Genomic DNA, 72,089 nt, shown 5'->3' with positions numbered 1-72,089 from the left:
GTATATTGTGGGTCCGCCACCTAAAATCTTAAGATTCATTGTTCTATCGGAGTCATCGATTAATTGTTCAATCTATTATTCATTAGAAATTAATGTTAACCCAATATAGAATGTGATGTTTAAAAGAATATTGGAAATTATTCATTGTATACTTACTTTTCCTTTGAAATAACTAACGTATTGTTTATCCCGTTCTTCATTGGAAATATTGGGTTGACATGATTGCTTGAAATCGCTGCACAAATGTTAAATTAACTTAATTCTAAAAGTACTTAAACCAACTATAAGTAGTAATGAAATTAGATAGCTTATAAGTACTTACTTATAAAATTCTTCAGCTTCGCGACAATTTTTTAAAATGTACGAATGAGCACGTTGACGATCCCCTGGTTGATATGTGTATGACGTGCCATTAGATAGCTCTTCCGTAGCAAAGAATATGGACAATGTATTACTAGTTTGTATCGAGGCATCTCGTGATTCTTGATCCTCCAAATATCAGGCACACATGCTCATACTCTCATTCACAAGGTAACTCTCGCTAATTGAACCTTCTGGAGAGTTCCTGTTCCTTAGGTATTTCTTGAGTGTGCTCATATACTGTTCAACTAGATACATCCATCGATACTGGACAGGCCCTCCAAGGCAAGCCTCAAAAGCTAAATGAACTGGCAAGTGCACCATTATATCAAAAAAAGATGGTGGAAAGATTTTCTCCAGTTTACAAAGTGTCAAGACAATGTCGTCATGTAGTTTCTCCAATAAATCACGTTGTAAACTTTTTTGGCAAAACAACCGAAAAAATCTTGACAAATTCACAACAGCATCATACACATCATCAGGAAGTAGGCCATGTGTAGCTAGTGGAATGAGATACTATAATAAAATGTGTCAATCGTGACTCTTCAATCCTGATATTTTTTTGTCATCTACGTTTACACATACGCCAATATTTGAACAAAAACCGTCCGACATTTTAACATCTTTCAAAAACTGGCATAATCGTTTCTTGTGTTCTGCTGTTAGTGTATAAGGGGTTGCTGGACACCGAAGAACACCATCAACCTCAACAGGATGTAAGGAATGCTTTATGTTCAATATGACCAAATCTTTTCTCGCTTTAATCCCATCCTTGGTTTTTTCTTTGAAATCATTAAAGTTCCCAACAAACTATCACATATATATTCTTCTCAATATGTATGACATCCAAGTTATGTCTCAACAGCAACGATTTCCAATAAGGAAATTGGAAAAATATACTAAATTTGTTCCAGTTATCACCCCGGGATTCATGAATCAATTTCGTTTTATTGGGCATGTACTTTGTCAAACAAATTTCCTTTAGATCTCGTGCTTACAATTGAATTTCGGAACCCGATAGTAGAACATGAGGACCTCTATGCTCAGTACGCCCATCAAACGTATCAGTCTCTTTGCGCCAACGATGATTAGGCGAGAGGAATCATCGATGACTCATGTAACACTCCTTCTGATAATTTGTCAACCTCAATGATGCGGTGTTCTGATTACAACATGGACATGCAAATTTCCCTTTTGTACTCCATCTAGACAAATTTGCATATGCGGAGAAATCATTAATAGTCCACATAAGAGCTGCCCGCAAGTTAAAAAAGTGTTTTTTGCTTGCATCGTATGTCTTCACACCGGTATACCACAATTCCATCAACTCTTCAATTAGTGGCTCAAGATATAAGTCAATGCAATCTCTCGGACCCTTTGGTCCGGGAATTAACATGGACAGAAGAAAGTTGCTAGTGTTCATACATATAGTGGGAGCGACATTATATGGGATGAGAATTACCGGTAAAATGTTGTACGATGTTTTCCCGTTAGCAAAGGGTTGGAATCCGTCACTTGCCAAAGAAAGTCGCACATTTCGAGGGTCTACTACAAAATCTGGTGATGGTATCAAGTTTCTAAAATCTATGACGTCTGTGCTCTAATGAAGAATCCTCTACTGATGGTATCAAGTTTCTAAAGTCTATGACGTCTGTGCTCTCTTCTCTTCAGAAGAACGTGGTATCTATGTCATCAAATATGATAAAGGCTCTAAATACCCAGAAAGAAGATAGAAAGGAATTTGCTGATTTTGTCAAAGTTCTTAATGAATTGGACAATACTCTGAAGAATAATACGTATGAGACTCGCATCTCAAATTCAAATTTCTCCAAATTTGAAAAGAAGCTCTACAGTCGTCAATCTGAAATGATGGACCTTGAAAGGCACATCAATGATGATCGTCATCGAGAAGCTATGGAGGAACTCAGTTTGATGAAAAACTAGATGGTAGAAATTCAAGGTTGCTTAAGAAGAACAGATGGAGAACGGATGGAGTATGCTGACTCTATTGCGAGAAAATTTCAAGCAAAAGAGAATGCGAAGGCTGATGCTGAAAAAGATCAACCTCGTGTCACCCAAGGTGAGTCAAGTAGAAGAAGTGACGGTGTGTTAACCGACACTAGATCTAGGTGAGCGTCGAGCAAAGATGAAAATCCAAGGCTAACTAAAAGAGGCGGAGGTCGAAGCGGTGGTGATCGTGGAGGCCGATGCAGTGGTGGTGGTCGTGGTAGGAAATCTGGTATTGATCAAAGAGGTCGTGCCAATGGCGGTGATCGTGGTGGGAGATCAAGTGAAAGAAGTCGTGGTAGTCGCATTCTTCCTCCTTTTTAAATTCTGTTAAGCGGTCAAGATATGAGCCCAACCGATCCTCGAGTAAAAAGGGAAGAACAATAATTTCTTATCTCCTACTCTGTTAAGTTTCTCAAACTATGTTTCTTTGATTATGTTCTGAATATTGGTTTTGGAATTCTATGAAGTTTGCTGTAAGTGAACAGAAGTTTATTTATATGATGAATGCATATTTTATTATATATATATATGCAAGTTTTCAATTTCATCATCAAAAAGGGGGAAATCGTTGGGTCAAATTATTTTGACTATGTGTTGAAATAGTTTGACTACTAGGATTTTGATGATGAAATGATTTATGCGTTTTGATGCAGGTGTATCGAAATCAAATTTCATGAGACTTGGTTCTAATGAGGTTCATTAGACCGATTTGGTATTAGATGCACGGAATTAGACATGCAGTCTATCTCGTGGAGTTAGACGTGCAGTCTAATGAATTCAGAATTAGACTTGCAGTCTAACTCGTGGAGTTAGACGTGCAGTCTAATGAATTCGGAATTAGACGTGCAGTCTAACTCGTGGAGTTAGACGTGCAGTCTAATGAATTCGGAATTAGACGTGTAGTCTAACTCGCGGTGTTAGACGTGCAGTGTAGTCTAATGAATTCGGAATTAGACGTGCAGTCTAACTCGCGGAGTTAGACATGCAGTCTAATGAATTCGGAATTAGACGTGCAGTCTAACTCGCTGAGTTAGACGTGCAGTCTAATGAATTCGGAATTAGACGTGCAGTCTAACTCGCGGAGTTAGACGTGCAGTCTAATGAATTCGGAATTAGACGTGCAGTCTAACTCGTGGAGTTAGACGTGCAGTCTAACTCGTGGAGTTAGACGTGCAGTTTAATGAAACTCGTAATTAGACGTGTAGTCTAATGTATTGTGAAAGTTAGACGTGTAGACTAACTCCTTCAGACAAGTTTGAAGTAGACCCGTAATTAGACGTGTAGTCTAACTCGTGGAGTTAGACATGCAGTCTAATGGATCTCGTAATTAGACGTGTAGTCTAATGTATTGTGAAAGTTAGACGTGCAGTCTAACTCTTTCAGACAAGTCTGAAGTAGAACCAGAATTAGACGTGCAGTCTAATGGTTTGTGAAAGATTAGACGTGAAGTCTAATTGGTGAAAGTTAGACGTGTAGTCTAACTCCTTCAGATTAGTCTGAAGTGATTATAATTAAACGTAAGTCTAATCCCATTAGACCAGGTGGTCTAATGAATTCTGTTATTAGACGGGGACGTTTGATTTCATTAAACGAGGTCGTCTAACTGAAATACGTCGAATGTTATGCTTAAGTAGTATGCTCGAAGTTAGCACCCGCCTACCCACGTGCTATAGCTGTACTCTACTCATGCTCCACTTTCTAGTGAAGATCAGTACGATAGTTATACGCAACCAACCAACGAATTCCACGTAAGAGAATTTCCCTCATATTACTTGTTTTCCAGGTACATCTTTGATGGAATATTCGGCGCACTACTAGTTGGTGTACGGCCACGATCCTTGTGCTTAGAACCTGATGTGTACTATGGAGGCTTTCCAATAGAAGTGTGCCACGTATCATTATGAAGATTCGACCGTTAGTCTCTGCTCAGTATTTATCATATCTCAAAGACAACGGACAATCTCTCGACAACTCGACTCTTCAATCTCTCAATCATCTTGCTTACTGGAATTACTGAGAAATCTATTATTTGAATATTCAAGCCGTAAGCTGCTTTCCTGATTGTACTGTGTGTGAATCAAGAGAGAGCTAGAATCAAAAACATCTTTAGCTGAGTGTTATTCTTCATCTTGTAAATTGAACAGAGTGTGTTCTGTTCAATAGTGAGCCAAGTGTGTGCAAATTGTATTTTGATTCGAATCATATTATAGTGAATCTTTTCGGTGGTTGGAAGAAGAGGTGACGTAGGAGAGTTTGCTCTGAACATCCATAAACAAACTGATGTGTCGTTTTATTTATGTCATCTTCACATTTTTCATCTTGAGCTTAAAACCTATGTAAATAATTTCGCCTTGATTTTGTTTCAAGTGTTTACAAGGGCTTGCGTAGAATAGAAAACGAATTAAATTCCTAACAAGATTTTTTAAAACCGTTTTTCATAAGCCTTCATCAATAGCCAGACCCCCCCTCTCTATCGATAAAGCCGATCCTATTAATTGGTATCAGAGCTCTGTTTCTATTCTCAAGCTTTTCTTGAAAAATGTCGACCATAACCAAAGATGTCAGTGATAGCCTATTGATTTGAACATGAGGGAGCTTCAATGGTTGTGATAGCCTATTGATCGTTTTTCCTCTCTTTCATCGTTGTTTTTATTATTCATAAAAAGGATAACAAATTTAATAAGAAAACATTTATTTAACTTTTTTCTCATCAACACCGGCTTATTCCTCTTCGACCTCTTACTCTCATTACTTGGTTAACCAATAATATCATTTCTTACCTTATAAATCTCTCATATTACTAATTTCGTGACCTCACTTCTGTATTCAACCATCTCAACAATACTAACATATTTTACCATCACTTTTGTCTAACTAACCATTGCATCATATCACCAACCTCTTTACCCTCACATTTTCGCTAAACCAACATATTCATTCATATATTAATCACCAATATTATTTGTTCTCTAATAAACATCTCATTACTAATCTCGTGACCTCAGTTATAGTATTTTGTACCTCAACCATATCATATCATTACCGTGACATCCTTACCCTCACTTCAAAAAACCACCACCAATCCAATTGACCTGTCATCTCATGACCCTACCATCACACTTTGGTTAAACAATCATTTTATTCACACATTTAACCACTGATATTCTTTTTCCCAATAGACAACTCTCATTACTAATATTGTGACCTCTCACACTTTCACACGTCTCTCATCCCTCACCAAACCAACCACCAAAATAACAATTGACTTCTCCATATTGTGAACTCACACTTTTAGACACCTCTTATTCCTTGGAAATCAGCCACCAATCCCAATCGATCTCTAATATCATGACCTCACACTTTGGTCAATCAACATCTCATTCACATATATTTTCAAACACCAATTATTATAGACATTTAATCTCATGATCTTACGATCCTTTCTCACCGGTCTATTATCCTTCAGCAAACCAACCACCAATCTCAATCTTATTGGCATCTTATCCCTTGGCAACTAACCACTAATCCCATCGACATCTCATCTCGTGACCTCATACTTCTACATACTTTTAATCTCTTGACAAACCAATTACCAATCACAATTGACCTCTAATCTCGTGATCTCTCTCGACAAACCAATCACTAATTCCAATTGACCTCTCATCTCATGACCTCATCTTTTTTCTTTTGTTTGTGCCATTAATAATTTGATGTTAAATAATAAGTTTGATAAGAGAATGAAACCTTTATCATTGTTGACTTTCAGGAATAAAAACTCTAACTTAATTGCAATTGTTTCTAATATATTTGCATGAATAGCTTAGCTAATTTCTGTTTATGCGTGAATAATATCACCTTGTTCATTACAAGAAAGAATTACTCCAGTTACCTTAAAATAACGATATTAACAATCACAAAAATGAATTGAGTGTATTTGGTGTCTTCATGTCCAAGTTAATAGAGAATAATGTAGTTCACAAAAACATGGAATTGATTATACTTAAAATATTTAGACATAATTTCTCTTAGGTCTATAGTGAGAGTAGTTGATTCCAAAAATATAAATTCCATATTTAACTCTGTAATTTTTTTTTCAATGGAGTAATCCAAAAATGATTTTGATCCATTCTGAGAAGCCAAGACTTTGAGGGAAAGAGTTATATGGAGATAAGAAATTAGATAGCTTTGATAAATGGGTAGGGTAGAAAAGTATGCGTTTTGGAATTTTCATGATCATTGCAAAGTTCACAAGCACATGGAATCTAAAACTTTGTTGTTAATTGAGAAATGTTGGTAATCTTATCTCGAACAAATTCACATAATTAATATACCAATACAACAAAATGATGATTGAAGAAATATAATAGATTATTAAATAAGAAGAGTGATAAAGGAAGAGAATTTGGGAGAGATAATAGGGGAGGGAATGACGTGTCACCATATCACTAGTTAGAAAAAAGATAAAAGGTGAGGAGAGAGAGAAGAGAGAGAAAAATCAATTCATCAATGATACCCAAAATATGTAGGTATGTCATATTAGTCTCATAAATCCAAACTTTCCAACAACTACTCAAATACTCGGGCATCACCCAATTAATATCAGTAATACTCCACAAAAGACTTCATATACTAAACACCCTTATATAATGCAAAAGTAAATGAGTTTCCGACTCAACCTTCTCGTGACTAATACTAATAACCATAATGCAACTTTTTTATGCACATATCATTCAAACTTTTATGATTTTATCTTATAAAGTTTGAGAAATTGAAGAGTTATGAGGTGGATAAAAAATTCTGATTAATTGGAATATTAGTGGAAACATATGAATTATTGATAAAGGAGGATCAATTCTAAATATTAATGTTTGTGACATTTTCCAATTCGAGAACAAAATTCAAATAAAGCTTCTTTAATGTGAATCAAATTCTTTCAAGTTTGAGAGGTGGGTAATTTTATTTATTTATTTTTTATTTAAGAAATGAAAAACGATGTGATTTCTTAATAAAAATATATTTATAATTAATCTAAGGTAGTGTTTTTTATCCCAGCATGAAATTACAGAGAAAAATTATCTACAAATTTCGCAACAATATTAAATGTTGCGATATTCCAATATTTGTGTGTCATGTAACGCCTTACATCCTTATAAAAGGGGTTCAAGTGTTAAAAGTCAGTGTCTAAAAAACTAAAAATCACAAATTCAATTTATATTTAAAATATTTTTTTAATTTTAAATTAAAGTTATAACTGTAAGACTAACTTTTAGATCTTGATTTCGTTTCCCCGGGAGACGGTGACACCTAGAATATAATTTCTTGCCCTCACACATTCATTAGCGGGTGACACCTAAAATATATTAAATTCATTATATTTTATAATTTCAACTTTTTTTGGCAGACAAAAACATTTCTTGTATGCATGTTATAATAGAAAACTTAATATTAAATACACATTCTCAGACATGTACTGAAAGATACTATTAAATAAGAGAAAGATATTATTAAGGTTGGAAAACTAAATTGAAAAGATATTTATTTTTATTCATAGAATATTATTAGATGCCTTACAAATAGTACACTTAATTAGAGAGAAATATACAATGTTATAACTCTCAACAAGTGTTCATAATTTTGAAGTTGTACATCTATCTATAATCTACTGATCTATTATGCTTAGGGTTAATGTCAAACTGTAATAAGTTGAACTTGGTGTCGAGGTTTGTCCGAATGATTTGTTACGTTAAAACCAAACTCCTTAGTTTCATTGAGGTTCATGTAACGTTCTGAAGTTGTATTATTGACTCTCAATGAGTATTCTCCATGAAAAAGTCTTGCCTCAAAATAACCCATATCGTCGGTCACGTCGAGATGGTCATCGATGCGTATAAACTGTCTCAAAAATCTATCTGCTACATTTCCTGTTGGAAGATTATTGAAATTATTATCAGTCAAACACATTCTATAGCATCCTGTTGGTTTCCATCCTGCCCATATTACTAGTCCTTCAACTGCAGGATGCCCATGCCCTTCTTTCAACACTTGATCCAATAAATTTGCCTGAAGATCATATAAAAAAAACCGAGTCAGAATTTAGAGTTAAAGTCAAACTGATTAGGACAAGAATGTATATAATGTATAAACTTTACCTGATCAGGAGAAGAACCAACATCAATTTCTGTGAGCCAAATGGGGAGACTTAGGGTTGCAAGTTTATCGATGGAAGCTCTCATGTAAGCTAAATTGGGTGTATTGAAATGGGATTCAAGCCCAATTCCTAATGGGCCATGATATCCGTTGTCCCTTATTTTTCGAATTTTTTTCATATATGCATCGGGTGAGCTAGCCTTATCACTTGGCTCTTCAATTGTATTATAATCGTTCAAGAACAATGGTGTATGATGGTCATATGAGTTTATCATTTTGAACAAATTGATCTTTTTCCCAAGCCTACTCTCAAAATAATTGAAGTGCAAGTTCTCGTTAACAGCATCCCACGCAATTAGTTTGCCCGAATATCTTTTAACGATAGATTTTATCCTTTTAACGACGGCTTGATAGAAATGTTTTCCTGAGAGTGAATTGAGCCACGAAACCTGGTACTTGGGGTCGTCCCATAAGACATTGTGCCCACGAACCGACAAACTTTGGCTTTTGGCCCAATTTAGCATACCATCAGCAACTGTGTAGTCTTCTCTCCCTTGAGTTACCTCGGTACTGTACCATTTCATCTCGTTCTCAAAGGTGGTCACTGTAAATCGTTTAGAGGCAAACCATTGTCGATAAGCACTATTTGATAAGATGTAACTGTTTGAGGCGCAGCCAAATTGGAATTGGGGCACCCTTAGGCTTATTTTGATGTGTGTATTTGCTAAGGGTTTTCCATTAACATCTACCAACCGCAATTTTACATGGTTCTTACGTTCCTATTATAATTGTGAATAGTCAGGACTTAATTTATACCACAATTGTATTAAAATATGATTACAATATGTAAGTGTACCTTCTCAACACTTTGATCAATGTGAGATCTCCATTCGTCTAAAGTAAATGGTTGTAATGATATGCTATCTACCCATATCTCAGTATTTGTATTATCGCTCTGCAATTGTTTAGAATGGTTAAAATCATGAAAATAATTCCATATATACATATACATGCACACACGTGAAAGAACAACAACGACAGTTTTTTTGTATTCAATAACTTTTAATGTTAGAATCTTTTATTTATTATCATTCTATAAAAATAAAATAAAATTTATTGTACGTTTATCATTACCTCGAAATAGAGTTGAGCAGACTCTGAAACGGTTATAGATAAACCGCCTTTAAGCATAGACCAACAGCCTGATTGAGCCACTGTAATACCAGCTTTATGGTACCCAGATGGTGATTTAAATATGGCATATATGCTTGCATTTCCACTGCTAACTTGTAACCAAGCTACATTTGAGAAAACAAATCCTCATACTTTTAACTATTTTTTATTTCACAGTCAAACAAACTATATAAGAAATCAATTAGTACCCGAAAAAGTGTAGATTTTATCTTTCTCCAAGAAGAAATTTTGAGATGGACTGTGAAATGCTCGAGTTCTTTGATGAGCTGCAATAAATTTGTTGTTGCCATCGTCGGAGGATACTCGATACTCAATTTTAGAATCCTCAAATGCTACCCAACCTTCTATTCCATTATCTAATTCTGTGTTCACCGCAATTCCACCTCCATATTGTGGTTTTAAAGGCTTTGCTAGACACTAAATAGATAAAAACAAAATGCAATATTTAAACTTGTGTACACATTTAGAAATATATCCACCTTTGAATCGGTTATCTGAACAATAAGTGTATCCAAAATCAATAATATATAATATTTTATATGCATAAATCTAAAAAGACATTGAGAATATTACTTGTGCAGTGAAACTATAATCATATGGCAAAGCATCGACTGGCAACCCTACAAGCACATGATGCGTATATACAATGCATGATTAGTAATCTTTAAATCAAAGAAAAAGAAACAAATGTATTTCTTTATTTAACCACTTAAAAATTGTTAGAATTTTTTTAGCGATAGAAAACAAACCCGAGTTGACGAGAGAAAATAAGATTATAATGAAGAGGAAGATTGTTGCTACTTCGTTCTCCATTCTCAAAACCTATTTCTGATTTAAGACTCTTTGGATCAATTATGAAATACACTTTGTTGTTGAAATGTCAGGAAATCAAAGGTTTGTATATATAGTTGATAAATTATTCTTAGTTCCAATATTTTAATACCTATTATTAAATGGCTATAATTATACCATTATAGATAACATCCAATTAATTTCAATATTAAACTTTCTTTAATATAATTAAATAAAATATATCTATTTAAATAGTAATAAATCTGCTTAGTAATAAATTTTTATATATAAGATAATGATGGTCAATAATAGAAATAAATCTCAAGTTATATATTTACAATTATGATATATTTTTATTATTATATAACTAATTATTATTATTTTGAATAAATTTTAAGTTTAGAAATAATATATATATAGTGTAATGATTAAGAAAATTACATAGCAATAAAAATGTAGTAAAATATATAACAAAACAGAAAAACTTATAATTGTATAAATTATAATGAAGTAATTTAAATGATAAAAAATTATAAGAAATGATTTGGGGAAGGAATTTGAGAGAAAATATTTGAGAGAGAATTACGTGCAATCTAATTCGTTGAAAAAATAACAAAATTTTTCTCTCTTTCTCTCTTTCCTCACCCTTTATCTTCCTCCCCATTCCCTCTCCCAAATTCATTCCCCTTATCACTAAGAGTATGTTTGGATGAATGTAATTGGAATTGACATTGAAATTCTAATTCCAATTTAATAAAAATTGATATTAAATAACAATTCAATTCCTATGTTTAAAAAAACTATAAATTATAATTCAATCTTAATTCATATGTTTGAAAAAAATAATATAATAATAATAATTTTAATATATATTATTTATTTTATTATAATATTGATTTGACAACCAATTAATATAACTCAAGTGTTAAAAAGATTTGTTAAGTATCAATTTTTTTAAATAAAATATCGATTTAACATGTTAACTTTATAATTTAAAAAATAAAATATATCGGTTAAACATTTTAACTTTTTAAATTCAAAAACAAAATATCGATTCAAAATATTAACTTGTTAAATATATATATATATATATATATAATATTAGTTCAAAATGTAACTTATTAAATAAATACATAAAAAAAACATTGGTTCACATAAAAAAGACACTGGTTCGATATTTTAATATCATAAATTCAAAAAAAAAAATATTATCGATTAAAAACTTTAATCATGTTTTAAATAATAAAATAATAAGTTATTTTGTTTGAAAAAATATAAATAAAATAAAATTTGAAATTAAAATTCCGACCTAAACGAATGGAATTGAAATCTATAAAATTACACTAATATATTAATTTCAATTTTAATGAAATAATAATTCCTATTCCAAAAATGGGTAAATTCAATAAGTATTAAACTCAAATTAAAATTTTCAACTTATATCATTCACTAATATGGATTGGATTATGAGTTATGGGTTGGATCATAATCCAAATTAATTTTTATTTTTTTATCTTGTTTAAGACGTATTTCTCGTCCAACATTTTTTTATCCGTTTAAAATATTTTTGTCTCAATTAACATATTTTAAGCCCGTTTAAACACATTTTGATCTCAATTAACACATTTTAAACCCATTTTAACACTTTTTGTCTCGATTAACACTTTTTAACCCGTTTAACAAATATTTGACTCGTTATACCCCGTTTGACATGTCTTTAACCAGATTTAACATATTTTTGACTCGTTTACACATTTTGACTCATTTAATACGTTTTTAATCCGTTTAACAAATATTTGATTTATTTTGCCTTATCATGTCTTTGAATCGTTTAATTCTCTTTTACTCATTTAACATATTTTTAGCTCGTCTAGTAATTATAACTATTTAGTCTCATTTAACATGTTTTTGACATCATATTTCGACTCAAGGAAGAGAGAGAAAAGCTCTGGAGATTTTAGGTTTTCAGCAAAAATTCCGGTAGCAAATTCTCTCATCATGAATAGACGAATAATACGATCGACACGAACGTCACGATCGGCACAAATGACACGATCAACACGAACCGCACGATCGACACGATTGACACGATCGACACGAACGTCACGATCGGCACGATTTGCACGATATCAAGGTTGTGGATCGCTTATTGTTGCACAATCGGAACAATCAACACAATCAATACGAACGACACGATATCGACTTTAATTGCTAGGTCGGTCATTCATCTACAGAGCTTGGTTGGAAGGTTAGGACTTCTAGTTTAGGGTTTCTGGTATACCATATTCTGTAATTTCATTTTTCAATTGTTTTGTTATTTTGTTCTATTCTTCTTTAAAATGGGAAGAAAGAAAAATAATAAGTATAAGGAAGTCAAAGAATTTGTAATGGAAGGTTTAAGGGAGGTGGCTGAAAAGAAAATTGATATGATTGTTGAAGAAATAATCCAAGAAAAGAAGGAATGCAGCAAAGGTAAAGAACCAATTGCTGTTAAAAATTCCGAAGAAAATGCTACAGGAAAATAAGAAAAGAAAGAAGTAAATTGGAATATTGGTTATAATGAAAGAGCCAACCTGTTTGGTCTTAAAAACTAGATTACCAAACTCCTAATGCATGCTAATCAGTAAAGAGAAAGCACAGCAAATAACAGTCCAACTTAATATTCAATATCTCCAAGACTGGAATTTACTAAAGAAATTAGAATATGAGGAAATAGTTAAATGGTCAGTTGATGCAATGAAGGAGCTAATGAAGGCTCCCAAAACCAAGACTTACACTATCAGGAGTAATTCAACATAGAAAGTCAACGAGGTATGGAAGAATAAAGCAGAAAAGAAATATGAAAAACATGCCTACAAAAGAAAAATCTACTTGGGGGATATCCAAACAAAGGTAGAGGTACTCAACTCTCCTTTTGAATTCAAACTGCCTTCAAAATTAGAGGAGAAATGTATTGAAGACTAGGAGTTTTTAGTGGTTGAAAACTTTATTGGAAAAAATAGAGTATCATTCCCAACTACCAAAGAGACTCTAATTAAACAGTGGGGAGAAAAGGGGCTTGAAAAAGTTAATGCAAATATACATGATCTCTACTTCATGCAGTTCAAAAAGGGCTCAAATCTGAAAGAAATCTTAGAGAAAGGGCATACTTACATAGAATCAAGTTGCATGAAGCTGGAAAAGTGGTCAAAAGAGATGAATCTACAAAGTAAACTAAAAGAAACAGCCTAGTTTTGGTTAAAGCTTTGGAACAATCCAGCCCACATGTATAATGCTGAAGCAATAGGTTATTTTGCAAGTATAATTGGAAAACCATTGTATATGGACCCAATAACTGAAGGAGGAGAGCACTTGTCGTTTGTTAGAATTAGTATTGAAGTGCATCCTAGTAGTGTTCTGCCAATGAAAATGGCATTTGTTGACAGAAAAGGAAAGCACAATGTCATGGAAATCTCTTATGAATAGAAACCAAAGATGTGTGCTTTCTATAATACTTTCTTGCACAATAAATGTGATAAAACTAAAGAAGAAGAGCAGAAAAACTAGAAAAGTCAGGAGTTTGAAGCTTAAGTCGAAGATAAGGAAGACAAAAACACAGAAATTCAAGTTGAAGATAACAAAGGTAAAAGTCCTGAAATTCTCAGAAACAATTCTTTCTATCAAACCAGAATGGTCTCGTACAAAGAGAGAATTCAAAATGAGAAACAACAATACTCATCATCCTCTTCAATACAATCTCCTTACATCTTCAAAGGAAGGGGAAGAGGAACTGGAAGGGGAAGAGGAAGGGGAAGAGGAAGGGGAAGAGGAAAGGGAAGAAAGCCTCTCAATTAAGATAAATGAGATGCGAAAATTCTAGGCTGGAATAGTTAGGTTTGAATGTACTCTTTTCTGTTTGTAATCTCTATTTTTTTTAGAATGTATGAATGCTACTAATCAGGTTTTTAGAGTCTTTTGATTGTCATCCTTAATCATAGCTAGGGTTTGTCTAGCTTTGATTTATGACCCTCCACTTTTGGAATTTTAATGAAATGATTTTAACCGTTTTCCCAAAAAACAACAACATGTTTAATTAATTTTGATTTGTTTAACACATTTTTAAACTTATCAAAATTAAATTTTTTAACACTTTATTTACAAAATTAAATATATAAGTTAGAAAATTAATAATGTATGGATTAGGGAGGAGGGAATATCTAGAATTAGTAGAGGGCTGGAGGGCTGGCATGTGAGCGGATGAAGAGGGAGAGTTAATTTTTTTTTTAATAGTTTGTTTGAGTACTTTAACTAACTCAACTCAAATTCAAGCCAATCCAAATTTAACCCAAAGTAAATTATCTTATCCAAATTCATATTTTTAGTTAGGGTTAGTGTTTAGGTCAACCAAAAATATGGGTATCTCAAATTATTATATAAAATTCATATCTATACTTATTGCTTGGATTTTAAAATAAATAAATATTTTTGAAGACATTGTCGCGACGATTAGACTCTCAAAATAATTAATTCGGACTTCAAATAAATAATAATATATATAATGAGTTAGGCCTTGTTCGGATTGAGGTTTTTTAAAAAACCTAGAGGAAGAAAAAAATAATGATTGGTGATGATTTTGAGGAGGTGATGATTATTTTTGGTAAAAAGACTTAAAGGGTATTGGTATATATAAATAAAATAATAAATAATATTTTAAAATAGATGGTATTTTGGTATTTTTATTAATGAAATGAGTGATGTGATTGTTGAGAAGTGATTGATTGGAAAATTGATTTGGGTTGGGTTTTTTTAAAAAATCCAAAGAGAACGAGCCCTTAGATTTGAATAAATTACCTCACTATTGATATATTTTTATAGATAAATAGTAAGTTTTGGAGTCGTGGTCGTGTCGATTGGACTCTAAAAAACTTAATTTTGGGTAAAATAAACCATAATATATAATATAAGTTATTTATTGATATATAGATAAATTTTGGAGAATTTATTTGATATTATTATGATTTTATTTGTCTTAAAGTTATTTTTGAAAAAGGAAGAAAAAATGTTGACGGAAGGCCCGACCGAGAAAAGCCCAGGCAAAGTTCTTGGGCTTGTTCATGTTGTTCTTAAACAGAATTCCAATAGACAAAGTCAAAGCCACATGAAGATTCTAATAATTTTTTAAAACACATTTTCTCACTTATTTTATTCCGAATTCAGCTCTGTAAAGTGTTTATCGCCTTATGGATGTGTATAATTCAAATTCGCAAGTAATTTCAATTAAAACAAAAAATTTTAAAGGAACTATGGTAACTTAGAGACATTTTCGGAGATTCGAGCGTTGTACTTCAAATGTTCAGTTCAAATTTTTAGGGTAGATTATAAATGCTATTATCTAGCTACCTTAGAAAAAACAACATCCCAAACCCCTTAAAACTCCCCAAACCTATTTTACAAGAAAAATACGAATTTGTCTTTTGGGTACTCTAAAATATTTTTTTTTGTAAAATTCGGTGTGCTAGCTCCTAAGGATTTCCATAAGTTTTTTAAGGAATTAGTTTCCTTCACTTTAACGTTTGAATTTTCAATTTTTAATAAATTTATTTTTTGTCATTATGTATTATATCTTTTTGTGTGATTGATCCATTAGATTTTATTTTCTTTTTGAAAGTCCATCGACAACCTAGTGGTTTATTTCCTAGATTTAGATCCACTAGTTTCTACGTCTGGTTTTGCAAGATATATTTTATCTCACAATTAATTGCATCTTTCTATTGAAGCCCTTTAGATGAGGTAATTGTCTCATTATACGTTTGAGATTCACTTTCCATCATGAAAGTACAAAAATATGGACTAAAGAATATTTCCGTTTTAGCTCGTTTACTTCGTCTATGTTCAATCATAACTTCATTTTCCTTTTCTTGTTCATCTTATTCAAGAAGTATTTTTGGAGAATGTGATTCTTATTAGACTTATATGAAAATACATGTTCAAAAAACGATATATTTCTTGATTCCATTATCATATTCTTCTCAGACGTACCGTTTGTTTAGGAGAATAGGGTGACGTCTTAATCACAATCAATAATTTTTGGTCTAAATTTTACCTTTTTAGGTAATATTACACTACCTTAGCTTGACACTCCACATTCGTAAGTATTCATATGATGATTTTCTTTAATGACATAACTCATATCGACATTTATCTAGCTTCTTTCGTGGACCTTATTTAAAATGTAATTAGTCGTCAAAATAGCTTCTCCCCACATGTCCTGTGGTAGACTAGAACTTAATAGAAGTGAATTCATCATTTATTTTAATGTTCTATTTTTCTTCTCAGCCGTACCATTTGTTTAGAAGAATAAGTTGACGTCGTCTCATGGATTATACCATGTTGAGCGCATAACTTGGCAAAAGGTGATTCATATTCACCTTCTCTATCACTTCTTAGCACCTTAATCTTTTTACGAAGCTGGTTTTAACATCATTTTTATAAATAGTGAATTTCTCTATGGCTTCATCTTTACTTTTGAAAATATACACATAACAATATTTTGTGTTATCATAAATAAAAATAATAAATTATTTGTCTCCACTACATGTTGATGTTTCTTTTAAATTACCCATGTTTGTATGAATTAAGTCAAGTAGTATATTATTTATTTCAATGTTTTACAAGAATTATATTGTCAATTTTTCTTTAACATAAATTACACACTTGTGTTTCTTATTTATTTCGAATGTAGGTATACTCTTCATTTATATTAATTGATGCATCAAATCATAAATATTATTACCTAACCTACCATGTCATAAAATTGAAGTCTCTAATAAATAATAGAAGAATTATTTTTTTACATTTATACTTAGTTTAATTGTCATTACATTGAGGTTAAAGATCCCATCATTAACATAACTTCTACCTACAAACATTTCACTTTTGGATAAAATAAATTTTCCGACTCAATCACATTTCTAAAACCATGCTTACTTAAAAGAAATCAAAAACCATTTTTTTCCAAATTTTTTGGAACATACAACACTTAGTCAAAGTTAAGTCTTTCCTCGAAGACAGCCTTAATACCACTTTTCCTTCACCTTGTATGTCCAAAGTGACAGATTTCCCCATAAATTTTTTTACCATTCTTCACTTCTTCGAGACTTGAAAATACTTCTTTTTTTGGAGAAAACATGTATTGTAGTTCCTGTTTCAATCCACCATTCTCGTGGATTAGACACCACCAAGTTAATCTCAGATATCACCGCACACATATCCATGTCCGACAATCCTTAATTTAAGTTAGCCTCTCAAACACTCCTCGACTTTTTACAATCGGAAGATCTATGGCCCATGTCATTGCAATTAAAACACTTTCCCGTGAACTTTTTAAAAATTTCACCTTTGAGATGAAGATTCTGATTTTTGACAAAAGAATTGTGTTTCTTCTTGTCTTTACCATATTCCACCACATTTTTCTTTAGCCACATTTTGACTAAAGTATTTATGTGGGGCACTTTTACTTTCCTCATCAATGCGTAGACGGATCACCAATTCTTCTACGTTTATCTCCTTTCACTTAAGCTTAATGTAGTTATTGAAATTGTTTCAAGACGGTGGCCACTTCTTAATAATAGTTTCCAATTACAAAGTTTCTCCTAGTTTCATACCCTCATCATGAATTTCATGCAAAATAACTTGCATTTCTTAAATTTGTTCAATGAGCGGTCTTAAATATACCATTTTGTAGTCCAAAAATCAACCGACTATAAACCTTTTTGCACCAGCTTCTTCAGTTTTATATTTACGTTCAAGAGATTGTCATAGTTCTTTGGTCGTATTTTTTTCACTATACACATTGTACAATGAATTTGACAAACCATTCAATACATAATTTCTACATAAGAAATATAAATGGTGCCAAGCATTAATGGCCGATGCCGCTTGCTCATTAACTTTCGGATGCACGTTCGCATCTTTTTATGAGTTCACATTTGTCTCATAATCTTAGGTGTGTGAGGATCCTCCGTGAGGAATCGTGCGAAACTCAAAGTCGTGAGGGAGAAAAACATTTTATGCTGACATCTCTTAAAGTTTGAGCCGTTAAACATTTCCGGCTTATCTAGATGGTTAACAGGAAATCGACATCCTCATGTTGGAAGTAGGTGTTTCGATAGTCATTTATGAAATAAACAAGAAACTTGTAAAATTTCTATATAAGTAATATGATAACTATTTTAAGATTGTTGGTAATCTTATCTCGAACAAATACACATAAATAATACTATATAAATACAGAAAAATGATAATAGAGGAGATACAATAGATTATTAAATAAAACGAAGAAAAAATCTTCTTGTTTTCTCCAAGGCCTATGAAAATTACTGTTCTTTTAAAATAGTTTCATCGTCTCTCGTTTGTGCTAGAGAGTTTTGTCGGTGGCTGATTCCCATGGTACAATAGAACCTATAATAGTTTAGCACAAAAAAACCACCACAAAGAGAACTTGACAAAATTACTTGAATCCAATCACTATGTATCAAACGAAAATAATTGAGTCAAGAAACTCAAAGAACACTCACAAAAATAAGAAAAGACTTTTGGAATTATAGAGTAAGAAATGATAAGATGATGTGTTGAATATCTCATTAATAATATTTAACTACCAATATTATTTGTTCTCCAATGAATATCTCATTACTAATCTCGTGACCTCACTTATAGTATTTTGTACCTCAACCATATCATATCATTACCGTGACCTCTTTACCCTCACTTCAATAAACGAACCACCAATCCAATCGACCTCTCATCTTGTGACCCCACCAAGACACTTTGCTCAAACAAACATCTCAATCACACATTTAACCACTAATATTCTTTTTTCCCAATAGACAACTCTCATTACTAATATTGTGACCTCCCACACTTTCACACGTCTCTCACCTCTCACCAAACCAACCACCAAAATCACAATTGACCTCTTCATCTCTTGAACTCACACTTTTAGACGCCTCTTATTCCTTGGAAAATCAACCACCGATCACAATCGATCTCTAATATCATGACCTCACACTTCGGTCAATCAACATCTTATTCACATATATTTTTAACCACCAATTACTATAGACATTTAATCTCATGATCTTACAATCCTTTTTTACCGGTCTTTTATTCCTCATCAAACCAACCACCAATCTCAATCTTATTGACATCTTATCCCTTGGAAAACTAACCATTAATCTCATCGACATATCATCTCATGACCTCATACTTCCACATGCTTTTAATTCCTCGACAAACCAACTCCCAATCACAATTGACATCTAATCTCGTGACCTTACAATCCTTTATTACCCCCTATTATCACTCGCCAAATCAACCACCAATTTCAGTTGACCTCTCATCTCATGACCTCATTTTTTTCTTTTGTTTGTGCCATTAATAATTTGATGTCAAATAATAAGTTTGATAAGAGAATGAAATCTTTATCATTGTTGGCTTTCAGGAATCAAAACTCTAACTTGATTGCAATTGTGTATAATATATTTGCATGAATAGCTTAGCTAATTTCTGTTTATGCATGAATAATATCACCTTGCTCATTACAAGCAACAATTGCTTCAATTACCTTAAATAACGATATTAATAATCACAAAAATGAATTGAGTGTATTTGGAGTCTTCATGTCCAAGTGAATAGAAAATGGATGTAGTTCACAAAAACTTGGAATTGATTATACTTAAAAAGTTTAGACATAATTTCTCCCAGGTCTATAGTGGTTGATTCCAAAAATATAAATTCCATATTTTCAATGTAACTCTATAGTTTTTTTTAATGAAGTAAACCAAAAATGATTTTGATCCATTCTGAGAAGCCAATATTTTGAGGGAAAGAGATCACTAGTAAAAATAGGGGTAATAGCGAGCAATAATAGCAATTGGTATAAAGATCAATTGATATTATCAAGGTAGTAGCGATTGGTTATAATTCCAATCGCTACTACCTTGATAATAACGCGTTTTAGAATCGTTAGTACTTAATAGTGATCAAAATAAAATCCATTCCATTTTACTTACTTAATAAGGATTGGATAAGTGACCAATCGCTATTACCTTTAATTAATAATCTCTATTTCCCTTTCCTTAACCCGCTCCTCTACTATCTCCGATCCCTTTCCTAAACCCTATTACCTTTAATTAATAGATCTCTACTTTAGATCTTCAATCTCCTCTCCCGTTCATCATCATCATCAATCCTAATCGGATCTCTCCCGTTGCATTAATCAAAGCTATCATTGGACCTCTAATACGTTCGTATCTCCTAATCGGATCTCTCAACTGTAAGACTACGATTATACTAATCGACGATGAACAACTATCGGTTTTTCTAATGATTTCATCCATTGGCATTATAGATGAAATCTCGGAATTTAGGGTTTCAAATCCTAATCCTGCCATTTCATAAACAATCGGTTGTTCGATTTAGACTCGTTTTTGGTTGGTTTTGTTTCAACCCTAGGTCAATTACCAAACAAACTCGTCTTTCTACTAGAAAGCCCAAAACAGTGGAATTCTACGGAGTTCGCCCAACGGCAATAGACGGCGACGCACTTCCGCTTATAGAAGAGTTTCTATCCGGAATTCAAGGGTTTCTTTCTGTCAGATTTGAAAAATGGTAAGTGTTTTTAGTTTTCAAGCTTTAATCCTTTAATTGCTGTCCTATTAAGCTAAGCTTTAACACTTTATGTTTTCAAGACAGTTAAGGCCTTGAAGGCAAGTGATTGACACTTTATCTTGAAGGTGCTTTTGATGTATTTTACAGCCACCCACAGGTTAGATCGTATGCATATTCTAGACATGTGGAAGAACTATACAAAAGATACAAAGGCAAGTTTATGTTTCATGCCTTTTATCCATTTGCTCGAAAATGTTCAAATTATCGAGTGTTTACATTGTGGATGCACCATTTGAGACTGTTTCAGCAATAGAAAGTTGATACTATGCATATCACATGTTTGAGAAAATGCTATGTGACTAACCTGTGTTATTACTTATTAAGAATGGTTTGTACACGTATCTTGAGAAAATTAATAAATGGGTTTTCATTCTTATATTTAGACTAATATTGTATGTAGATTCTTATTAAATTATTAAACCAGGTGAAACTCATGAGATTCCATGTATTTGAGATAAATTGCTTAATTTGAGCTTATGTAACTGTTATTTTTTTTTAATTGTTGTGGAGTATGTCACTAATATGGTACATCATGAATTTGATTCTACATCTTTTGTGTCCTTAATTTCTTTACTTTCTCTAGATTAATGGGTATATTTCACTTGTCCAATTTTGAATTATATGCAGGTGCATAAAGCTCAAGATACTGCTACTAAAAGAGGAAAACTTCTCATAGAAGATTTTATGTTTTTAATCCGAAAGGTATTTCTATTTCCTTTAGCTTTGATTATTTTCTTTAGTTTTTTGGTTAATGGCTCGGATTTTTATTTAGGTTGTAGAAAAAATTCGAATAGATGAGCGTGTCTCCATAATAGATAAGACAAATTTAAGATATCTTCCCGGGCTTCCAAAAAAGTTGATTTGATGATTTTGGACCTTTCTTTTATCTGAATACATTCTGACATAATGACGACAATATACATATGGAAGAAAAAGGTTCCACAAGTTCTTACCCATTGATTGACAATATTGATAATAACGTGGAGGAGCAAATATCATGGAGACCTATTTTCATTCTTGATTTTAGTGATATTTCTTTAAGTGTGTGCCTTATTTTATTAATTGATTTGAGTTTTCCTTTATTTTTTTAGCAACAACCTTATCCATGAATTCTTTTTGGTTTGTAGGTGATCTCATTTTTGATGATATTGTTGTTCCTTAATTTGAATGATTGTGTTAAAAAAAATGACTGTGTTGAAGAAAGCCGTTGATGAATGAGATTTATTTTTATATATTTTTTAAAAAGGGTCTATAGCGATTGGTTAAATTACCAATCACCATAACCTTAATAAACATCATCGATTGGTACTAAACCAATCGCCATAGTGAGCAACGATTGGTTATTACACCAATCGTTATAGGCCTATAACAATTGGTTATCTACCAATTGCCGTTTCCAATTAAGGCAACAACGAGAAGACTTCTGCCGATTCAGAGCGATTGATATATGACCAATCTCTATAGGCCTATAACGATTGGTTTAGAGGTTTTAGTAATCCCTATAGGGTCTTTTTTTACTAGTGGATATATGGAGATAAGAAACTAGATATCTTTGATAAATGGGTAGGGTAGAAAAGTATGCGTTATAGATTTTTCATTATAATTGCAAAGTTCAAAAACACATGGAATCTAAAACTTTGTTGTTAATTGAGAAATATTGGTAATCTTATCTTGAACAAATTCACATAATTACTATACCAATACAAAAATGATAATAGAAGAAATACAATAGATTATTAAATAAGAGGAGTGATAGGGAAAGAGAATTTAGAAAAGAGAATATGAGAGGGAAAGACGTGTCACCACATCAGTAACTAGAAAAAAGATAAAAGGTGAGGAGAGAAGAGAGAGAAAATTTATTAAATTTTCAGCGAATCAGATTGCGCCACATCATTCCCTCTCCCAAATTTCTTTCCCTAACCATTTCTAATTTGTTCTGAGGCCTGTGAAAATCAAAATTTCTTGAAATAGTTTACCGTATCCCGTTTGTACTGGAGAGTTTTGTCAGTGACTTCTTCCCAAAGTTAAATAGAACCTACAATAGTTTAGCACATAAAATCACTACAATAACGAACTTGCCAAAATTACCTGAATCCAATCACTATGTTTTAAACATAAATAGTCGAGTCAAGAAACTCGAAGAGCACTCACAAAGATAAAGAAAGACTTTTGGAATTCTAGAGCTAAAAATGATAAGATGATGTGTTGAAAGGAATTAAAATGAAGGAATGTATATAGCTGGAAATTAAACCTTAAAACCATCCATCAATTCTTTAATTCAACGACCAAAAATACATTCATCAATGGTTAACCTTGTTTTCCTTTTCATTACATTAATATTTCCTCTTCATTAGAAAATGCAAGCTACAAAGGTTCAATTTATGAGCACATAATTGATAGCAATAAGTATTTTGTTATTACAGTAGCAATTAACAATATTTGTTAATTGACTCATTCAAAGCATTAAGGTTTTTTTTGGAAAACAATTAAAATTATTTCATTAAAATTCAAAAAATGGGAAGGTCAATGATCAAAGTTAGACAAATCTTAGTTATGATTAAAAGATAACAATTAAACGTCCATAAAGAACCTGATTAATAATAATCAAACATACAAAAAAAGATTACAAACAAATATTATAAACTGTATCAAATCCTAATTATCCAAATTAGGATTTTTATTTCCATACCAACATGTTATATCAACATGTTATCTTCCTCATCCCTTTTCCTTCCTCTTGTAATGAAATTGGAATGAACTAAAAAAGTTGAAGAATACTACCTATTCTCATTTTAATTTCTTTCTTTATATGAACCCGTTCTGATTTGATAGAAATAATTATTTTCCAAGATTTCCGTGCTCTTCACCTTATTGTTCTCAGCTTGAATTTCTAGATCATTGTCTTCATTTACTTCAACTTCAACATTAGAATCCTCAGCAAATTTGGATTCCTCTGTATCAACCTTAAAATTTTCTTTTTCTCTTAATTAGCCTGAATATCTTTCTCTCTGTTTTCATCAGCAACCACTTTAACTTGATTTTATTGCGAATCTTCAACTATCCTTTCGTACTGCATTCTTCTTGTACAAAATTTTCTTATCTTTTGTTTCATGTTCTTTAACCTCATTTTTCTATTTGATTATAGACACCTCTGTTTCATTTTCCTGCATCATTACTTGCTGACCTTTATGTATTTTATGATCTTCTTCCTTAGCCAAATCATATTTTGGGTTTGTATGTTGGAAGGTATTGCAGAAAGAGTATCAGTCTAGTCTCCACTCATAAGTGATTTTCATGATAGTATGTTTTCCTTTTCTCTCTACTACTGTCATACTTTTCAACAGTGTGCTTCTAGGATACACTTTAATACTAATTCTAGCAAATGATAGGTGCTCTCCTCCTTTAGTAATTGGGTTCATGTATAATGGTTTACCGAATAAACCTGCAAAATGACTAAGGGCTTCATAATTGTACATATGTACAAATATATTCCAGAGCTTAAACCATATATGTGCAGTTTCTTTTGGCTTACTCAATAGGTTCAAGTCTTCAGACTATTTTTCCAACTTCATATAGTTGGATCCTATATATGTATGCCCATTTTCTATAATTTCTTTCAGATTAGATCCTTTCTTGAATTTCAAAAAATATTAATCATGAACATTTGCTAAAATCTTATCCAACCCTTTTCCTTCCCATTGCTTTAACAATGTCTCTTTAGTAATTGAGAAGGATGCTTTGTTTTTCTCTATATAGTTTCTCACAATTACATTTTCTCATTCCTTTATACATTTTTCCTCTACTTCAGCAGACAATTTAAATTCAAATGGAGAATTTAGTACCTCCACTTTTGTATGTGTATTTCCCAAGTAGATTTTCTCTTTATAGGCATGATCTTCTGACTTTTTTGCATTGTTAATCTTCTAGACTTCATTGGTTTTCCATGTTGAGTTGCTCTTGATAGTTTATGACTTAGATTTGGAAGTCTTCATCAGCTCATTCATTATAGCATCTGACAATTTGAACAATTTCTTCATATTTTTCTTTTTTCAGCATATTTCAGTCTTAAAGATAATGAATGTTGAGTTGAATTGTAATCTGCTGTGTTTTCTCCTTATTATTGACAATTTTTCTCCTTTTGGCATGCATAAGGAGCTTTGTAATCTGATTCTTGAGCCCAAATAGATTAGCTCTTTCATTATAGCGTATTTTTCTAAACTCCTTCATTATCCATCTGTTTTTCTGCATGATTTTCAGCAGGAATATTTCCAATAGCAGTTGGAGCAGATTATTTACTTGTGTTGGTATCCTGTTGTTCTTTGATGATTTCTTCAACAATTCTTTCAATTTCTTTGACTGCTACTTTCTTAATTCCTTCTAGCACAAAATCCCTAATTTCTTTAGATTTATTACTTTTGTTATTCCACTTCCCCATAATGGTAGAGACAAAATAATTATAGAAACCCTAAGAGACAGGGACATACGGACCTATGGGTTAGGTTAGGCTTAAGCCCACCCTAGAATTTTATAATTTCTTTTATATATATAACCTATATAGAGTACTTTAATATATATAGTTCTGAGATATATTATTATTTGGTTGTGATTTTAGGGGAGAGGAGTTTATACTATTAGAGTTTGTTTAATTATTTTATTTTATTTTATTTTGAGTTTTTAGATAAAATATTTATTTTATTTAATTTTTACATTAATTAATTTATAAAATTAATAAATTATTTTACTCTTTAAATATATGAGAGAGAAAAATTAGAGAATATATTAAATAAATAATATTTTATTATTTCATGAATAAAATAAATAATGAGATAAATAAAGTGAAATGTAAAAAATATTAAGTTTAAGATAAAATTATAAAATACCTAATATCAAACAAGTTCTAGATGCATTCATTATAATTATCTTTTTAAAAATTTGTTTGATTAGGATTATTTGGATGATAATTATTTTTAAGATTTAATATTTTATAATTTGTAGATATTTTATCTTTCAAATTATGTTTATTTATTTTCATGTAAAATAATAGTTTATAATAATTTATTAAACTAATTAATATCATCATTAGAAATATATATTACATTTTAAATACAATAACAATAATATTATTTTTCTATTGACTAATGTGATAATTTTAAAATCACATTATTGTACATATTATTTTTTTATTCTAGTTTTACGAAACAATTAAAAAAAATTAAGCTCACTCTTATAATAATTTCTTGGTCCGTCCCTGCTAAGAGATGATCACAGATAAACCGCAATTGAGGAAAAATTATAGGGGCATTTAAAAATGCACAAGAAACCCTAGACTAGCTAAACTTATTGAATATCACACGACAATATCGTGTTGCTCATGCCGATCGTGCCGTGCCTCTTGTGTCTATCGTGATGCCCGTGCCAATCGTGCTTCTTTTGATTAATGGTGATTTCGGCGAAGATTTAATGACTTACGGTATATGACAATATTGTGCCGCCTGTGCCGATGAATATCACTTTAGGAAAAGGGGGTGTCTTTACTATTTCACAAGTAATGCGTGACCTTTGCTGAAAATAAAAGCTTTAAGGCATTAATGCTAATTATAACAATTAACACGTTCATTTTTATTTGGATTAAATTTCACCTTAATTCATATTTAAATTTGGTATGAATTTCATTTTGATTAAATTTTACCAATATTTCAAATTTGAATTTGATGTGAATTTCATATTGCCCAAACTCTCATTTCTATTTAATTAATAGAATTAGTTTAATTTCAACAGAAAACTTACATGATAATTTGATAGAGAAAGATTTAAATTTCATATGATTTTTTTTATAATCATATATTTAATTAAATTGATTTGAAGTGGAGATAAATTTATGAGCGGATTTTGATGTAACATGTCTTAAATTTGATTCTCTCAAAAAAAAAAAATTATCATCAACTTATCGAAATTCAATCAAATGATTGGAAACAGTTTCAACTCTTTATGAATTTTTTTAAAATTTTTTTCAAGTAAATAAATATTGTTTAAGCACAACGAAAAAGCATGACATGAAAATAAAAGAAAAAACGTTACTCAATAGGTTATTGAACTCATAAGTTTTCGAGAAGAAAGATTAACTCCGACAGATTTTACCGGCTTTTCGGAACGAATATGAAAAAATGTCATAATAATAACATTATGATAAATACTCATTGGACGACTACAATAATTGAAAGTTCGACGATTTCTCTCCAACCAGATAGTCCAACAAAAAATAATTATGATAGTACCCCAAATATGTAGATATGTCATATCAGTCTCATAAATCCAAATTTTCCAACAACTACTCAAATACTCGGGCATCACCCAATTAATATCAGTAATACTCCATAAAAGACTTCAGATACTAGTCACCCTTAGACAATGAAAAAGTAAGTAAGTTGTCGATTCAACCTTCTCAGGACTAAATACAACTAAAAATAATACAACTTTTTTTTATGTACATAAGAACATCAAACTTTTATGATTTTATCTTATAAAATTTTAAGAAATGAAGAGTTATGAGGTGGATAAAAAATTCTGATTAATTGGAATATTAGTGGGAACATATGAATTATTGAGAAACGAATTGAGGATCAATTCAAAATATTAATGTTTGTGACATTTTCAAGAACAAAATTCAAATAAAGCTCTTTAATGTGAATCAAATTCTTTCAAGTTTGAGAGATGAGTAATTTTTTATATATTTTTATTTAAGAAATGAAAAACGGTGTGATTTCTTAATACAAATATATTTATAATTAATCTAAGTTAGTGTTTTTATCTCAACACTATTAAAATTACAAAGAAAAAAGTTATCTACAAATTTTGCAACAATATTAATCGTTGTGCCTTTATGATATTCCAATATTTGTGTGCCATGTAACTCCTTATAAGAAGGTTAAATTAAAGTTATAATTGTAGAGACCAACTTTTAGATCTTGATTTCGTTGCCCCGGAAAAATACCAACAATAAACTCTTTTTAAAATGGAAAAAGAGCTATAATTTCTTGCCCTCTCTCACATTCATTAGCTGGTGACACCTAGAATATATCACTAGTAAAAAAACAGGCATCAGTAAGGGCTAACGCCGTTAAAGAAAGCACCATAAACCGTTACTGTTGATCTTCAGTAAGGGCATATAACGTAGTTACGACTCGTTATAGACACGCACGTTACAGATACTTATAAACTATTAGTAACGGCTATTCAACACCGTTACTGTTATCAATATCTGTAACGACACTAAAACCGTTACTGTTATCAGTTATCTGTAACGGTACTTGAATAGAATAACCGTTACTGTTATTAGCATCTGTAACGACACTTGAATTAAAGAACCGTTACTGTTATTAGCATCTGTAACGACACTTGAATTAAAGAACCGTTACTGTTATGAGGAATCTGTAACGACACTTGAATTAAAGAACCGTTACTGTTACGAGGAATCTGTAACGACATTCTTAATTATAAAACCGTTAAAGAAATTTTTAATATTTCATTTTTTATTTTAATTATTAATTCAAAATAACCAAATACACAAAGTTTGCCTGTAATCCGAAAATAAACAAATTTTATAATTCAAAATACCCAAAAATCTCATTAATTCAAAATACTCAAATATCATAATTCTAAATACCCAAATATCATAATTCAAAATACCCAAATATCATAATTCAAAATATACAAATATCATAATTCAAAACACCCAAAATACACAAAATACCATCAAGTAGGAGGTGGAGGACGGGGAGGTAGACCACTGGGAAACATAGATAACATCATTGTCATCTGATTCTTCATCTGAAGCATTTTTTTCCTATATTGGTCACGTTCAGCCTTAGAACGCAGTCTCTCAGCCTCGCAATGCTGTCTCTCAGCCTCAATAACTTTACGTGAAATTTGTCTCTTAACCTCAATCTCTTCACGCGATAGTCGTCTTTGAGCCTCAATCTCCTCTCGCAGCTCTATCTTCTTTGCTTCTCGTTCCTCTCGCATTTTGCGCATTTCTTCTTGTAGAACATGGTTGTCCTCGCGTAATTGTTGAGTGTATGTGCGATAATAACTTCTCGAAGAACCTCGAGCATCTACTCTAAACGATGTTGGTCGTACGCCTGCCCCCATACCTACAACTCTACCATGTCCTTGAGACCCGAAAGCGTACTCTCTCAACTGCAGTTCATTTCTAGTCGGGTCTTCTTCTATAGCAGTGCGCAACGCAGACTACAAATACAATTATTTTTGGATTAGTACAAACACAAATTAAACATATAAAATAAACCACACTTACCACTTTCTCAATAATAATATCGGCGATCTCCAGATTTGGATCCTGTAGACTTGGTTTCTTAGTATGTGTGTGGAGAATGTAATGTATATTAGAAAAATGTGCGATTTTAACCCATTCCTTAATAAACACAAGTAAACCTTAATTATAATAACGAGGATTTATTGGAGTAACAATTTTCCATTCACTCCTTGATGCCATATCCGTAGAGTAAAACACTTATTGTGCTTGGCTTGCCATTATGAATGGGTCATTCATTTGAGTTCGTAGAGTCCTGTTCATATTGATACTAACATGACCGTACTTGTCAACCTTAATGCCCTGATCTTTGTGAAGAACATCAAACCATCTACATTTGAAGAGAACCACGCGTCTTCCACTAAAGAACGATACTTCTATGATTTCATTGAGCACTCCATAGTAGTTAATTGTCGCTGCCCCATTATTTCCAACAACCAATACACCGCTATTTTGGGTGGTCAAGCTCTCGTCGTGTTTCTCCGTGTTGAACTTGTACCCATTTATTTTGCATGAGTTATACTTTTTAGTGTATATTGTGGGTCCGCCACCTAAAATCTTAAGATTCATTGTTCTATCGGAGTCATCGATTAATTGTTCAACCTATTATTCATTAGAAATTAACGTTAACCCAATATAGAATGTGATGTTTAAAAGAATATTGAAAATTATTCATTGTATACTTACTTTTCCTTTGAAATAACTAACATATTGTTTATCCCGTTCTTCATTGGAAATATTGGGTTGACATGATTGCATGAAATCGCTGCACAAGTGTTAAATTAACTTAATTCTAAAAGTACTTAAACCAACTATAAGTAGTAATGAAATTAGATAGCTTATAAGTACTTACTTATAATATTCTTCAGCTTCGCGACAATTTTTTAAAATGTACGAATGAGCACGTTGACGATCCCCTGGTTGATATGTGTATGCCGTGCCATTAGATAGCTCTTCCATATAAAAGAATATGGACAATGTATTACTAGTTTGTATCGAGGCATCTCGTGATTCTTGATCCTCCAAATATCGGGCACACATGCTCATACTCTCATTCACAAGGTAACTCTCGCTAATTGAACCTTCTGGAGAGTTCCTGTTCCTTAGGTATTTCTTGAGTGTACTCATATACTGTTCAACTGGATACATCCATCGATACTGGACAGGCCCTCCAAGGAAAGCCTCAAAAGCTAAATGAACTGGTAAGTGCATCATTATATCAAAAAAAGATGGTGGAAAGATTTTCTCCAGTTTACAAAGTGTCAAGACAATGTCGTCATGTAGTTTCTCCAATAAATCACGTTGTAAACTTTTTTGGCAAAACAACCGAAAAAATCTTGACAAATTCACAACAGCATCATACACATCATCAGGAAGTAGGCCACGTGTAGCTAGTGGAATGAGATACTGTAATAAAATGTGACAATCGTGACTCTTCAATCCTGATATTTTTTTGTCATCTACGTTTACACATACGCCAATATTTGAACAAAAACCGTCCGACATTTTAACATCTTTCAAAAACTGGCATAATCGTTTCTTGTGTTCTGCTGTTAGTGTATAAGGGGCTGCTGGACACCGAAGAACACCATCAACCTCAACAGGATGTAAGGAATACTTTATGTTCAATATGACCAAATATTTTCTCGCTTTAATCCCATCCTTGGTCTTTTCTTTGAAATCATTAAAGTTCCTAACAAACTATCACATATATTCTTCTCAATATGTATGACATCCAAGTTATGTCTCAACATCAACGATTTCCAATAAGGAAATTGAAAAAATATACTAAATTTGTTCCAGTTATCACCCCGGGATTCATGAATCAATTTCGTTTTCTTGGGCATGTACTTTGTCAAACAAATTTCCTTTAGATCTCGTGCTTGCAATTGAATTTCGGAACCCGATAGTAGAACAGGAGGACCTCTATACTTAGTACGTCCGTCAAACGTATCAGTCTCTTTGCGCCAACGATGATTAGGCGGGAGGAATCGTCGATGACTCATGTAACACTCCTTCTGATAATTTGTCAACCTCAATGATGCGTTGTTCTGATTACAACATGGACATGCAAATTTCCCTTTTGTACTCCATCCGGACAAATTCGCATATGCGGGGAAATCATTAATAGTCCACATAAGAGTTGCCCGCAAGTTAAAAAAGTGTTTTTTGCTTGCATCGTATGTCTTCACACCGGTATGCCACAATTCCATCAACTCTTCAATAAGTGGCTCAAGATATAAGTCAATGCAATCTCCCGAACCCTTTGGTCCGGGAATTAACATGGATAGAAGAAAGTTGTTGGTGTTCATACATATAGTGAGAGCGACATTATATGGGATGAGAATTACTGGTCAAATGCTGTACGATGTTTTCCCGTTAGCAAAGGGTTGGAATCCGTCACTTGCCAAAGAAAGTCGCACATTTTGAGGGTCTGCTGCAAAATCTGGATACAAGTTATCGAAGGTCTTCCATGTCATTGAATTAGCCAGATGCCTCATCACATCATCTTCAGAATTATTATCTTTATGCCAAGTCATCATTGGAGCGATTTTGGAACACATAAAAAGTCTTTGCAACCTCGGTTTTAATGGAAAATATCGCAACACCTTATTGGGAATAAACTTGCCATTCACTTTTTTACGAATTGTACTAGTAGATTGATTAATCTTCCATCTGGACAGCCCACAAACTTTACAATTCTGCAAAGCATTATGTTGTTTACGAAAAAGCATGCAATCATTCTTACACGCATCAATTTTTTCGTACGATAGACCCATGTTTTTAATGAATTTCTTACATTAATAATATGAATTTGGCAACTGATTAGGAACTGGTAGAATTTCATCCTTCAATAATCCCAACAATAAATCAAATGACGTATTTGTCCACTGACCTACGTTTTTTAAGTGAAGAAGTTTAAGAAGAGATGAGGCTTTAGAAATACGAGAACCTTCGTATAAAGGTAGTTTCGAATCATCCAACAATTTCTAAAATTCCTTAGCATCATCAACGGGATGGTCATTTTCACTAGGATGATCATTGTCATTAGGGTACAAATCAACGATAATATCTTCCATTAGGTGATCCTCACAAATGTTAACAGGTTCGTCGATTATATTAGTCTCGTTATTTTGTTATACATCATTCATCGGTTCTTCTACAAGCTCATCATTTGATTCATCTTCATCACTCTCACTAGCAGCAATTACACTCTCATGTTCAATTCTATGTTCCCCGTGAAAATACCAAAAACCATAGTTCTGTCTGATGCCGAATACAATCAGATGAGTTCTAACAACAAGTTTATTCTCATATACTCGATTTGCACACTTTACACAAGGACATGCAATTGAAGATCTACCTGTGGATTTTTCAGAAAATTCTATGAACTTGTCAACCCCTTTGATATATTTTGGATCAGTACGAAGTATATTCATCCATATTTTGTCAGGAACTTCCATTGGACTAGACAAAATATAACTAAGTCAAATAAAGTATATCTTTCCTAAATCATTCATATACATAGCTAGTACAAGAATCTTAAACACAATCCAAAAATATAACATACAAATAATCTAACATATCTAACATATATACAATCCAACAATCTATCATAATCTAACATGTCTAACCTCCAATCTAATTATCTAACATAATCTAACATGTCTAACCTCCAATCTAATTATCTAACATACAATTTAATAATCTAACATATCTAACAAACAATTCAATAATCTAATTAACCTAAAATCCAATAATCTAACAACATACAATCATATTATGTAAATGCTTTCCCTATAATTTTGAAACAATCCACCAAAAATAGACAAAAGTTCAGACCACAAAAAGAATACCAATAATCACGCAAAATATGTTATCAGATTTAATCTCAAGTCAAATATACATCATCCTATTTTACCACAAAAAGTATACATAAATCACTAGTGATTTATTCATCTGTTTGTCCTATTTTACAAAATGACAGAAAAGAAAAGGGCAAAGGCTTTTTGGAAGGGTATGGGTGTGGCAAAGACTTTTTGGAAAGGTATGGGTGTGAAGGTGGAAGAGATAGGCTGACTTTAATCACACACGTAAGTAATGATTTTGTCTTCTTTGGGTAGTAAATCATTGTTAAATCAAAGCCTAACTAATTAAATAATTCAGTATTCTAATAATAATAATTTGAATATACAACCCACCCACCTATTCCCAATTCCCAATTCCCATCCTACAACAATGTCCACCCACCTATTCCCAATTCCCATCCTACAACAATGTGTCTTAACAAATCAGATAGCTATCTTAGCTTAACAAATCAGATAGCTATCAAAGACAAGCTTAACAATTTGCCTAAACACCAAAATTAGAACACCCAAAGCATATCATGCTAATAATTTTAGAGAAAAGATTGAATAATACAATAGATAAAGAAGCTGATTTTGATTTAGTTGAAAGAACATACCTAGCGGCGGCGAAGAACCTAAATAACAAATATGAAAAGAATAACAATCATTCGTCAATCTCAAATCTATGTTTACAGGGGCGATGGACTTACTCTTTGATGCTGTAAACGGAGAAGGAAAGAAGATGAACGACGATTGATCAACGGAGGCGCGGAGAATGACGGAGGAGATCTGATTGAACCCGGCGGAAGAGAGAGAAGAAGAAAACTTACCTGATTGACGGCGAATGATCGACGACGGCGACTTCAACTGATGCTTGCGGAGAAGAAGAAACAGACTGCGAAGAAGAGAGAAGAAAGAGAGAAGGAAAAAAGAAAGCGACCTGGATGATTTTATTTCTAAGCTTTTGTAACGGCACTAATGATACCGTTACAGATATATCTAAGTTTTGTAACGGTGATATGACAAAACCGTTACAAATAAGAACCCTTCGAATCGTTTCTTTAAATGTGTTTTCTGTAACGGTTATATATTGATGCCGTTACAGATATACTTCAACTTTTGTAACGGTTATATGACAAAACCGTTACAGATAAGCACCCTTCAAATCGTTTCTTTAAATGCGTTTTCTATAACGGTTATAAAATGATACCGTTACAGATATACATCAACTTTTGTAACGGTGATATGACAAAACCGTTAAAGATATCTTAACTAAAAAACGAAAAAGAGATTATCTATCTGTAACGGTGACTCCAATCTAAGAGCCGTTACAGACATATATAATAAGTAACAGCTGTATATAGCCGTTACATATATATTTCTATCAGTAACGGTGAAATACTACCGTTACTGATAGGAATATATCTTTAACAGCTATATACAGCCGTTACTGAATTTCATTACCGAAATCGTTTTTTCTCCTGGTGTATTAAATCCATTCTATTTTATAATTTCAATTTTTTTTGGCAGCCAAAAAAAACTTGTTTGGCATGTTATAATAGAAAATTTAATATTAAAAACACATTATCTCATGTACTAAAGATACTATTAAATAAGAGAAAGATATTATTAAGGTTGGAAAACTAAATTGAAAAGATATTTATTTTTATTCATAGAATATTATTAGATGCCTTACAAATAGTACACTTAATCATAGAGAAATATACAATGTTATAACTCTCATCAAGTGTTCATAATTTTGAAGTTGTACATCTATCTATAATCTACTGATCTATTATTCTTAGGGTTAATGTCAAACTGTAATAAGTTGAACTTGGTGTCGAGGTTTCTCCGAATGATTTGTTACGTTAAAACCAAACTCCTTAGTTTCATTGAGGTTCTTGTAACGTTCTAAAGTTGTATTATTATTGACTCTCAATGAGTATTCTCCATGAAAAAGTCTTGCCTCAAAATAACCCATATCGTCGGTCACGTCGAGATGGTCATCGGTGTGTATAAACTCTCTCAAAAATCTATCTACGACATCTCCTGTTGGAAGATTATTGAAATTATTATCAGTCAAACACATTCTATAGCATCCTGTTGGTTTCCATCCTGCCCATATTACTAGTCCTTCAACTGCAGGATGCCCATGTCCTTCTCTCAACACTTGATCCAAAAGAATTGCCTGCAGATCATATAAAGGGTTTGAATATAATATTACAAATCACAATAATACTAATCTATTATATGTTTAAAATAGTTTGTATACACAAATATTAATTAGCAGAGCTCATACATAATATATAATGTATAAACTTTACCGTATTAGGATAAGAACCAACATCAAGTTCTGTGAGCCAAATGGGCAATCTTAGAGTTGCAAGTTTATCGATGGAAGCTCTCATGTAAGCTAAATTGGGTATAGTGAAATGGGATTCAAGCCCAATTCCTAATGGGCCATGATATCCGTTGTCCCTTATTTGTTGAATTCTTTTCATATATGCATCGGGTGAGCTAGTCTTATCAGTTGGCTGTTCAATTGTATTAAACTCGTTCAAGAACAATGGTGTATGATTGTCATATGAGTTTATTATGTTGAACAATTTGTTCTTCGTCCCAAGCCTAGACTCAAAATAATTGAAGTGCATGTTCTCGTTAACAGCATCCCACGCAATTAATTGGCCCGAATATCTTGTAACGATAGATTTTATCCTTTGAACGACCGCTTGATAGAAATATTTTCCTGAGAGTGAGTTGAGCCACCCAACCTGGTACTTGGGTTCGTCCCATAAGACATTGTGCCCACGAACCAACAACCTTTGGCTTTTGGCCCAATTTAGCATGCTATCAGCAACTGTGTAGTCTTCTCGCCCTTGAGTTGCCTCAGTACTGTACCATTTCATCTCGTTCTCAAAGGTGGTCACTGTGAATCGTTTAGACTCAAACCATTGTCGATAAGCACTATTTGATAAGATGCGACTATTTGAGGCGCAGCCAAATTGGAACTGAGGCACTCTTAGACTTATTTTGATGGGTGTATTTGCCAAGGGTTTTCCATTAATATCTACCAACCGCAATTTTACATGGTTCTTACGCTCCTATCATAATTGTGAATAGTTAGGACTTAATTTTCTACCACAATTGTTTTAAAATATGATTAGAATATGTAAGTTTACCTTCTCAACACTTTGATCAATGTGAGATCTCCATTCCTCTAAAGTAAATGGTTGTAATGATATGCTATCTACCCATATCTCAGTATTTGTGTTATCGCTCTGCAATTGTTTAGAATGGTTAAAATCATGAAAATAATTCCATATATATACATATACATGCACACACATGAAACAACAATAACGACAGTTTTTTGTTGTGTGTCGTATTTAAGAAAAAAAAAACATTAATAAATATTTATCAAAGTTTAGGAAACAATAGATATGAAAGATTAGCAACATAAATTATAGTGATGAATAATAACAGTTCCAATTACTGTCTCTATAGAACAATAGCGACCCATTTCCTTAACATCCTCATATTTTTTTAAAATGCAATATTTTGTTTCTTATTTGATGTATTCGATAACTAGCTAATTCATTTAAGCATTATTTACAATAACTTTTAATGTTAGAATCTTATATTTATTATCATTATATAAAAGAAAATTTATTATTGCACGTTCATTATTACCTCGAAATAGAGTTGAGCAGACTCTGAAACGTTTATAGATAAACCGCCTTTAAGCATAGACCAACAGCCTGATTGAGCCAATGTAATACCAGCTTTATGGTACCCAGATGGTGATTTAAATATGGCATATATGCTTGCATTTCCACTGCTAACTTGTAACCAAGCTACAATTGAGAAAACAAATGAGTTCATGCATTTTAATTATTTTTTATTTCACAGTCAAACAAACTAAATAAGAAATCAATTAGTACCCGAAAAAGTGTAGATTTTATCTTTCTCCAAGAAGAAATTTTGGGATGGGCTGTGAAACGCTCGAGTTCTTTGATGAGCTGCAATAAATTTGTTGTTGCCATCGTCGGATACTCGATACTCAATTTTAGAATCCTCAAATGCTACCCAACCTTCTATTCCATTATCTAATTCTGTGTTCACCGCAATTCCGCCTCCATATTGTGGTTTTAAAGGCTTTGCTAGACACTAAATAGATAAAAACAAAATGCAATATTTAAACTTGTGTACACATTTAGAAATATATCCACCTTTGAATCGGTTATCTGAACAATAAGTGTATCCAAAAACAATAATATATAATATTTTATATACATAAATCTAAAAAGACATTGAGAATATTATTACTTGTGCAGTGAAACTATAATCATATGGCAAAGCATCCACTGGCAACCCTACAAGCACATGATGCGTATATACAATGCATGATTAGTAATCTTTAAATCAAAGAAAAAGAAACAAATGTATTTCTTTATTTAACCACTTAAAAATTGTTAGATTTTTTTTAGCGATAGAAAACAAACCCGAGTTGACGAGAGAAAATAAGATTATAATGAAGAGGAAGATTGTTGCTACTTCGTTCTCCATTCTCAAAACCTATTGCTGATTTAAGACTCTTTGGATCAATTATGAAATACACTTTGTTGTTGAAATGTCAGGAAATCAAAGGTTTGTATTTATAGTTGATAAATTATTCTTAGTTCCAATATTTTAATACCTATTATTAAATGTCTATAATTATACCATTATAGATAACATCCTATTAATTTCAATATTGTAAACTTTATTTAATATAATTAAATAAAATATATCTATTTAAATAGTAATAAATCTGTATATTTACTATTATCAATATTATTAGTAATAAATTTTTATATATAAGATAATGATGGTCAATCATAGAAATAAATCTCAAGTTATATTTACGATTATGATATATTTTTATTATTATATAACTAATTATTATCATTTTGAATAAATTTTAAGTTTAGAAATAATATATATATATATATATATATATATATATATATATATATATATATATATATATAGTGTAATGATTAAGAAAATTACATTTATATAACAAAACAGAAAAAACTATAGTTGTATAAATTATAATGAAGAAATTTAAATGATAAAAAATTTATGAGAAATGATTTGGAGAAGGAATTTGGGAGAAGATATTTGAGAGAGAATTACATGTAATCTAACTCGTTGAAAAAATAATAATTATTTTTTTCTCTTTCTCTCTTTCCTCACCCTTTATCTCCCTCTCCCATTCCCATTCCCTCTCTCAAATTTACTCCCCTATCACTAAGAGTATGTTTGGATAAATGTAATTGGATTGACATTGAAATTTTAATTCCAATTCAATGAGAATTGACAATTCAATGAGAATTGACATTAAATAACAATTCAATTCGTATATTTAAAAAAACTATAGAATTATAATTAAATTTCAATTTCTATGTTTGAAAAAAATAATATAATAAAAATAATTTTAATATATATTATCTATTTTATTATAATATTGATTTGACAACCAATTAATATAACTCAAGTGTTAAAATATTTTTTAAGTTTTAATTTTTTGAAATAAAATATCGGTATAAAATGTTAATTTTATAGATTTAAACAATAAAATATATGGATTCAACATTTTAACTTTTTAAATTCAAAAACAAAATATCGATTCAAAATATTATATATATATATATATATATATATATTAGTTCAAAATGTAACTTATTAAATAAATACATAAAAAAGATATTGGTTCACATAAAAAAGACATTGGTTCGATATTTTAATATCATAAATTTAAAAAAAATATATTATTGATTATAAACATTAATCATGTTTTAAATAATAAAATAATAAGTTATTTTGTTTGAAAAAATATAAATAAAATAAAATTTGAAATTATAATTCCGACCTAAACGAATGGAATTGAGATCTATAAAATTACAATACTATATTAATAATAGTTTCAATGAAATAATAATTTCAATTCCATTTTTAATTATTAAAAAGTTTATCAAATTTATCATCAATTTCAATTCCAATTCCAATTAATAGATTCTTACTAAATTGAAAATGATAAAAAAAAACAACAATATTTGTTACGTAACTAAGTTAACATCAAATGACACTCATGACCGAGTTGAAAAATGGGTAAATTCAATAAGTATTAAACTCAAATTAAAATTTTCAACTTATATCATTCACTAATATGGATTGGATTATGGTTATGGGTTGGATCAGGTATGGATTGATAATCCAAATTATTTTTTATTTTTTTATCTTATTTAACATGTATTTCTCGTCCAACATTTTTTTATCCGTTAAAATATTGTCTCAACTAACATATTTTAAGCCCGTTTAAACACATTTTGGTCTCAATTAATACATTTTAAACCCATTTTAACACTTTTTGTCTCGATTAACACATTTTTAACCCGTTTAACAAGTATTTGACTCGTTATACCCCGGTTTGACACGTTTTTAATCAGATTTAACATATTTTTGACTTGTTTAACACATTTTGACTCATTTAACACGATTTTAGTCCGTTTACAAATATTTGATTTATTTTGCCTTATCATGTCTTTGAATCGTTTAATTCTCTTTTACTCATTTAACATATTTTTAGCTCGTCTAGTAATTATAACTATTTAGTCTCGTTTAACATGTTTTTGACATCATATTTCGACTCAAGGAAGAGAGAGAAAAGCTCTGGAGATTTTATGTTTTAGCAAAAATTCTGGCAACAAATTCTCTCATCATGAATAGACGAATAACACGATCGACACGAATGTCACGATCGACACAAACGGCTCGATCAACATGAACGACACGATCGACACGAATGTCACGATCGACACGATTTGCACGATATCAAGGTCATGGATCGCTTATTGTTGCACAATCGACACAATCGATACGAACGACATGGTATCGACTCTAATTGCTAGGTCGGTCAATCATCTATAGAGCTTGGTTGGAAGGTTAGGGTTTCTGGTTTAGGGTTTCTAGTATACCATATTCTGTAATTTCTTTTCTCAATTGCTTTGTTGTTTTGTTCTGTTCTTCATTAAAATGGGAAGAAAGAAAAACAATAAGTATAATGAAGTCAAAGAATTTGTAATGGAAGGTTTAAGGGAGGTGGCTGAAAAGAAAATTGATATGATTGCTGAAAAAATAATCCAAGAAAAACAGGAATGCAGCAAAGGTAATTAACCAATTGCTGTTAAAAATTCCGAAGAAAATACTACAGGAAAATAGGGAAAGAAAGAAGTAATTTGGAATGTTGGTTATAATGAAAGAGCCAACCTATTTGGTCTTAAAAACCAGATTACAAAACTCTTAATGCATGCTAAGAAGGGTGAAATCACAATCAGTAAAGAGAAAGCTCAGCAAATAACAGTCCAACTTAATATTCATTATCTCCAAGACTGGAATTTACTAAAGAAAACAAAATATGAGGAAATAGTTAAATGGTCAGTTAATGCAATGAAGGAGCTAATGAAGACTCCCAAAACTAAGACCTACACTATCAGGAGTAATTCAACATGGAAATTCAATGAGGTATGGAAGAATAAAGCATAAAATAAATCTGAAGAACATGCCTACAAAAGAAAAATCTACTTGGGGGATATCCAAACAAAGGTAGAGGTACTCAACTCTCCTTTTGAATTCAAACTGCCTTCTAAAGTAGATGAGAAATGTATTGAAGACCGGAAGTTTGTAGTGGTTGGAAACTTTATTGGAAAAAATAGAGTATCATTCCCAACTATCAAAGTGACTCTAATTAAACAGTGGGGAGAAAAGGGGCTTGAAAAAGTTTATGTAAATATACATGATCTCTACTTCATGCAGTTCAAAAAGGGCTTAAATCTAAAAAAATCTTAAAGAAAGAGCATACTTACATAGGATCAAGTTGCATGAAGCTGGAAAAGTGGTCAAAAGAGATGAATCAACAAAGCAAACTAATAGAAACAACCCAGTTTTGGTTAAAGCATTGGAACAATCCAGCCCACATGTACAATGTTGAAGCAATTAGTCATTTTGCAAATATAATTGGAAAACCATTGTATATGGACCCAATAACTGAAGGAGGAGAGCACTTGTCGTTTGTTAGAATTAGTATTGAAGTGCATCCTAGGAGTGTCCTGCCAATGAAAATGACAGTTGTTGACATAAAAGGAAAGCACAATGTCATGGAAATCTCTTATGAATGGAAACCAAAGAGGTGTGCTTTCTATAATACTTTCCTACACAATAAATGTGATAAAACTAAAGAAGAAGATCAGAAAAACCAGAAAAGTCAGGAGTCTGAAGCTTAAGCCGAAGATAAGGAAGACAAAAACACAGAAATTCAAGTTGAAGATAACAAAGGTAAAAACCCCGAAATTCTTAGAAATAATTCTTTCTATCAAATCAGAACAGTCTCGTATAAAGAGAGAATTGAAAATGAGAAACAACAATACTCATCATCCTCTTCAATACAATCTTCTTACATCTTCAGAGGAAGGGGAAGAGGAAGAGGAAGGGGAAGAAGGTCTCTTAATGAAGATAGATGGCCTGCGAAAATCCCAAGCTAGGATAGTTATGTTTGAATGTAGTCTTTTCTGTTTGTAATTTCTGTTTTTTTAGAATGTATGAATGCTACTAATCAGTTTTTTTAGGTCTTTTGATTGTCATCCTTAATCATAGCTAGGGTTTGTCTAGCTTTGATTTACGACCTTCCCACTTTTGGGATTTTAATGAAATGATTTTAACCGTTTTCCCAAAAAACAACAACATGTTTTTGACATGTTTAATTAGTTTTGATTTGTCTAACACATTTTTAAACTTATCAAAATTAATTTTTTTAACACTTTATTTACAAAATTAAATATATAAGTTAGAAAATTAATAATGTATGCATAAGGGATGAGGGGATATCTAGAATTAGTAGAGGGCTCGAGGGCTGGCATGTGAGCGGATGAAGAGGGTGAGTTAAATTTTTTTTAATAGTTTGTTTTAGTACTTTAACCAACTCAACTCAAATTAAAGCCAATTCAAATTTAACCCAAACTAAATTATCTTATCCAAATTCATATTTAGGGTTAGTGTTTAGGTCAACCCAAAATATGAGTATCTCAAATTATTATATAAAATTCATATGTATACTTATTACTCGGAATTTAAAATAAATAAATATTTTTGAAGATATTGTCGCGACGATTAGATTCTCAAAATAATTAATTTGGAATTCAAATAAATAATAAGATATATAATGAGTTAGGCCTTGTTCGGATTGAGGTTTTTTTAAAAATCTAGAGGAAGAAAAAAATAATGATTGGTGATGATTTTGAGGAGGTGATGATTATTTTCGATAAAAAGACTTAAAGTGTATTGGTATATATATAAATAAAATAATAAATAATATTTTAAAATAGAGGATATTTTGTTAATTTTATTAATAAAATGAGTGATATGATTGTTGAGAAGTGATTGATTGGAAAATTGATTTTGGTTGGGTTTCTTTAAAACCCAAAGAGAACGAGCCCTTAGATTTGAATAAATTAACTCACTATTGATATATTTTTATAGATAAATAGTAACTTTTGGAGTCGTGGTCGTGTCGATTGGACTCTGAAAAACTTAATTTTGGGTAAAATAAACCATAATATATAAAATAAGTTATTTATTGATATATAGATGAATTTTGGAGAATTTATTTAATATTATTATGATTTTATTTGTCTTATAGTTATTTTTGAAAAAGGAAGAAAAAATGTTGACGGAAGGCCCGACCGAGAAAAGCCCAGGCAAAGTTCTTGGGCTTGTTCATGTTGTTCTTAAACAGAATTCCAATAGACAAAGTCAAAGCCACATGAAGATTCTAATAATTTTTTAAAACACATTTTCTCACTTATTTTATTCCGAATTCAGCTCTGTAAAGTGTTTATCGCCTTATGGATGTGTATAATTCAAATTCTCTAGTAATTTCAATTAAAACCAACAAAGTTAAAGAAACTATGGTAACTTAGAGCCATTTTCGGAGATTCGAGCGTTGTACTTCAAATGTTCAGTTCAAATTTTTAAGGTAGATTATAAATGCTATTATCTAGTTACCTTAGAAAAAACAACATCCCAAACCCCTTAAAACTCTCAAAACCTATTTTACAAGCAAAATACCGAGTTTTTCTTTTGGGTACTCTAAAATAAATTATTGTTTTGGAGAATTCGGTGTGCTCCTAAGGATATCCATAAGTTTTTTAAGGAATTAGTTTCCTTCACTTTAACGTTTGAATTTTCAATTTTTAATAAATTTATTTTTTGTCATTATGTATTATATCTTTTTGTGTGATTGATCCATTAAATTTTATTTTCCTTTTGAAAGTCCATCGGCAACCTAGTGGTTTATTTCCTAGAGTTATATCCACTAGTTTCCACGTCTGGTTTTGCAAGATATATTTTATCTCACAATTAATTGCATCTTTCCATTGAAGCCCTTTAGATGAGGTAATTGTCTCATTATACGTTTGAGATTCACTTTCCATCATGAAAGTACAAAAATCTGGACCAAAGAATTTTTCCTTTTTAGCTCGTTTACTTCGTCTATGTTCAATCATAACTTCATTTTCCTTTTCTTGTTCATCTTATTCAAGAAATATTTTTGTAGAATGTGATTCTTATTAGACTTATATGAAAATACATATTCAAACAACGATATATTTCTTGATTCCATTATCATATTCTTATGAATATCCGGAATGTCCAATTTAATCACAAGAAAACGATAAGCACTATTGTCATGTGCATATCCAATTTAATCACAATTAATAATTTTTTGTCCAATTTTTACCTTTTTAGGTAATATTACGCTACTTTAGCTTGACACCCCCACATTCGCAAGTATTCATATGATGATTTTCTTTAATGACATAACTCATATCGACATTTATCTAGTTTTTTTCGTGAACCTTATTTAAATGTAATTAGTCGTCAAAATAGCTTCTTCCCACATGTCCCGTGGTAGACCAAAACTTAATAGAAGTGAATTCATCATTTCTTTTAATGTTCTATTTTTCTTCTTAGACGTACCGTTTGTTTAGGAGAATAGGGTGACGTCTTAATCACAATCAATAATTTTTGGTCCAATTTTTACCTTTTTAGGTAATATTACACTACCTTAGCTTGACACCCCACATTCGTAAGTATTCATATGATGATTTTCTTTAATGACTTAACTCATATCGACATTTATCTAGCTTCTTTCGTGGACCTTATTCAAAATGTAATTAGTCGTCAAAATAGCTTCTCCCCACATGTCCTGTGGTACACCAGAACTTAATAAAAGTGAATTCATTATTTCTTTTAATGTTCTATTTTTCTTCTCAGCCGTACCGTTTGTTTAGGAGAATAAGGTGAAGTCGTCTCATGGATTATACCATGTTGAGCGCATAACTTGGCAAAAGGTGATTCATATTCACCTTCTCTATCACTTCTTAGCACCTTAATCTTTTTACGAAGCTGGTTTTAACATCATTTTTATAAATAGTGAATTTCTCTATGGCTTCATCTTTACTTTTAAAAATATACACATAACAATATTTTGTGTTATCATAAATAAAAATAATAAATTATTTGTCTCCACCACATGTTGATGTTTCTTTTAAATTACCCATGTCTGTATGAATTAAGTCAAGTAGTCTATTATTTATTTCAATGTTTTAAAAGTATTATATTGATAATTTTTCTTCAACATATATTACACACTTGTGTTTCTTATTTATTTCGAATGTAGGTATACTCTTCATTTATATTAATCGATGCATTGAATCATAATTATTATGATCTAGCCTACCATGTCATAAAATGGAAGTCTCTAACAAATAATAGAAGAGTTATTCTTTTCATTCATACTTAGTTTAATTGCCATTACATTGAGCTTAAAGATCCCATCATTAACATAACTTCTACCTACAAACATTCCACTTTTGGATAAAATAATTTTTTCGACTAAATCACATTTCTATAACCATGCTTACTTAAAAGGAATCAAATATCATTTTTTTCCAAATTTTCTGGAACATACAACACTTAGTCAAAGTTAAGTCTTTCCTCAAAGACAGCCTTAATACCACTTTTCCTTTACCTTGTCTATCCAAAGTGACAGAATTCCCCATAATTTTTTTTTACCATTCTTCACTTCTTTGAGACTTGAAAATACTTTTTTGTTGGAGAAAACATGTATTGTAGTTCCTGTTTCAATCCACCATTCTCGTGGATTAGACACCACCAAGTTAATCTCAGATATCACCGCACACATATCCATGTCCGACAATCCTTGAGTTAAGTTAGCCTCTCAAATACTCCTCGACTTTTTACAATCGGAAGATCTATGGCCCATGTCATTGCAATTAAAACAATTTCCCGTGAACTTTTTAAAAAATTCACCTTTAGGATGAAGGTTCTCATTTTTGACAAAAAATTGTGTTTCTTCTTGTCTTTACCATATTCCACCATAATTTGCTTAAGCCACATTTTGACTAAAGTATTTATGTGGGGCACTTTTACTTTCCTAATCAATGCGTAGACGGATCACCAATTTTTCTACGTTCATCTCCTTTCACTTAAGCTTAAGGTAGTTATTAAAATTGTTTCAAGACGGTGGCCACTTCTTAATAATAGTTGCCAATTAGAAAGTTTCTCCTAGATTCATACCCTATCATGAATTTCATGCAAAATAACTTGCATTTCTTGAATTTTTTCAATGACCGGTCTTAAATATACCATTTTCTAGTCCAAAAATCAACCGACTATAAACCTTTTTGCACCAACATCTTCAGTTTTATATTTACGTTCAAGAGTTTGTCATAGTTCTTTGGTCGTATTTTTTTCACTATACACATTGTACAATGAATTTGACAAACCATTAAATACATAATTTCTACATAAGAAATATGAATGGTGCCAAGCATTAATGGCCGATATCGCTTGCTCATCAACTTTCGGATGCACGTTTGCATCCTTTTATGAGGCCACATTTGTCTCATAATCTTAGGAGTGTGAGATCCTCCGCGAGGAATCGTGCGAAACTCAAAGTAGTGAGGGAGAAAAACATTTTATGCTGACATCTCTTAAAGTTTGAGCCATCCAACATTTCCGGCTTATCTAGATGGTTAACGGGAAATCGACATCCTCATGTTGAAAGTAGGTGTTTCGATAGTCATTTATGAAATAAACCAGAAACTTGTAAAATTTCTAGATAAGTAATATGATAACTATTTTAAGATTGTTGGTAATATTATCTCGAACAAATACACATAAATAATACTATATAAATAAAAAATTGATAATAGAAGAAATACAATAGATTATTAAATAAAACGAAGAAAAAATCTTCTTGTTTGCTCCAAGGCCTATGAAAATTACTGTTCCCTTAAAATAGTTTCATCGTCTCTCGTTTGTGCTAGAGAGTTTTGTCGGTGGCTGCTTCCCATGGTACAATAGAACCTATAATAGTTTAGCATAAAAAAACCACCACAAAGAGAACTTGACAAAATTACCTGAATCCAATCACTATGTATCAAATGGAAATAATTGAGTCAAGAAATTCGAAGAACATTCATAAAAATAAGAAAAAACTTTTTGGAATTATAGAGTGAGAAATGATAAGATGATGTGTTGAAAAAAATTAACATGAAGGGATATTTAATTGGAAATTAAACCCTAAAACCATTCATGAATACAATTCAATAATTAGCAATCCATCCATCCAATAGTTAACCTTGTTTGCCTTTTTATTACATTAATATTTCCCCTTCATTATAAAATGCAAGTTACATTGTTAGAACATAATCATAATTGATAGCAAATAAGTATTTTTATTTTGTTACAATAGCAATTAATAATATTTGTTAATTGACTCATTCAAGGCATTAATGTTAATTGTAACAATTAACAAAATCATTTTTATTTGGATTAAATTTCACCTTAATTCACATTTAAATTTGGTGTGAATTTCATTTGGATTAAATATTACATTTAAATTTGGTGTGAATTTCTCTTTGATTAAATTTTACCAATAATTCAAATTTGAATTTGATGTGAATTTCATATGCCCAAACTTTCATTTCTATTTAATTAATAGAATTAGTTTAATTCCAACAAAAGCTTACACGATAATTTGACAGAGAAAGATTTCAATTTTTTATGATTTTTTTATCATAATATATTTTATCAACTTGATTTAAAGTGGAGATAAATTTATGAGCGTATTTTGATGTAACGTGTCTTGAATTTGATTCTCTCTAATTTTTTTATCATTAACTTATCTAATTTCAATCAAATGATGGGATTTCATCTCTTTATGATTTTTTTATAAAAACATTCACTTAATAAAAATCGTTTAAGCATAATGACAAAGCATGACATAAAAAGAAAAAAACGTTACTCAATAGGTTATTGAGCTCGTAAGTTTTCAAGAAGAAAGATTAACTCCCTGACTGATTTTATTGGCTTTCCGGAACGAATATCAGAAAACGTCATAATAATATCATTATGATTGATACTCATTGGACGACTACAATAATTGAAAGTTCGACGATTTCTCGCAAACCAGATTGTCCAACAAAAAATATGATGTTAACTCAAATATGTAGTTATGGCATATCAGTCTCATCAATTCAAACTTTTCAACAACTACCAAAATACTCGAGCATCACCCAATTTATCTTAGTAATACTCCATAAAAGACTTCAGATACTAGTCATCCCTACCCTTAGACAATGCAAAAATAAATGAGTTGTCGATTTAACCTTCTCGTGACTAATATGACTAAACATAATAGAACTTTTTTTAATGCATATATCATCCATAAGAATATCAAATTTTTATGATTTTATGTTTTAAAGTTTGAGAAAATGAAGAGTTATTAAAAGGTTAAAAAATTCTGATTTATTGGAATATTAGTGGGAACATACTAATTATTGAGAAACGGAATGAGAATCAATTCCAAATATGAATGTTTGTGAATTTCCAATTCGAGAACAAAGTTCAAATAAAGCTTCTTTAATGTGAATCAAATTCTTTCAAGTTTCAAGTTTGAGAGGTGGGTGATTTTTTATTTATTTTTTATATTTAAGAAATAATGAAAAATGATGTGATTTCTTAATAGGAAGATATTTATAATTAATCTAAGGTAGTGTTTATATCTCAGCACTATTGAAATTACAAAGAAAAAGTTATCTACAAATTTTGCAACAATATTAAAAGTTGTACCTTTTTTATGATATCTTCCAATATTTGTGTGTCATGTAACTCTTTATAAGAGGAGTTCAAGTGTTAAAAGTTAGTGTCTACACAACTAAAAATCACAAATTCAAATTATATTTAAAACATTTTAAGTTTAAATTAAAATTTTAAATGTTGAGACCAACTTTTAGATCATGATTTCGTTGCCCCAAAAAAATTCGGGGGGCATGCAAGTGGAGACGCAATAAACTCTATTTAAAATGGCAAAAGAGCTATAATTTCTTTCCCTCTCGCATTCATTAGCGGGTGACATCTCCTCTATCCCCATCAATATATTAAATCCATTATATTTTATAATTTAGATTTTTTTCTTAGCAGATAAAAAAAAATATGTGGCATGTTATAATAGAAAACTTAATATTAAATACACATTAAATATGAGAAAGATATTAATAAGGTTAAAAACTAAATTGAAAAGATATTTATTTGTATTCATAGAATATTATTAGATGCCTAACAAATAGTAAACTTAATTAGAGAGAAATATACAATATTATAATCTCTCATAATTTTGAAGTTGTACATCTATCTATAATCTACTGATTTATTATTCTTAGGGTTAATGTCAAACTGTAATAAGTTGAACTTGGTGTCGAGGTTTCTCCGAATGATTTGTTACGTTAAAACCAAACTCCTTAGTTTCATTGAGGTTCATGTAACATTCTAAAGTTGTATTATTGACTCTCATTGAGTATTCTCCATGAAAAAGTCTTGCCTCAAAATAACCCATATCGTCGGTCACGCCGAGATGGTCATCGGTGTGTATAAACTCTCTCAAAAATCTATCTGCGACATCTCCTGTTGGAAGATTATTGAAATTATTATCAGTCAAACACATTCTATAGCATCCTGTTGGTTTCCATCCTGCCCATATTACTAGTCCTTCAACTGCAGGATGCCCATGTCCTTCTCTCAACACTTGATCCAATAAATTTGCCTACAGATCATATAAAAAAAACCGAGTCAGAATTTAGAGTTAATGTCAAACTGATTAGGACAAGAATGTATATAATGTATAAACTTTACCTGATCAGGAGAAGAACCAACATCAATTTCTGTGAGCCAAATGGGGAAACTTAGGGTTGCAAGTTTATCGATGGAAGCTCTCATGTAAGCTAAATTGGGTGTATTGAAATGGGATTCAAGCCCAATTCCTAATGGGCCATGATATCCGTTGTCCCTTATTTGTCGAATTTTTTGCATATATGCATCGGGTGAGCTAGCCTTATCACTTGGCTCTTCAATTGTATTATAATCGTTCAAGAACAATGGTGTATGATTGTCATATGAGTTTATCATGTTGAACAAATTGATCTTTTTCCCAAGCCTACTCTCAAAATAATTGAAGTGCAAGTTCTCGTTAACAGCATCCCACGCAATTAGTTTGCCCGAATATCTTTTAACGATAGATTTTATCCTTTTATCGACGGCTTCATAGAAATGTTTTCCTGAGAGTGAATTGAGCCACGAAACCTGGTACTTGGGGTCGTCCCATAAGACATTGTGTCCACGAACCGACAAACTTTGGCTTTTGGCCCAATTTAGCATGCCATCAGCAACTGTGTAGTCTTCTCGCCCTTGAGTTACCTCGGTACTGTACCATTTCATCTCGTTCTCAAAGGTGGTCACAGTGAATCGTTTAGAGGCGAACCATTGTCGATAAGCACTATTTGATAAGATGAAACTATTTGAGGCGCAGCCAAATTGGAATTGGGGCACTCTTAGGCTTATTTTGATGTGTGTATTTGCTAATGGTTTTCCATTAACATCTACCAACCGCAATTTTACATGGTTCTTACGTTCCTATTATAATTGTGAATAGTTAGGACTTAATTTTTACCACAATTGTATTAAAATATGATTAGAATATGTAAGTGTACCTTCTCAACACTTTGATCAATGTGAGATCTCCATTCGTCTAACGTAAATGGTTGTAATGATACGCTATCTACCCATATCTCAGTATTTATATTATCGCTCTGCAATTGTTTAGAATGGTTAAAATCATGAAAATAATTCCATATATACATATACATGCACACACGTGAAAGAACAACTACGACAGTTTTTTTGTGTGTGTCGTATTTAAGCAAAAAAAACATTAATAAATATTTATCAAAGTTGAGGAAACAATAGATATGAAAGATTAGCAACATAAATTATAGTGATGAATAATAACAGTTCCAATTACTGTCTCTATAGAACAACAGCGACGCATTTCCTTAACATCCTCATATTTTTTTAAAATGCAATATTTTGTTTCTTATTTGATGTATTCGATAACTAGCTAATTAATTTCAGAATTATTTATTCAATAACTTTTAATTTTAGAATCTTTTATTTATTATCATTCTATAAAAATAAAATAAAATTTATTGTACGTTTATCATTACCTCGAAATAGAGTTGAGCAGACTCTGAAACGTTTATAGATAAACCTCCTTTAAGCATAGACCAACAGCCTGATTGAGCCACTGTAATACCAGCTTTATGGTACCCAGATGGTGATTTAAATATGGCATATATGCTTGCATTTCCACTGCTAACTTGTAACCAAGCTACATTTGAGAAAACAAATCCTCATACTTTTAACTATTTTTTATTTCACAGTTAAACAAACTATATAAGAAATCAATTAGTACCCGAAAAAGTGTAGATTTTATCTTTCTCCAAGAAGAAATTTTGAGATGGGCTGTGAAATGCTCGAGTTCTTTGATGAGCTGCAATAAATTTATTGTTGCCATCGTCGGATACTCGATACTCAATTTTAGAATCCTCAAATGCTACCCAACCATCTATTCCATTATCTAATTCTGTGTTCATCGCAATTCCACCTCCATATTGTGGTTTTAAAGGCTTTGCTAGACACTAAATAGATAAAAACAAAATGCAATATTTAAACTTGTGTACACATTTAGAAATATATCCACCTTTGAATTGGTTATCTGAACAATAAGTGTATCCAAAAACAATAATATATAATATTTTATATACATAAATCTAAAAAGACATTGAGAATATTATTACTTGTGCAGTGAAACTATAATCATATGGCAAAGCATCAACTGGCAACCCTACAAGCACATGATGCGTATGTACAATGCATGATTAGTAATCTTTAAATCAAAGAAAAGGAAAGAAATGTATTTCTGTATTTAACCACTTAAAAAATGTTAGAATTTTTTTAGCGATAGAAAACAAACCCGAGTTGACGAGAGAAAATAAGATTATAATGAAGAGGAAGATTGTTGCTACTTCGTTCTCCATTCTCAAAACCTATTGCTGATTTAAGACTCTTTGGATCAATTATGAAATACACTTTGTTGTTGAAATGTCAGGAAATCAAAGGTTTGTATTTATAGTTGATAGAAGGAAGATAAAGTTTATAAGTATATACCTGATATATTATCTACTGTACAGCTGTATGCTTAATTTATCCTTAGTTCCAATATTTTTACACCTAATATAAGTTTTCTACAATTATACCATTACAGATAACATCCAATTTTAATATTAAATAAAATATATCTATTTGAATAGTAATAAATATTTATATTTACTATTATCAATATTATTAGTAATAAATCGTTATATATATATAAGATAATGGTAAATAATAGTAATAAATCGTTATTCGTACGATTATGATATAATTTTATTATTATATAACTAATTACTATTATTTTGAATAAATTTTAAGTTTAGGATTAATGTATAGATTATATATATATATAGTGTAATGATTAAGAAAATTACATAATAATACAAATGTATTAAAATATATATAGCAAAATAGAAAGACGATAGTTGTATTAACTATAATGCAGTAATTTGAATGATAAAAAATTATATACATTGATAATTTAAAAAACAATTATAGTTTTCAAAAATTATTTTTTAAAAAAATTAGTATATTCCTTACAGATTCTTACTAGAACTAAATTGTCAATGATAAAAAAAAATATGTTACCATCACTTAGGTAACATTATTGACACGCTCTTAGTAGAAACAGGCTCTTAGTAGAAAGAGCTAAGCTCAACTCAACCATATTATTCTATTCATATTCAACTCAAATTAAAATTTTTAACTTATATTATTCCTTAATATAGGTTAAGTATGGACCTAAATTAAAATTTTCATCTTATATTATATTAGTAATCTAGTCTTTAAATTACATAAATATATAAAATAATGCTACAAAATAAATAAATAAACTAAAATATATAAATAAACGATATCACCGAAGTCAAATATTGATTCGAGGCATGATCTTAATACATTTCCCTTAAAATTGTTTCAGTCTCCCCTTGTACCGGAGTTTATCTCAGATGATTGTCTCTCAGGGTACAACGAATCTAGTAGTGATTCATCTTGAATCACTACGCAGTGAACTTGACAAAGCATCTAAACCAATCACTGAGTTTGAATATAAATACGACAAGTCAAGAACTCGAAGAACACTCGATTGAGTAAAAATTCGAAAAATATTCGATTGAGTGAAAAACTCGAAGAATATTCAAGAAACAAAGAAAATACTGTTGGGTTAAATTAAACAAAGAAAAGAGAAAATTGATTAAGAATGAAATAATTAATTAACGTGAAAGAATATACACAACATTTTTGATGATATGGTTTGAATAAAACTAAGTTGAGTTATTTGTTTTTGTGCATGCACAAATCTAAAAGATTATGATACTTCAGACGTGGTCTGAAGCAGGTGCTTATAGACGTCTTGCTACTTCAGACGGAGTCTAGAGTACGCGAGTAGACGTCGTTTAAGCTCCTTAGACGCGGTCTAAAGTAGAAGTGCAGTCAGATGTCGTCTAACCTCCTTATACGCGGTCTAAAGGAGAAGCGCAGTTAGACGTCGTCTAACCTCCTTAGACGCGGTCTAAAGGAGAAGCATAGTTAGACGTCGTCTAAGCTTCTTAGACGCTGTCTAAAGAAGAAGTGCAGTTAGACGTGTTCTAAAGAAGAAGCGTAGTTAGACGTCGTCTAACTCCTTAGACGCGGTCTGAAGAAGAACATTTGATGCCTTGCTTTAGTAGCCGTCTGAAGGAAGCATCCGTCTAACCACGTTCTCAGCTCATCTATAGTTACCGTTTTCAATAGTTTGACAACTCAACTCCAACAACGAATGAACAACTACCACGTACTCCAATATTCAAATTGCCCACGATGCGTAGTATGTCCTAGTACAACAGTATATCAGAGGATATTCGGCGCACTTCCTGTCTAGTACAGTCACGATTCCAATGCTCAGTCTACTGTACTTTCGTACTTTCGTACTATTGACAACCGTCCAACGGACATATGCCACGTATTCTAGTAGAAGATTTGACCGTTGGTGTACTTCAAATATAAATAGAAGCCCAAGGACAACAGACGAATGACTTCAATAAAATCGCTCACAAATATATATTTGCGCTTGCTATCCAAAAATCGAACAAAATAATAATAGATTTAAACAATAATTTACAAAATCTTAGTTTCATTAATTCGACAATTTATTGATTTCAAGAATATTAATAATTTTTTTTAGTTATAAATGCAAATACCATTATAATTTTGTAAATTTATTTTATTTAAATATATATATATATGTACAATTTTTTTTATAAATGCACATAACTTCATTATTTTTATATTTATTATATATATATATATATATATATATATATATATATATATAATATTTTTATAAATACACCTACATTCATAAGCTTTATATTTGTTTTATTTATATATATACAAACAATTTTTGTTTTGTATAAATGTACATACCTTCATAATTTTTATATTTATATAAACAATTTTTTTTTTTATAAATGAACATACCTTTATAATTTATCTATTTATAAATAATATCACATATTTATTATATATATATATATATATATAAACTATTATTTTTGTTATAAATATAACTATCTTCCTAATTTAAATAATATTAATTGAGTTGACATTAAATATAAAATTTATTTCTTAAAAATCACCAATTTGGCTTAAATATTTTGATAGGATCGGAGTAATCAATAGATAAGGGAGTCTAGCGATTGATGACAACTTCGTAAAAAAACGGTTTGATAAAATTCTGTTAGGGATTTAAATCACTTTCTATTCTTCACAAACTCTTGCAAACTCTTGAACGAGTCAAGTGCGGAAACGTTTCCTTAGGTTTGAAGCTAAGAACCAAAGCAGGAGAAGATGACAGAATGTAATTGACACAAAGAGTTGTTTATGGATGTTCGAAGCAAAACTTTCCTACGTCACCCCTTCTTCCAACCACCAGAAGGATTCACTATACTTTTCTTAGAATCAAATATAGTTGCACGGCTAGCTCACTGTTGAACAGAATAGACTCTGTTCAACTTAGAATATATTGAAGAATATCACTCAGTTAGACAATACTTTGAATCTCTCTCTCTCTTGATGTACACACAATAAAGCAAGAGAGCAATTCGTTCGTTTAGTAAGCTCATTAATTCGTGTATCAACTTGTATGTTTGCGTGTGTGTCCGGCACTTCGTCCGTTGTCCTTAAGGATCCTTAAATAGAGAGCAGGTACCAACGATCGAATATTCTCTAATGGCACGTGGCAAACACCCATTGGAAAGCCTCCATAGTACACATGTATATCAGACTCTGAGCACCATGATCGTGGCTGTACCAATCTGGTAGTGTTCCAAATATTATTCTAGGATATTCCTGCAAGAAACAAGTAGTGGGAAGAATATTTGTTTACGTGGCATTGATTCATTGGATGTAACTGGCCGTCGTACTGATCTGCACGGAATAGTGGAGCAGGAGTAGCATACAACTAGTTGATCGTGGATAGACGGATGCTAGCTTCAAACAACTGCTTAAGCATGAAATTAGATGTGCTCCAATTAGACTGACAAGTATAATGAAGTTAGACACCCCCGTCTAATAGCAGGATTCATTAGACCACAGGGTCTAATGGAATTAGACGACACGTCTAATTACGAATCCCTTCAGACTAATCTGAAGGAGTTAGACTGCACGTCTAACTTTCATCTGTTAGACTACACGTCTAACTACGAGTCACTTTAGAGTAATCTGAAGGAGTTAGATTACACGTCTAACTTTCATCTGTTAGACTGCACATCTAACTACGAGTCCCTTCAGACTAATCTGAAGGAGTTAGACTACACGTCTAACTTTCATCTGTTAGACTGCACGTCTAACTACGCCTGTTAGACTTCACGTCTAACTACGCCTGTTAAACTGTATGTCTAACTACGTATCTGTTAGACTACACGTCTAACTACGCCTGTTAAACTGCACGTCTAACTACGTATCTGTTAGACTGCACGTCTAACTACGTCTGTTAGACTACATGTCTAACTGCGAATCTGTTAGACTGAACGTCTAACTACACCTATTAGAATGCCCTTCTAACTACGCCTATTAGACTACACGTCTAACTACGTATCTGTTAGACTGCACGTCTAACTACGTCTGTTAGACTGCATGTCTAACTACGCCTGTTAGACTACACGTCTAACTACGTATCTGTTAGACTGCACGTCTAACTGTGTATCTGTTAGACTGCATGTCTAACTACGACTGTTAGACTGCACGTCTAACTACGTATCTGTTAGACTGCACGTCTAACAACGTCTGTTAGACTACACGTCTAACTGCGTATCTGTTAGACTGCATGTCTAACTACGCCTGTTAGACTGCTCGTTTAACTACGTATTTGTTAGACTACACGTCTAACTACGTATCTATTAAACTGCACGTCTAACTACGTATCTATTAGACTGCACGTTTAACTACGTCTGTTAGACTGCACGTTTAACTACGTCTGTTAGACTACACGTCTAACTACGTATCTATTAGACTACACGTCTAACTACATCTCTGTTAGACTGCACGTCTAACTACGTATCTGTTAGACTGCACGTCTAACTTAATGCGTCTAATAACCAATAAGTCTAATGAACCTCATTTAGACTTAGTCTAATTTAGCATGTTTTCGATACACCTGCACAAAAAACAATTAGACGGCTCAGTTTAAGTTTTATACAAACTCATCATCAAAATTTTATTAGTCAAAGTGATTTGACCCTTAGTCAAAATAATTTGACCCAATAATTTCCCCCTTTTTGATGATGATGTTAAAACTTTGCACAATTAAATAGATAGATATCCATCCAATTTAAATAAAGAGTAAAACTTGTTCACCAACTACAGAAATAAGTTCCAAAAGCCAACATTCAGTTTCAAAAACCAACATTCAGAAACCCGGTTTAATAAACCAAGTTCACAAACCAACAAAAGAAGTTTAGGAGAAAAAGATTATTGATCTTCCCTTTTCACGAGTGGGTCGATTGGGTAGTTGAATCCTTCACCGCTAAATTCTTCACTATTCAGAAGGTTTAGAAAAGGAGGGAGAGAATGACCACACGACCACTTCCACCAGTTCTACCACCACGGTCACTGTTGCGACCTCCGCCTCTTTTGATTGTCCTATCGCTTTCATCACTAGTTTGCTTTCTCTTTGATCTGGTTCCTGTTGAAACACCACCATCTCTTCTGCTTCTACTACCACATCTAGAACTTCCTTCCCCCTTTTTAACATTATCATCGCCACGGGAAATGAGGTTCTTCTTTTTATTAGCAGCTGCTTTAGCATCTTCAACTGCCTGAATTTGCATTGCAAAGGAATCAACTTGTTCCAATCGCTCAGCATCAACCCTGCTCATATGACCTTGAATCTCGACCATTTGACTTTGAAGCAGACTCATTCCATCCATGACTTCATTATGGAGTTCAATGGCGTTTTCCCTTTCGTAGTCGATCAAATCGCTCTACCGTCTGGAGAATTCTTTTCAAATTTGGTGTAAGTCTTGTTGAGGGTATTGATCTCGTATATGTTCCTCTTCAAGGTTTGCTCCATTTCATTATGAGTTTTAAGAAGAGATGCAAATTCCTTCTTGTTTGACTTCTGAGTCTTCATAATTTTCACCATGTTAGATTGCATTTCATTCATATTCTTCTGAAGGGTGTTCATCATTGCTGTCATTGACTTCATAAGCTTTTCACCACCATCAGATGTTCCTTAATTTGATAAAATTTCTTGAGAGTTTGCTGGAGCGGTCCGAATGGGACTGAAGTGAGTGTGAACCTGCAGGGACTGTTCTGGTTCATCCTTCTCTGAATCACTTCTAGACTTTCTCTCTTCTTCATCACCCAAAATTTCTTCACATACTTTGTGAATCTTATCGAACGAACAATCTGAATGATGAGGAAGGTTAACAACATCGTCATGAATATTCGCAGTAGTGATACCCGGAAATGTTTGAGGAGAGTCTTAAGAACTTTCGGAAGACGTATCATTTTTATCTTGTTCCCCCTTAGATGAGGGACTTTTATCTGATTCCTTATATTTTGAGGATTCCCCCTCAGATCGTGCTTCATTAGGCTGACTGACATCAGCTTCTTTTTTTAGAGATGCCTCTGATTCGAGAACAGGGGACTCTAGAGCTTATTCTTTTTGGGTAATAAGAGTTTGAACAGGTTCCAAATTGAATTCTTCTTCTCCAATAATAGGATTGGATTGAGCTGGTTCCACAATTTCTCAATTTTGGGTTGAGCCATTAAACGTTTTTCTTCAGCTGAAAAATTTCCCAATTCTATAAGAAGAGCAGCAACTTGCTCATCTTCCGGAAAAACACAATCACGATCATCGGACAGATCCATAAATTCATCTTCATCTGAGGAACTTTCAAAAGGACTAACCCTGGATCAATTTGCTCCATAAACGTACCGGAAAATGGTAGAAATGTAGTCTTGCATGATTTCATCTAATCTTTTCAGAGCATTCTCCTCTGCATCAGCATTCTTCTCAAGAGGATTAAAATTGTCTCTTCTGACTTGAAGGATCGGAAAAAGAGCTCGACCTCTCGAATTTGCTTCAACCAGCTCCTTTCTCTTAAGAGCTTCATATACTTCCGATGTCTTAGCCCATTTTAGGACTCTCTTTTCAACGTTGACCATCTTCAACCATTGACTGTTTATATTTTTTCCCTTAATGACCTCATCATACCTAACAGACATTCTATTCAATACCCAAGTATTAAAGATCTTGGTCTTTTCAGCAACTTTTATTTTGGCTTGATCCATCATAAGGTCAACAATGCAAGTCGTTTCAGAGACCTCCTCATTTGAGTCGGTAGCAATATCCTTCCTTTTTCCAATGACCTCAACAAGCTTTGGAGTGGGCCTTGGTTCCCCAAATGTTATTCCGACAGCTTTTCTAGTGGCTCGCATAAGCTTATGAGCCGAAAGAGGTTTAGTAAAGAGCCCAGGCGTGGGTTCTGACTAAACAATCTTTCCAATCACTACGGACTCTACTTGAACAAGATTGGAAACAGGGGGCTCTTCAACTGGCACAAAAAGAGCTTTTTCAGATGCATCACCAGTAGCAAGGGTAAGGACAACACCTTGCTCTGGTTCGAGAACAGCTGTAGCTTCAATAACTACTAAGAGAGTTTGACGGACAGGAGATTGATCTTTGTCAAAATTATCAATGTTTGGACCAACTGACTCAACAGGAACAAAAACAAATTTATCTTGTTCCAACATAGGAACATCAAACTTATGCACTTCGGCCTAAGATGGAGAAGGGTTACCTTAGATGATGCTTTCAAAGACGTAGACGCCCTGGGCGCCTTTGATTTTTCTACTTTTGAAACGGAGGACTTAGCGGGTTTTCTTAACTGACTCGCGTCTGGAGACATGGGAGACATTGGAACAACAACAAGTTCTACGGGACCTTACTTAACTCTGACTCGACTATTCTAGAGTCCTTCTTCGAATAAATTTTCAGACTAGTGGAACTAGCCTCTGATTCATTGTCGATTCTCGTTTTTTTAACTCTTGTCGACAAGATAGAAGCCGCCGGTTGTTTGGGACGAGTAACAGACCTTCCACCTGTTTGTTGACTTGATGCTCCAGATAACGTTTCCTTGTTGTTCTTCATTCGGACAAGGGTGTTGGCAATAGTGAAGACATTATACACACGGATAAAATTGATTGGCTCAGAATCCCCCATGGGAACTCATAAGTGTTCCAGCAGACGGCTAAGTTGAGCGACAAAGCTCACAATTTCTCTGTTCTTGGGGTGAATCGTCGCACACAGGTTTAGGTACAACGTTGAGGCCCAGTTGACCTGAATCCCTTTTGAGATGGCTTTCATATAGTCAAAACGGTCTTGACTATAGAGATGAAAAGAGCCTGCCTTCCCTTGAAGAGCTTTAGCAACCACATCATTCAACAAAATAAAATGGGGTTTAAGAGCCTTCTTACTTCCGTTTAATCAGATTTCCGAACCGTCCGCTGAGAAAACCGTCTTCATTTTTTCCATGACTTCAGATGGCAGAGATAAGTTGAATGTATGGCCCTCCGATGGAAGTTCGAAGAACTCCGCATAGGATGCTTCATTGAAATAAATTTCAGTGTCATTCACCGTTGCAGTAATGGAATCGCCGACCATAGTCGCCGATTTGATAAACTCCCTGACTTCCTTTTCGTGGAAAATGAACAGCCCCCGAGATACTTCTCAAGACCGGAATATTAAAGGGATCTGAACATGTCGACCACATCTTGTTGATCGAACGTATAAATAGAAGGAAAGTCCAACTGTAAAGTACAATGACCGAGTGTGATTCTTTTGTTGCCCGTTTTTGAAAGAATACGAATAGACACACAAAGAACAAGGGTTTCTTAGAGAGAAGATTGAAGAAATCTAGGGTTCTTGAGAGATTTGAGAGAGAAAAAATTGTTCAATCTCATGCAGAGTTTTGTACAAAATTAATAAACAAATGTTTTGAGGTCCTTAAGACCAAAAATATTTTTAAAACATAAAAGACTTATTCCTCTAGAATGGAAAAGGCCATTGTTGATCTCCTAAAATGTATACTTAGAAGAGTATGCTCCATGATTCCTTCCTGCAGCTTTCCTGTATCACCTACACAAGAAAATATTTACAAACTTTGGTACCCACATTCAATTGGGTCCTCGATCAATCAGTCCCTTAGGAATCCATATTTGAGTTATTCTGATGGATTTCCCATTTTGTGTTGTGATTAATGCGTATGATTTTGACTTAGCAGACGTCTTCCTGCTAGCCACTAATTCCTTAGCTTTTGAAGATGATTTTTTTCTTTTAAAACTCCTTGACCTTGAGTCAGGTTTTAGATTGCCATACTTGATGGCTGCATCTAACTTATTTTTCATTCAGCTAACAGTCGGCAGAACATAAGGAATTTCATTTTTCAAAGTTACCTCTTCATGAATTGGATCAGATTCAATATCAGTCACACTCACTTTGACAAAACTTATTGGCTTAAGCTTGTCAGTTGTTGAGTTTGACTTTTTGTAGGACTGGTTTGGGTCATTTCCATCAAATCCTAAACCGGATCTAGATCCAGCAGGTTTTAACAGACTAATATGATATTTGACACCTTCTTTAGACCTTGTCCAAACACTAACAACATAGTTTAACCTTCTATTTTCAAAAAAAAGAGTTTTAATCTGTTCCTTGAGTATCTCATTCTTAGATGAGATCTCTACCACTTTCTTTTCAAAAATATTTGATTCTTGAGTTTGAGACAAAATCGGTTGAGATACTTTAGATGAAGATTTTATTTCATTTAAGGATTCTGCTAGCTTTCTATACTCTATGACCATGTCATCTAGTGCAGCTACCAGTTGTTCCCTTGAAAATTTTTCAGAAGAGAAGTCAAATACCTCAGTTTCCTGAGTTTCTTCTTCTTCTCTTTCCATGAAACAAGCAACCTCGTCTTCATCACTGTCGCTGGATTAGAAGTAAGAGTCACTATAATATCGTTTGTTCTTCCCTTCCCCTACCATAAGAGATTTTAGCTCCTTTTCATCGTCCTTTTTCTTCTCATCACGCTTCGGCTTCTGATATTCCAATTGGTAATGACCTAGAATGCCACAGTTATAACATTTAACATTAACTTTGGATTTCTTATTATCATTAGAATTTGAAGAGCTTGAGTTAGAGTTGCTCTTCTACATGAAGTCGCCAAACTTCTTCACAAAGAGAGACATAGCATCGCTGTTAAACTGTTGGGCAACTGTCTACACATCAGAAGCGGCAGATGACTCTTCAGCAGTCACCAACGCTTTGGCAATGATAATGGATGTGGATTGATCTTCTTTAATCCTTGAGTTCAACTCGAACTCATAGGCCTTGAGATCAGCAAACAAATCACTTGACGGTATTGTTAGGATCTAGGTCGCCGCTGGTGGACCGGGGGTTGGACCGGTAAGCGGTTCTCACTCGTAGGGTGGTGGTTAATCCTGTTAGAGATTAACACCGGGGTTTCAATACTACACAACCTGTCACAAACCCTTGAACTAGGTTCAAGCGCGGAAGAGGTTTGCTTTCAGGTTGAAGCGGTATGCTTGTATGATAGGCGGAATCGGTTTCGGAAGATGGAAATTTGAAGGATGGTGGGTCGGTTTCGGCAATCTGGATACTTGGTGTGGTTAATGTAGATTCGGTTTTGAGCGATATTATTAGATTAGTCGGTTATGTAACAAAGCCTGCAGAAAGTAAATAACACAACAGATTTTATGGATGTTCGGAGATAAAACTCCTACGTCACCCCTTCCTCTCGAAACCGCGAGAAGGATATTCACTAAGGAATACAAGTACAATCCGATCGAGACTTATTTCCTGCTCGATAATGCTCTTACAGTTCACACCGAAATGGTAGAACAAACTTTAACTTTCAACACTTAGGCTTTCTAGAATAGCACACAGTTATCACTTGTAGTAAATGCTCTTAGTCCCAGCTATGTGTTCCACAGTATGTAGCTTGATGTCCCACTTTTGTAACTGCATTTACTCTTCTTCAACTGCCTCCTTTTATAGGTGAAATATGCCAACGGTCATATTTCACTGCCTTGAATCTGATTGGCTGATCAGAGGTGCAGTGATTCAGTATCTCAGACCTGCGGTCTTCTCCTCAGACCTGACGGTCAATCTCAGACCTGGCATCCTGTTTCAGACCTGCCGGTCTGTAAGGCAAACCTGCCGGGTTTGTCTTTTACTCGATGTAGGCACTGTCTGTTTGGACAGTTGTCTGTACTTTGAAGATCTCCTCTCTGGCTTATCCCGAAGTAGAAGGATCCGGTAGTACTGTTTTCTGCAGCCTACAGTCTTTCCTCAGACTTGCATGGATGTGGAAGTATTCAGTCTGTTCCTTTGGTATCATTCTCAACAGATACCCAAAGTGTCTTCTTGTGCAGGTCGGCCACTTGACTTGGTCTAATGTCTTTTAATAAAGGTAACCGGACTTCTTCCGGTTATGTTTGTCTTGTGGATTGATCGGCTGTTTGATGGTTCCGGTTTTGAGCTTTGGCCGATCCTTCCTTTGTTCGGTCACGTTCTAAGTATACTCGATCGGTTTGGTAGCTTGACCGGTTTGGTTACTTCAGTTGGTTTTCTTATTCATCCGGTCCGGTTCCTTGTTCCTGCATAGAAAGTTTGTTTAAGTTAGGTTTATTTGAACCGGTATGAATTTATCTAACAATTTCTCCCTTTTTGATTATTTTATTTAAAATTATCAAAATCATGTAAGTTTGCAACCGTAGGCCGGTTGTTTTGTTTGGCCGATTTTTGAAAAAGACTTAGAGAATTTTTTTCGAAAAATTTTGAGGGAGGGGTTTTGTGGAAGAGTCTCTATCATTTATCTAACAATTTCTCCCTTTTTAATTATTTTATTTAAAATTATCAAAATCATGTAAGTTTGCAACCGTAGGCCGGTTGTTTTGTTTGGCCGATTTTTGAAAAAGACTTAGAGAATTTTTTCGAAAAATTTTGAGGGAGGGGTTTTGTGGAAGAGTCTCTATCATTTATCTAACAATTTCTCCCTTTTTGATTATTTTATTAAAAATTATCAAAACCAAGTAGAAATGCAAAATAAGGCCGATATTCAAAAATGACTTTTATATATATTTATAGATAACCGAAAGACAAAGCATAAATACTAAGACAAGTAAGAAGAGGAAGGATAGTCCCTATTCCGAGTCTGTGAACTCATAGGCGCTCTTCTTTCTCTTCGGTTGCGGTGGTGGTTGCGGTTGCCTGGACTGTTGGGAGGGTCGTGGTCTTTTAGACCGGGACCGCAGTTGTTCTTCGACTTCGTCCTCGACTAGGTCGGCTTGCTGCGAAGTACCCGTCTCGACCGGTTCAGAGATTTCATTGAGCATCTCCACAATCCGAACTTTCTTAGGAGCCGTCTTCTTTCTTTTCTTTGGTGCCGAAACGGATGCGGCTGGTGCTGAAGCGGAGGCGGCCGCCTTCTTCTTTTTCTCGTTTTCCTTTGCAAAACCGTCCAACCTTCGTGCTTCTCTTTCCAGTCGTGCGGCATCCTCCGCAGCCTGACTGGCCACTCTCGCAGCATACCCTGGGTATAAGATCTCGGCCCTTCTTAATCTTTCGGTCTCTACTTCTGCCTCGGTCAGCTGAGACGCTCGCGGCGGCTCTTTATCCTTGCTAACCTCGGCGTCCAGCCTTTCTTGGACTCTCTTAGCAACTAGAGCATCAGCCTCTATAGCCGCGGCATCCGCATTTTCCTTAACTTTCAGAATTTCGGCCATCTGTTCGGTTAGTGCCTTTACCTCGGCCATGAGAGTCTCATTCGTCTTTTCCAGCGCTGAGACCCGGTCGATTGTCGTGTCGACCCGTTCGAGATCCTTCTTTAAATCCGAAGTGATACCCTCCAGAGCTGCGGTATGCTGAGCACATATCTCACGCTCACCGGCTTCTTCCCACAGTCCGGTGCTGAGTTCCGCTAGGCGTGCTTGATGTTGATCCACAACCTTCTTTGTCACATCGGCGAACTGCATGGCCGTATCGAATATGTTCTCGCATCTATCCTTGAGCGGTTGAAGCTTAGAGACGTTGTGTTCAAGTATGCGGTCATCAATCTTCTCTGATATTGATGCCTCAAATTTCTGAAGCCGGTCTTCAATCTGCCTTGATGTGGACACTTCAAATTTCTTGAGTTGTTCATCAATCCGCCCCGTAACGGATGCTTCAAACTCTTGGAACCGGTCATCAATCCATTCCTTAGGGGGAACTGAGACGGTGGCTTCCGGTGGTGGAGTAGGAGGGGACCGTTCGGTCGGATTAGGATCGGCTCTCTCACCGGAGTCCATCAGTGCAGCATTCTCATTAGGAGGTTCTAATGTGACCGCATCCTCCAAGTTCGTTACCGCAGTTTCTGAGATTGGTACCTCGGCATCTTCTAAAATTTGTACTTCAGCAGTTTTTGAAGTCGGTACCTCATCATCCTCTGGCATCGGTGTCTCAGTGTCCCTTGGTGTCTCAGTGTCCTCTCTTGAAGTTGTTGTCCAGTCTATTGGAAAATCTTCGATGACCGGAGCGGTATACACCGGAACTTGTTTCTGATTGCATATGGCTTCTAGCCGCTTTATCTCTTGATGTATTTCCAGTTTGCCGCTCTCGAGCTTTGCTAATACTCGCGGCGCCACGGTAGACACCGATCCCCCTGCGGTATACTCCTCCGTAATTTTCCGGATGCGCCTTCTTAGTTTCCGAAGTCGGCTTCTCGGTATCAGGAGACAAGTTCGGCATTGTACCTCCTGAATGGTATTGGATCTTGTGAGACGTAGGATCATGTCCTCTACTTCCTCCAATCTCTCGATGCAGTTCTGTTGCGGGAGGTGCGGTAGGATATCCTTATATTTTGTGTCGAACCGGTACTCATGCCACTCCAAGTACAAGTCTATAACCTCCTCGTCTCTTTTGATAATGCCCTGAAAGATATTTTGGGCTAATTCTTCGGCCTCGGCCTCATCGGCCTCTTCCCGGTTGTAGCCTTCATCAGCCCCTGTATCAATCCTTTCTTCACCCTCGGTGGTCTCAGGATTGATGCTTTGTTCGGCATCGTTCGGACTCCGAGCCGAAAGATCGTTGTCATGGTCCGTTCTATCCTCGGTTCCCTCTGTGTCGGCTTCCTCATCGGCCCACTCCTCATCTTCCGCTTGTTGCGGTGGGTCTTCGAAGATTATCTTTTCTTTTCTCTTTCCTCCGGTATTTTCTTTTGCCGGGGCATCTTTCTTTGCGGCTTTCTTCTTTCTTTGCGGGCCACCTAAAGAACTGGAGGCCGACTGCTTTCTTGGAAGAAATTGCCTCGATCGAATGATGCAGCGTTTTATTATCCCAACACCGGGACCGACGTTGATGTTCAAGTGTAAGAAGATCTTACCGAGTTGTACGGCATACCCCCACGACCTGGCTGAATCAGATCTTACCATTTCCATGAGGTTGCTGAATACCGATCTTGCCCAGTTGACCTCTGTTCCTTCCATTAGACGAAATATCATTTTGATTTTGTCTCTGGTTAGATTGCTGAAATTTCCTCCCCTTGTCAGTATCGCCCTGGCAAAAACGTCACATGCCGGGATGAGCTCCGGTTTCAGCATTTGTTTCTTTCCGGATGTGGTAACCGGCTTTTTGGTTGCCGATAAGATGCGGCAAGCGGTTTTGAAAGTATCATCGTCCATCTCTGCCATTGCGTCCATGCCGGTAGTTGGGAGACGCAAACTCTCGGCCACCACTGCTTCGGTGATCTCAACTTGGGAACCGCAAACCGTTGCGATGATCCTATCGTAGGAGATGGTTGCGGTTTTGAAGAACTCTTCGACCGCTTCCTTGTAAATGACGTGAGGACCGTCTAGAAGATATCCCAAACCGGTTTTAATCAGCCGGTCAACTACTTCTTTTGCCCCGGTCGTCCCATTCTGCCGGATCTCCTCGAAATCCACTTGAGAGTATAATTTGAACAACGCCGAATCACGACCCATGTTTGAAGAGTTTGAGAACTAGAGAAATCGGCTTCAAAGAGTTTAGTAGCTTAGAGAGAGAAAGTGAATTTGTGTGAGAATGAAAAATATGACGAAGGCCCCCCTTTTATAGGCACGGTTTGGAAGCCAAACCTTCCCATCATGAATGGGCGGGAGTTTTCCCTCCAAAACGAAAGGACGCCAAACTATGGGCGGTTACGTACGAAACGGTGGGCGGCAGCTTTGAGCGGGAGATTTCCCTCCAAAGTTCTTTGCCTATGTCACGCATGACACATTCTTTTCTTTGAGGTCGAATGATTGATCGGTTTCTAATTATTTTTCAGATATTTTGATTGATCGGTGTTTAACAGTTTTAAGTAGTTTTTATGATACCGGGTAAGGACGAGGTTAAGCCGGTTATTTAGACAGATGTGCAAAGAATGAAGAGAAACGATCATTAAAACTGAAACGATATTTTATTAAAATAACAAACCGATAGAATGAAAGAAAGACATTTAAGCAGTAAGCACCATTTTGGAATACTTGTCCACCACCGCATCTTTATCGAGAATGTTTGAGGGGGATGCCGGTGTGCCCGGTCCAAAATCTGGCCGGTACTTGAGGATCAGCTTGCTGATGTGAGGTGCATAGCCGAGACCTTTCTTGGTCCGCACCATTTTTCCTCAAGATTTGAAAGAGGACCCCTGCCCAATTTATGGGCGAGTGATTGTAGATGTGAGTCATGAGATGATAGTTATTCTTTGAGTACCGCTGATTTTGAGATTGGCACAGAATGGATCGAGTGACAATCTCAAGAAGTAGCTGAGTACTACGACCGAGGCGGGTTTTTAACCAATGGGGTTCCACCGTATCAAAGGTTGCAGAGCACCGGAACCCATAGAGGTACTCATCAGTTCCCTCCATGGCCGGAAAATCAGAGAACCCTTCTTTGGGCAGATTGAAAAGGGTGGCAAATTCGGCTTCATCAAGCCGGAAGGTATGATTCCTTACAGTGGTGACAATTCGATCACCCCAGTTGATGGCATTTCTGAAGAATTCCTTGACATCCTCAGTCAGTATAGGACCGGATTCATCAAGGAACGATTGAAGACCGGTAACAATGAGACTTTCAAACATGTGTTTCTTTGCATGGTCATAATCCCATTCGGCCAAACATGAGCCGAAGTCAACACTTAGAAAATTTCCCAAAGTTCGGCTTGGCATGATTATGGTGTAGAGAGAGAGTTTCAAGAGGAATACAAGTGATTTTGGATGTGATAAAATGAAAGGAGGATGGCTCCTTATATAGAATTGTTTTTGGAGGGAAAATTTGAGCATTGATGGTCAGTTTTGTTTTATTTAGGAAAAGAATCTTTTCTTTTTCAAAGTGCATGGGGAAGTGACGGTTTGCAAAGCCCGAGGTAAATATTTGTTGGAAAGTAACCAGATTAGTTGAGAATTAAATGTGCGAGTGGTTGGGAGTTATCTCATTAATTCGGATTATGTCATTAAATGCACTTAATACATAAACGATATTGATTAGATAGAAGCCGAAAATGGTAGAGACAATGCCGAGAATGACATATGTAAACGATAAATAAAACTGAAGTAGACATGGATGAAGCCGATATGATCAAATTTGGTTAAGTCTTCATCCGGTACATGCTGCAAAACGACCAGATGCAAGACGAAGTGACCTAGTGAGGAGGGTTGAAGTTTCTCCTCCTCCATTCTCTTTCAAACCGACTATAGAAGGAGTCGGTCATTTCCCTGGTTAGCACCTGAGCCTGGTTCAGGCCCTCGCCAGGACAGGTAGGAACACCAAGTTCCACCAGAAGGGTGCTCATTTGTGGAATGAGACCGACTGACTGGACGTTAATCATCCAAACTAAGGTGTCGAACAGCACCCGGGACCAATTTACCGGTGTGCCAGTAATGATGGCGGCCATCATATTGAAACTCGCCACGCAATAGGTATTGGTGACATCTCTTCCAAAGATGCCCCTTCCTATTACATCATTGAGGAGCTGATACTCAGCCCTCAAGAGAGATTTAGAGCCACGATCATTGACAGGCTCATCTGACCGGGCAAAGGCGAGGGAGACTTCAGCCTTAATGTCGGCCGGAGGGTTGAGGTCTGTGATCCCTTGCTTAGGCAGACTGAAGCACCGAGCAAAGTCCTGCTCGGTGAAATCGAAAATTATGCCCCCAACCTTGGATTGGATGTGGGTCTCAAAATGGGGTGTGCCCCGGAATACCCTGGCATTGTAGTAGAATTCCATGACGGATTCAGGGTAGATATGTTGCTTATCATCTAGAAAATACTGGAGACCAGTGTCTTCCAATTTCTTGATCATCCGATACACCTCATAGTGTTCGGTACCAGTACAGGATTCAAAATCTACTTGGAGGATGTTTGGGAATTGAGACACGGTTAGTTTGCCTTAGTGAGATGGTGTTCTTGTGACTTGTGAGTGTTGTGGTGAGTGTTTGCCTCTCTTAAATACTAGTTTAGGGACTAACCTATTGTCCAGGCATTAAATGGAATGACATGTATTAACTGCAGGATAAAAGGTTTTGCATCAAAATAGGCATGTTTGCAGTCTAGGTGTCGGTCATAGGCCTGAACCATGAAAGATATCAAAAGATCTTCACGTCTTTTTAGGCGCGACCAGTTTTCTTTGAAAAGGCAACATTTTAGAACAGATATTTACAAACATTGGTAGTTGTTCCACATCTGTGAAATTCAAATAATCTAGGATGACCTGCTTCCGAACCGGTCAGTCATCAGTTGTTCATCCCGATGCGGTTAGTTGGTGTTTCCACCAAGTAGCCGGTCGGTTTACTCTGTCTGATGGGCTGGGCGGTTCTTCCATAGGCATCTTGAGAATTCAAAAATCAACAGCTTAAGAGGAACTACCTGTTTTATCTGTCGAAGCCGGTTTTCCTTTTAAACATCCTTAGGAAGGATCTGACTAATATCGGTTAAACCGAGAGTAAGTCTGAATTGAGAGAACTTAGCTTCCTGTAGAGGCTTTGTGAAGATATCGGCTACTTGTTGGTCTGTCGGTACGTATTCCAGCCGGATATGCTTCAGCGTGACATGCTCTCGAATAAAGTGATGTCGTATGTCGATGTGCTTGGTTCTGGAGTGGAGAATCGGATTGTAGGTAATCGCAATGGCACTTGTGTTGTCACAGAAGATCGGGGACTCTTCGGCTATGATACCGAAGTCCTTCAGCTGCTGTTGGATCTAGAGAAGTTGAGAACAGCAACTTCCAGCCGCCAAGTATTCAGCCTCTGCGGTTGATGTAGCCACCGATGTTTGTTTCTTTCTATGCCATGAAACAAGTCGGTCACCAAGGAACTGACATGTTCCGCTGGTGCTCTTTCTGTCAATCTTGCAACCTGCATAGTCTGCGTCTGAGTAGCTCGTTAGATTGAAAGATGAGTCCTTTGGGTACCACAGACCGACATCAGGTGTGCCCTTTAGATACTTCAGTATCCTCTTTGCGGCTGTGTAATGGGATTGTTTGGGATTTGCTTGAAATCTCCCACATACACCAACTGCAAACAGGATGTCCGGTCTACTCGCTGTCAGATACAACAGGGAACCGATCATGCCCCGGTATGCAATCTGGTCTACTGATTGGCCTTCATCATCCCTATCCAGTTTAACTAATGAGCTCATTGGAGTAGCCGCCGAGGAGCAAGTGTCCATTCCGAACTTCTTTATTAGCTCCTTGGTATATTTGGGTTGGCTTATGAAGGTTCCTTCCTTGAGTTGTTTAACCTGAAGACCTAGGAAGAAACTTAATTCTCCCATCATACTCATTTCAAACTTGTCAGTCATCATTTTTGAAAATTTGTCACAAAGCTTGGGGTCAGTTGAACCAAAAATAATGTCATCTACATAGATTTGAACAAGTAGGATATGTTCCTTCTTTTCAAATTTGAACAAAGTCTTATCCACTGAACCGATGGTGAAATCATGTTCTAATAGGAATGCGGTTAGTGTATCATACCAGGCCCTAGGTGCTTGCTTTAGACCGTATAAAGCTTTGTTCAGCCGGTATACATGATTTGGAAGTGCAGCGTTTTTAAAACCGGGTGGTTGTTCAACATACACTTCCTCACGTAGGTCACCGTTCAAAAACGCACTCTTAACGTCCATTTGAAAAACTTTGAAATTTTTGAAAGCCGCAAATGCAAGAAAAATCCTAATGGCTTCAATCCTGGCTACCGGAGCAAATGACTCTTCAAAATCAATGCCTTCTTCCTGTTTGTAACCTTGAGCCACTAATCTGGCTTTGTTCCTCGTGACCAAACCGTCCTCATTGAGTTTGTTTCTGAATACCCATCTTGTTCCTATGACCGATTGATCCTTCGGTCTAGGGACTAGGTACCAGACCTTACTACTCTCAAACTGGTTTAGTTCTTCTTGCATTCCCAAGATCCAATCCGGATCTGACAATGATTCATCTATTCTTTTAGGTTCAATCTGGGATATGAAAGCAGAGTTAAAATATCCTTCCAGAAGTTGACTCCTAGTTCGAACAGGTTCTGAAGGGTCACCTATAATTTGCTTAGGAGGATGTTTACTGTTTCTTTTGAGATTCAGTTCAGGGGTGTCTACCAAGTCACCGTTTGTTTGATCAAGGCTAGACATGTCGGTAGGCTGACCGAGATTGTCAGACCGACCGACTTCCTCGGGTTGGACCGAAGTGTCAGCTTCCTGTTGTGGAACAGCTTGATCCGGCTGGGTATCAATATTACCCATTAGGTCATGGACAAACCGCCTGAAGACCGGAGTCTCATCTTCGCTATCAGAATGAATATCGTTATTTTCCAGTCTGTTGTGTAGATCAAAGCATGACGCAGTATTGCTCTCAACCGATTCATCGAAAACAACGTGAATTGTTTCCTCCATGGTTGCAGTTCTATTGTTATATACTCTATATGCTTTACTTACCGACGAGTATCCTAGCATAATGCCGGTGTCGGTCTTTGCATCAAAAGCAGTGAGTTGGGTTTTACCATTATTATGAATATAACATTTACAACCGAAAATCCTGAGGTATTTAAGTTTAGGAACTCTGTTAAAATGAACCTCATACGGTGTTTTGTTGTGAAATCTGTTAATCAAGGACCGGTTTTGTGTATGGCATGCAGTGTTGATAGCTTCAGCCCAATATTTCTGAGCAATGCCGGAGTCTGCTATCATGGACCGTGCGGCTTCCTTGAGAGTCCGGTTTCTTCTCTCGGCCAGGCCATTTTGTTGAGGATTCCTAGCACTAGACAACTCGTGTCTAATGCCGGATTCATCAAGATATGCAGTTAATGTGCTATTAGTAAATTCGGTACCTCTATCGCTTCGAATGCAATTAATACGAGTTGATTTTTCATTTTGCAAACGCTTAAGAAGATTGATCAGGTTTGATACCGTTTCACGTTTAGATGGTAAGAATATTACCCATGTATATCTAGAGTAATCATCAATAACTACCATGGTGTAAAGCATACCTCCTAGG

The 72,089-nt window shown here is 33.8% G+C and overlaps 4 protein-coding genes and 1 long non-coding RNA gene across 8 annotated transcripts; 2 read left to right on the top strand and 3 right to left on the bottom strand.

The window, feature by feature from the left end:
• Positions 1 to 8,058: 8,058 nt before the first annotated feature.
• Positions 8,059 to 17,607, bottom strand: LOC124945819 (endo-1,4-beta-xylanase 5-like). Its single transcript, XM_047486324.1, has 7 exons — positions 17,517 to 17,607; positions 10,285 to 10,331; positions 9,900 to 10,128; positions 9,652 to 9,815; positions 9,374 to 9,472; positions 8,520 to 9,296; positions 8,059 to 8,430 (listed from the first exon to the last, which is right to left on the bottom strand). Exons 1-7 carry the CDS (start codon positions 17,605 to 17,607, stop codon positions 8,059 to 8,061), a joined length of 1,779 nt encoding a protein of 592 aa, XP_047342280.1.
• A 3,033-nt stretch (positions 17,608 to 20,640) lies between these two features.
• LOC124943320 lies at positions 20,641 to 21,717 on the top strand. 4 transcript variants are annotated; one of them, XR_007099775.1, is made up of 2 exons: positions 20,641 to 21,153; positions 21,279 to 21,717. XR_007099775.1 is itself a non-coding variant. In XM_047483851.1 (2 exons), the coding sequence occupies exons 1-2, from the start codon at positions 20,894 to 20,896 to the stop codon at positions 21,464 to 21,466; spliced, it is 426 nt and encodes a 141-aa protein (XP_047339807.1). In that variant the 5' UTR covers positions 20,641 to 20,893; the 3' UTR covers positions 21,467 to 21,717. The 4 variants fall into 4 exon arrangements, 1 of the variants encoding a protein (XP_047339807.1); XR_007099774.1 differs by having other exon boundaries at positions 21,238 to 21,717; XR_007099773.1 differs by having other exon boundaries at positions 21,234 to 21,717.
• On the top strand, positions 21,712 to 22,271 carry LOC124943332. The gene is made up of 3 exons (XR_007099776.1): positions 21,712 to 21,738; positions 21,841 to 21,915; positions 21,986 to 22,271. It is a non-coding gene; the product is annotated as an uncharacterized LOC124943332 (long non-coding RNA).
• A 9,625-nt stretch (positions 22,272 to 31,896) lies between these two features.
• LOC124945810 (endo-1,4-beta-xylanase 5-like) lies at positions 31,897 to 36,296 on the bottom strand. Its single transcript, XM_047486313.1, has 7 exons — positions 35,715 to 36,296; positions 35,258 to 35,578; positions 34,221 to 34,285; positions 34,008 to 34,025; positions 33,749 to 33,811; positions 32,686 to 32,809; positions 31,897 to 32,244 (listed from the first exon to the last, which is right to left on the bottom strand). The coding sequence occupies exons 1-7, from the start codon at positions 36,294 to 36,296 to the stop codon at positions 31,897 to 31,899; spliced, it is 1,521 nt and encodes a 506-aa protein (XP_047342269.1).
• A 12,947-nt stretch (positions 36,297 to 49,243) lies between these two features.
• LOC124945800 (endo-1,4-beta-xylanase 5-like) lies at positions 49,244 to 57,464 on the bottom strand. The gene is made up of 6 exons (XM_047486301.1): positions 57,111 to 57,464; positions 51,320 to 51,545; positions 51,072 to 51,235; positions 50,559 to 50,657; positions 49,705 to 50,481; positions 49,244 to 49,615 (listed from the first exon to the last, which is right to left on the bottom strand). Exons 1-6 carry the CDS (start codon positions 57,462 to 57,464, stop codon positions 49,244 to 49,246), a joined length of 1,992 nt encoding a protein of 663 aa, XP_047342257.1.
• Positions 57,465 to 72,089: the final 14,625 nt, after the last annotated feature.

This window comes from Impatiens glandulifera, chromosome 1 (assembly GCF_907164915.1).
Source record: "Impatiens glandulifera chromosome 1, dImpGla2.1, whole genome shotgun sequence".
Lineage (NCBI taxonomy): Eukaryota > Viridiplantae > Streptophyta > Magnoliopsida > Ericales > Balsaminaceae > Impatiens > Impatiens glandulifera.
This window is presented reverse-complemented; position numbering and strand designations above follow the sequence as displayed.

Excerpts from the sequence above, each read along its gene's own strand:
- LOC124943320 (XM_047483851.1), top strand. The coding sequence starts at position 20,894 with ATGAAATCTCGGAATTTAGGGTTTCAAATCCTAATCCTGCCATTTCAT. Across the intron at positions 21,154-21,300 it reads TCTGTCAGATTTGAAAAATG|CCACCCACAGGTTAGATCGT; the intron begins GTAAGTGTTTTT and ends TGTATTTTACAG.
- LOC124945800 (XM_047486301.1), bottom strand. The coding sequence starts at position 57,464 with ATGGATGGAATGAGTCTGCTTCAAAGTCAAATGGTCGAGATTCAAGGT. Across the intron at positions 51,546-57,110 it reads CTGGTGGAAGTGGTCGTGTG|TGTCTAGCAAAGCCTTTAAA; the intron begins GTCATTCTCTCC and ends TTATCTATTTAG. Across the intron at positions 51,236-51,319 it reads TAAAATCTACACTTTTTCGG|CTTGGTTACAAGTTAGCAGT; the intron begins GTACTAATTGAT and ends TCTCAAATGTAG.
- LOC124945810 (XM_047486313.1), bottom strand. The coding sequence starts at position 36,296 with ATGAAATGGTACAGTACTGAGGCAACTCAAGGGCGAGAAGACTACACA. Across the intron at positions 35,579-35,714 it reads TTGGTTCTTATCCTAATACG|GCAATTCTTTTGGATCAAGT; the intron begins GTAAAGTTTATA and ends TATGATCTGCAG. Across the intron at positions 34,286-35,257 it reads CTAAGGAGTTTGGTTTTAAC|TCTGTTTCTTCTTCTCCGCA; the intron begins GTAACAAATCAT and ends TCTTCTTCGCAG.
- LOC124945819 (XM_047486324.1), bottom strand. The coding sequence starts at position 17,607 with ATGGGGAAATCTGTCACTTTGGACATACAAGGTGAAGGAAAAGTGGTA. Across the intron at positions 9,473-9,651 it reads CTGCTCAACTCTATTTCGAG|AGCGATAATACAAATACTGA; the intron begins GTAATGATAAAC and ends AAACAATTGCAG. Across the intron at positions 9,297-9,373 it reads TTGATCAAAGTGTTGAGAAG|GAACGTAAGAACCATGTAAA; the intron begins GTACACTTACAT and ends CAATTATAATAG.